This window comes from Musa acuminata, chromosome BXJ2-4 (genome assembly GCF_036884655.1).
Source record: "Musa acuminata AAA Group cultivar baxijiao chromosome BXJ2-4, Cavendish_Baxijiao_AAA, whole genome shotgun sequence".
NCBI classification, from domain to species: Eukaryota; Viridiplantae; Streptophyta; class Magnoliopsida; order Zingiberales; family Musaceae; genus Musa; species Musa acuminata.
In genome coordinates this window covers 7,723,492-7,782,160 of record NC_088341.1, presented here as the reverse complement: position 1 = coordinate 7,782,160, position 58,669 = coordinate 7,723,492, and the positions used below count along the sequence as shown (strand labels likewise).

The 58,669-nt window shown below is 37.7% G+C and overlaps 2 protein-coding genes and 5 long non-coding RNA genes across 22 annotated transcripts; 5 read left to right on the top strand and 2 right to left on the bottom strand.

The window, feature by feature from the left end:
• The first annotated feature begins 444 nt into the window (after positions 1–444).
• Positions 445–5,928, top strand: LOC135609814 (uncharacterized). The gene is made up of 4 exons (XR_010485929.1): positions 445–803; positions 1,731–1,933; positions 2,030–2,246; positions 5,392–5,928. It is a non-coding gene; the product is annotated as an uncharacterized LOC135609814 (long non-coding RNA).
• A 7,088-nt stretch (positions 5,929–13,016) lies between these two features.
• LOC135609813 (uncharacterized) lies at positions 13,017–18,500 on the top strand. Its single transcript, XR_010485928.1, has 4 exons — positions 13,017–13,375; positions 14,303–14,505; positions 14,602–14,818; positions 17,964–18,500. It is a non-coding gene; the product is annotated as an uncharacterized LOC135609813 (long non-coding RNA).
• A 7,088-nt stretch (positions 18,501–25,588) lies between these two features.
• LOC135609812 (uncharacterized) lies at positions 25,589–30,889 on the top strand. The gene is made up of 4 exons (XR_010485927.1): positions 25,589–25,947; positions 26,875–27,077; positions 27,174–27,381; positions 30,527–30,889. It is a non-coding gene; the product is annotated as an uncharacterized LOC135609812 (long non-coding RNA).
• A 615-nt stretch (positions 30,890–31,504) lies between these two features.
• On the bottom strand, positions 31,505–32,893 carry LOC135611403 (NAC transcription factor NAM-B1-like). Its single transcript, XM_065107150.1, has one exon. It carries the CDS (start codon positions 32,891–32,893, stop codon positions 31,505–31,507), a length of 1,389 nt encoding a protein of 462 aa, XP_064963222.1.
• Positions 32,894–35,051: 2,158 nt separating this feature from the next.
• Positions 35,052–41,392, top strand: LOC135609811 (uncharacterized). 5 transcript variants are annotated; one of them, XR_010485926.1, is made up of 5 exons: positions 35,052–35,139; positions 35,896–36,089; positions 38,685–39,008; positions 39,772–39,827; positions 41,064–41,392. It is a non-coding gene; the product is annotated as an uncharacterized LOC135609811 (long non-coding RNA). The 5 variants fall into 5 exon arrangements; XR_010485925.1 differs by lacking the exon at positions 39,772–39,827; XR_010485924.1 differs by lacking the exons at positions 39,772–39,827; positions 41,064–41,392 and adding an exon at positions 35,256–35,330 and having other exon boundaries at positions 35,067–35,139; positions 38,685–39,312.
• A 481-nt stretch (positions 41,393–41,873) lies between these two features.
• Positions 41,874–43,037, bottom strand: LOC135611401 (NAC domain-containing protein 6-like). Its single transcript, XM_065107149.1, has one exon. The coding sequence runs from the start codon at positions 43,035–43,037 to the stop codon at positions 41,874–41,876; it is 1,164 nt and encodes a 387-aa protein (XP_064963221.1).
• Positions 43,038–43,715: 678 nt separating this feature from the next.
• On the top strand, positions 43,716–54,930 carry LOC135609809 (uncharacterized). Of its 12 annotated transcripts, none has more exons than XR_010485912.1 (9): positions 44,062–44,246; positions 44,618–44,824; positions 44,918–45,135; positions 47,036–47,304; positions 47,407–47,667; positions 47,919–48,128; positions 49,049–49,238; positions 51,300–51,858; positions 54,310–54,926. It is a non-coding gene; the product is annotated as an uncharacterized LOC135609809 (long non-coding RNA). The 12 variants fall into 12 exon arrangements; XR_010485919.1 differs by having other exon boundaries at positions 44,062–44,824; positions 51,300–51,445; positions 51,677–51,858; positions 54,310–54,925; XR_010485917.1 differs by having other exon boundaries at positions 44,062–44,824; positions 51,300–51,445; positions 51,645–51,858; positions 54,310–54,925.
• Positions 54,931–58,669: the final 3,739 nt, after the last annotated feature.

Here is a 58,669-nt window from a genome sequence, read left to right as displayed (position 1 = left end):
TTGAAGAGTTTGGGTGGGAGCTGATAGAAGGTACAAGATTTGGTGTTGCATTGGCAGTGCATTCGGTAGCATGCTTGCCAAGACTGCCAGGCGAAGTAGTTCACGGTGCTATGCCTTGAGGACTTCGTGTGGTTTGCCACGTCAGTTTCTCGTTCTGTTTCCACATTTATGAAGTCCGCCTCTTGTTTTGACTACAATCTTTTTACTCAGATTTTTTTTAGCAATTTTAGCAATATTATTTGCTTTTTTAAATTAACATTAATAATAATAATAATAAATCATTTGATATTGACGTAATAGTCATTCTTCGTGGTCTTAATATGAGTCTATGTGGCATATTCATCTTCTTTTACTGTGTATATTATTATAATATAAATATCATGTGGTTGAATCATAATAATAAATAGGGAGAAGGTGGGGAGGGTGTTTGGGGGTTGTGTTGGGGGAAGACGCAGCAGCTCTACACAACGAAATAGTAGCGTTGCCTCTTCGCAGCTCCAATGTTGCCGCCCCCTTCACCGCTATGGGTCCCAGATCTTATGGTGAAGAGGCAGCGGCTCTCTCTACACACAACGAAACAGTAGCGTTGCCTCTTCGCCGCTGCAATGTTGCCCTTTCGGCTATATGCCGCTGTTATAACTGTTAGCTTCCACCCTTCGACGCTACCGCTGTTTCCGACGCACTTCTTCTCCTCCTTTTTATTTTTCTTCTTCTTCGGCAGCACTCATCAATAAGAAAGCAGCAGCATAGGGCAGCAACGGAACACTCTTCTCTCGAGTGGAGAAATCATAACAAAAACCATAGTAAGTGATCTCCATTTCACCGAAGAAATACAAGTGTGCAGTTTATTTTGTGATCTCATTTTTTCATGCAGATTTATTGTTAAACGTTATTTTCTTTCGATTAAACTTGCCTTGTTTCAGAAGCTAATTAGGGAAAAAATTGTCCTTAGCAAAACCTGTGGCCATATATTTCCACTCTTCCCTAATTATTATTTTTTTTTTTTTGACTTTTTCCTATCAATAAAATTGTCTTTTTTCAGTGTCTCTTAAATATGACAGTCCTTTCCTTTTTGCATCTGCAGTGAGACACATGCTTACTATGACTTGTCATTCTGCTCGTTCTTGACTATCCTTACTGTTCCACTGACTACTAAGCTGCATGAGTCTGTTGGGAATACTAACTTTGCTGATTTATTAGATCAAAAGAAGCTATTGGGGAAGTTCTAATTGGTGATCGTTTGGTCAATGCTCCATATAGTTAAATTTTCTGGAGGAAAAGCAGTCAAAGTCTCTTTGTAACAAAAACTTGTCAATTTGGTCACTGCTCCATATGAGTTAAATTTTATGGAGGAAAAGCAGTCAAAGTCTCTTTGTAACAAAAACTTATCAAAAGAAGATGTTGCAAAGTACAGACATCATGCTGTATTCAAGGGACTACTACTTTGAAATGTATTATGATGATATGCCTCTATGGGGATTCTTGGGCAAGACTTAGTGGGACAAGACTGATTCGGGCAAACAAAATCACTTGTTCTTTAAACACATCCATTTCAATATTCTTTACAATGATGATAGGGTCATATAGATCAATGTCCAACATTATTATGGATATCTCAGAGGATAAAGAATTAGATGTAGAGTTTTCATATTCTGTTTTATGTAAAAAGACTGACATATCTTTTAAAGAAAGGACATTGATCATCTGCTTTCTGCTTGATTACCTGATAGCTTATTGGACTAACGAAGATGGAGATATCTGCACTGGTGTTGGCTTGTGGTTCGAGGGTCGGAGCCGACGGAACCTATCATTAGTGCAAGATTTGATCTTGTATGGGCTATCCATTGGCATTGCATTTCGTGAAGTGCTTCACAGTTCTGTCTTCGGGACTTTGTGTGGTTTGCCATGTCAATTTCTCGTTCTGCTTTGACATGTATGAAGTCTGCCTCTTTCTTTGACTACAATATTTTTTACTCATCTTCTTGAATTTTTTAGCAATTTTAGTTACATTGGTCTTTCTTGGATGCAGAAACACTTTCAAGCCTGAAATTTTGATTGCAGCTTCCGAGCAGATACTTCAAGTGTGTTCAAAGGCAGAAAATGCTTCAAGATCGAGCACTGATATCTGCCGACAAATAGGATGGCTGGATCCAAGCAGCACTCATCAGTAAGAAACCAGCAGCAAGGGCAGCAAGGCTGCAAAACAAAGCTTTCTAATTAGTGGAGAAATCATCACAAAAACCATAGTAAGTGATCTCCATTTCACAAAATAAATAAAAGTAGGCAGTTTATTTTGTGATCTCATTTTTGGTGCAGTTTTATTTATTAACATTGTTTTCTTTCAATTAAATTTGCGTTGTTTTAAAAGCTAGTTAGGGAAAAATTTGTCCTTGGTAAAACCTGTGGGCATAAGTTTCTAGTCTTCTCTAATTTAAAAAAAAGAAAAAGTTTTGACTTTTCCTATTAAGAAAATTGACTTTCTGCTCTAAAGTATACATTGTAAGTGAATCACTATTTATATTCCTGTCAAACAAGTACAAGATCTTGATGATTAAAATACCTCCAAATTATATAAAGTTAACCTTTAAATGAGAAAATAACTTTTTCACTGAAAAATATAAAATTCCTGCTGTAGAGTTTTACTAGTAATGGAAGCTCTTGTTGCTACAATCAATATTGGAGATGAAATATATTTTGTTGCTAAAGGCAAAATTAGTGATGAAAAAAAATATATTTTGTAGCTATATCCTGATAAATATGCAGCAAAAAATATTGAAGCAAGAATACATGATATCTAAATATGGGTGTCCATTATTTAGTTTTTTGGTTATTGGGGCCTCTTCTAGATTTCGGTGGCCTCACTTGTTACTGAATATACATATATACTGTGTGGATTTTAGTTATAAAATATTATTCTGATCTTGATCTAATGTGTTTTTTTCAATTGTGTCATAATCAAAACTTTTAGTGCATTATCCATCATAGTGTAATTCTTTTTCTTTGATAATATCCGACAGGCTTTAGTTTGATTGAATTTGGTAAATGAAGGTGTAGATGCTTGCTATAAATCATATTAATGTTGATTACCGATGCCACAAAAATTGTGTTTGAATATGTAAGACAGATCTATCAAAATTATGTGGGACACATCACAACATCATTCAGTACTTTCATTGCAATTAACCAATTTCTGTGCCGAATTCTTTTTTTTTTTTTTTGTGAAATGAAATCAGATATTGGTTGTGAACCGTGAATACACTATATGCATTGTTGCTGAATAATTTCTTGAATGTATGCTAAGTAAGTTCAGTCACCAAAATTATCTCGATTAGCATCGTATCAGAAGTGGAAGAATAATTGTGATGGTTTATAGGGCTAGATAAGCCCACAATCATTAACTTGATGTTTTAAGTCCTCTAAAATTTTCTTTCAAAGCAATGCAAACTGAACTTTTATCTGGTTGGAACCATCCTCATTTAACATGCTTTTCACTTGTCTATTGATTTATACTTTGCATTTTACTTGCTTTAGAGGTGTTATATATTGATTCATTTAAGCTTTTGATGCAGAACATTAACAATTATACCAATGCAATATAATAAAAATTTTAGTTATAAGTTTGTTTTAGCTGCACCAACAACATTATTTAAATTTTCGATAGTTTTAAAAAAAATATTTTAGATGGTCATTTATAGTTTATTTAGCAACTCCATCTCAAGCGAACTCTTCAAAATATATGTTTTACAAATCAAAGTTCCTCTTCTACATAAAAGCTCTACAGTAAGAACTGACCAAATAGGTTACATGCTGAGATCTGGAACAAGATGCAAAACAGATCATCCGTCCAATATGCAAATCATATCTAATTTCTACAGTTCCGTTAATCTTTGTTCATCGGTTAAAGATAATATTCCTCTAATATTGAGTACTTTTATTACACAAAAAACAGACAAACACAGAAACAAAAGCTTTTTGGTTACAGAGTATTATAACAAATCTTTAAGAGCAGAAATGAAGAAGCCATGAACACTTGATCACTAATCATCCTTCCAAAAAGCCACTTCTCTTGGGTGATGGAGTTGCATGTTGAGGTGGTGCCAACATAGGAGACCCATGGTAGTATCCTACAACAACAAATACATTATTTTCTTATATATATATGTATCATAATAAAGTTGTAAAGGCATCTTTTTATTGAAGCAAGAATGCATGATGTGGATTTTAGTTGTAAAATGTTATTCTGATCTTGATCCAATGTGTTTTCTTCAATTGTGTCATAGTCAAAACTTTTAGTACATTATCCATCATAGTGTAATTCTTTTTCTTTGAAAATATCCGGCAGGCTTTAGTTTGATTGAATTTGGTAAATGAAGGTATAGATGCTTGCTATAAATCATATTAATGTTGATTACCGATGTCACAAAAATTATGTTTGAATATGTAAGACAGATCTATCAAAATTATGTGGGACACATCACAACATCATTCAGTAGTTTCTTTGCAATTAACCAATTTCTGTGCCAATTTTTTTTTTTTTGTGAAATGAAATCAGATATTGGATGTCAACTATGAATTCACTATATGCATTGTTGCTGAATTAATTCTTGAATGTAAGCTAAGTAAGTTCAGTCATCAAAATTATCTCGATTAGCATCGTATCAAAAATAGAAGAATAATTGTAATGGTTTATAGGGCTAGATAAGCCCACAATCATTAACTTGATGTTTTGAGTCCTCTAAAATTTTCTTTCGAAGCAATGCAAGCTGAACTTTTATCTTGTCCCATTTAACCATCCTCATTTAACATGCTTTTCACTTGTATATTGATTTATACTTTGCATTTTACTTGCTTTGGAGGTGTTATATATTGATTCATTTAAGCTTTTGATGCAGAACATTAACAAAATGAAAATGGTCAATTGCCCAGTTTTTGTAATTCATGCAAGTGCTTTGTCTTAAATTCATCACGTTTTATGCTGCAAACAATCGTTGGTTTGATTCTTTCTGTTGAGAAGGATTGAAAAGCTTTCTTTGTAAAGTAGTGGCAATTGTATCCTTAGCAATGGATTGAATTTGGTTAATGTTTTTCCATTGTATCAGAAACTTTGAACTTACATTAAATAGTCTATCAGTTTCTTAAATTTATTGATTCCTGTCAGATGCTATGCTTAATTTCTGCATTCACTGATCAGTTTGGAATATATTGTCAATTCCTTATTCACTTTCATGAATTCAAAGTGTCATTTGACTTCTTTTTTGCACTCACCAAAGTGAATACCGTAGACTTTGCTGGATAAGAAAATTTTTATTGGAACTGATCTGATTTTACGATAGTGTTGTTTACAGACTCTGCTTATATACTAATAATTTATGATTGTTGTTATCGCTTTAGAGAAGACATACATAGGGAGGCTACTGCCACTACAAGCACCACATTCACGACCAACTGTTGCTGTGGGATTAGACGCAGGAAACCTAATTGCTGGAGGTACCTATGGGGAAGATGTCTAATGGTGCAGTGCTCCAAGGGATGTGCATACCTGTGCAACTGATGTTGTAGAGATTGGCATTGATGGTGGCCTCCTATGTACAGACTTGCTCTAACTTCCAAACCTATCTATTGTATCGAAATATCAACAGGGACAATCGAGCTATCGTTTGCTTGAGCATCGAGAGAATAGATTCTAGTTTTTTTAACTGAAACTACACTGATGATCTCCATGCTGTAGAAATCTCAATTTGGTGGGGTTGTATAGTTATTGCCCATTTGACAGTGGTGTGTAGATGTTGCTAAATATATGATCAGTGAGTGTGCTAGCATTAGTGGTGTGTAGATGTTGCTAAATATATGATCAGTGAGTGAATTAGCAGTGTCAAGGTTTGTGTGTACCACAGGAATTAGCACTGTAAATGCAGTAGTTGCATCTCATTTCTATTCTTTTGCTCTTTGGTTGATCATTCATGGTTTAAGTCAAATGAATGAGCAATCAATTACACTAATGAAAACTAGTTATCTTTTTGGATGCATAAAAAGAACATCATCAGTTCCCAATTGTGCCTCATGTTTTTGTATTTCCAGGTCAAATACCAATCATCTAAACCAGCAATTTCGAACTTTGAGAGAAGTTGATGATAGAGGATGGTGGGCAAATAGGATGCTTGCCCACTATGGTATGTTGATGCATTGGGAGAAAACTGTGACCTCTCTCTCTCTATCAGATTGCTGGTTCATTCGTTATACCATCCTATGGAGACCAACATCGCATCAAAGGAGACAACAATACATGGGTTGGGATGAAAAATGAATCGTGTTATTGGCCAATTTTTACATGAACATATGTTTTCTTTTCCTTCCATTATTATGATATACATGAACAAACAGTATTTTCCATACAAACAAAGCTACTGCTCCAACCACGAGATCATAGTCGAATCCATTGGGGTGTCATCGAACTTCATGAAGGCTTCAATCTCTTGTCGTCCGACGATGACGTCGAAGCCTTTTCGACCGTGGTAGAATCAGACATCATGCAGGCTTGCAACTCTTTCGGGGTTATCGAGCGGGCATTGTCCGCGCACTCCATTTGCTCCGCGGCAAGGCCGGTTGAGGATGACAGCGAGGCCCCTGGGAAGGTGTCATCGGACATCAAGAAGGCATGGACGTCTTCCAGGCTCGCGAAGAAGGGACCATCGGTGCAGTACGTCTGCTCACACACGACGAAGTCGATCGACGAGGAAGCCTCTGCGACCGTGGTCGAATCTATCCGAGTGTCATCGGGCATCAAGAGAACATCGACGTGGCCTGACGGCGAGGCCTTGGGGATGGTAGTCGAGACTGTGTCGGTGGCATCGGACATCAAGAGAGCATCAACCTCTCTGGTAAAGAAAGCATCGTCGGTGCAGTGCTGATCACCGCCAAGATCGACCGACGACGAAGGCGAAGCCAAGAATGCTTTGAGTTCCTCCGCAGTCATCCCGAGGTCAAATGCTTCGAGTTCTTCCGCAGTTATCCCGACGTCACCTCCACCAACGTCCGTTGACGATGGGGTGGCGGCTGGGACTCCGGCTTCGTTCGGTGCCACGGAGTCGATGGAGGAAAGATGACTCTCCAGGGTTGTCACGACGGGAGCCAATAAGAGCTGTTGCACCACCGCGGTCGGAGGTGGTGAGAGGTCGGACTGGAATGCTCCGTTGGAATGTGCAACCAACCCCCGGCATGGCTTCTTGGGTGCTGCTGATGAGAGAGTAGAAGATTCCTCTCTATTTCTCTTCCGCCCAACGAAACTGCTGCCGCCGGTGAGCGTCTCCGTCGCGGTCTCCGTGAACGTGGACTCAGCTGATTTCATGAACTTGCCGCCGGAGACGGGTTGATACGAGCTCTTCTTCACGTGACAGAGAACTCGTGTCTCGAAGGTGGATGAACACATCTCGTATTCATACATTACCCACCCGGAGTTCTTCCGCCGGCCGTCCTTGAAGGAAAGGTAGCTCCTTCTTCCCACCACGATCTCGCGCCCGTCGACGATGGACTTGACGGGTTCTTGCCTTCTGTTCAGAAGCCAAGAACCTGTGCCGGCCGTTCGATCGACGCGCGAGCAGCCGCTGGCCTTGGGCTGGCGCTCCGCAAAAAAATAACCCTCCTGCCGATCGCTGCCGAGAAGATTCCACGGCTCGGTGCCGTAGACGTCGGCGAAGGCGACAGCCCGGCCAGGGAGGGGTGTGCCGGCGACCCAGTTGGCGAGGTAGTCGACCACGAGTTCCTCCGCCGTGGGAACGAACCTGTAGCCTGACGGAACGAGGTCGACGGGATCCATGTACGACGGAAAACGATGGTTGTTTCTGGAAGAGAGGAGAGGAAACGAAGGCGGAGACACAGAGTGGGAGTGGGAGAAGAAAGCGTGTAGACGTATATAGAGGCAGTGGGCGGGTTTCGGATTACGGATTTCGGATTCCGAATTAATTCGTATTATATATTTAATTAGAAACTAAATGGCTACATAGATCTCTTGTTTCCTTCTTCTTCTTCTTCTTCTTCTTCTTCTTCTTCTGCCTCTCATCTATGTCTACATAGATCTCTTGTTTCCTTCTTCTTCTTCTTCTGCCTCTCATCTATGTTCCAGAAATAAGATGATATGTTCCAGAAATAAGATTACCCTTTTCATATTGGTAAGTAAGGCAATGATTTTTGAACTGATATCAATCTTTTTATTGGCGACTGAAGTGACACATAAATGTATCCTCATTCATCTGTTAGTGATCATTGAGCTTTTAAGTGGGAATCTCCGGTAGTAATACTGTTTAGGCCTGTTATTTTTAGTTACTTTGTTTTACGTTCCCTTATGTAAGTGTATATTGTCAGTAACAATTTCTGCTGTATATTGTCAGTAACTTGTTGAGTTTTGTGAGCAATGATATCCTTTATTGAGAAGTTAAAATATGAGTATTAGAATGATCGTTATAAATATTTGTAATAATATTATATAATTTTAAAATATTAATTTGTTGATAGTTATTTTTAAATAAAATCTTTGATCTCTCGTATAAGTTAGGGATTTCTGAGTTTGGAACACGATAACTTTCACATGATTTACACACGGTAGTGTTTTTGTATTTTACCTTTGCTTTATCTTGATTTTGCAATAGTTCTTTTTCCATAGAATCAAATATTAGGGAGTTTAGACTTTGCATCATGTCAGAGCTTAAAAAATCTTCGCTTTGGTGTGCTTCAATGTTGTAGCAGTTTCATGTTGTAAGAACTCATACTATGATCTTTTAGTGCAAATTCTTGTTAATAGAATCTAATACAATATTCATCTTATTGCACTTGCTGGCGTGTTCTTATCCATACAATCGATCGGTGAGCCATTTTCATAGTTCTCATGTCATATATGCTCTGACTTCTAGCATTGCTGTTTACAAAGCGAACTCCTTCTATATACAACTCGAAGGGATTCTTTGGGTAAGTGGATGCTCCAAGATTAATATATGACCTTCTCATTTCTCTCAGAGAATTCTACCATTCGGTTGATCTGATCATAGACATTGCAATCTATTTTTACATCTTGAAACTCTTATGCTTGAACATATTTGTAAATGAAATGCTTCTATTGTCATTTAGTTATTATGAGTTGATTTGTGGTTTTCTAATAATGACATACATTAAGGTGGTACTTTAGTTCATCGTTTGAACAACATCCAATCCAATGTTATTTCATTCATTTTAATTCACACAATTTTCAAGAGTTTCCATGGAGTTGGTATAAAAATTTATTATATGGGTAGCAGATATTCCTTATGTCTTTCCTCTTCCATACATAGATATGAACAAATAAACCAAAGAGTTCAAAGCTTTGGCATACTTACATGATTTAACATCATCCATACCATTAATCCGATCCGATATCAAAAACACTATAAATGAGGATATTAGGTACCTGAGTGGAGGACACTATGACAATCCAAAAATTTAACATCGAGTAATTTCAATATGATCTCAAGGAAAAAATAATATATATAATATAACTTGTTCTACGTAAGACTTACATTTATTTGACTTTGTGAAGTCAGCCAAGGAAAAAGTCAAGTCGGCTACAATATTTGATTATGTTATGGCTACAAGGAAAAATAAGCTTTTAGATGTCATTTATCAACACGTCAGCATTTTCTACATTCATGTAGATCTAGATATGATTAAGTAAATGTAAGTGCAATATAATTTGAGAGACAATTTAGTTTTTAGATCTTCTCGTCTTATCGATCTACGATGTATTATCTGGGAGCTTGAGGTTCTCTGACCAAAGCCATAAAAATGAAAAGGTGTCCTAAATGGTGCATATTTCCTTTTGAAGCATATTTCTCATGCTTGTGCGAAAAAATGATTTTGTAAAGTAAGATATATAAACTCCATGATTTTCCTTTTTGTAGCATATTTTCTTACGTTTAATTTTTATTTTTTACTAAAATACTAATATCGTGAAGACATTCTCTTAGTATGGAGTCTAGATGGAGATATCTTTTGATTTTTGAAGAAACATGTCTTTTTTTCAACTATAGTTTGTTCCGAAACTCAGCTTGTAGTGTTGTAAGAGCTCTCACTAAACTCTTCTAGTGCTAATTTCTGTTAATATCATCTGATACTTCTATCTCATAACTATTACGATATTCATCGTCCTTCTTGCACTTTTTGGTGTGTTTTATCCATGCATCGGAGAGTCCTTCTTGCCTCTTCGTCGCTGCGATGCTATTGCGGCACTTCCTCTTCGCAGCTTCGCCACTATAGCAGTGCTGCCTCATCACCGCTTCGCCGATGTGAATCAGTATTTATATTCCTGTAAGTGAATCGGTATTTATATTCCTGTCAAACAAGTACAAGATCTTGATGATTAAAATACCACCAAATTACATAAATTAACCTTTAAATGAGAAAATAACTGTTTTCACTAGAAAATATAAAATTCTTGCTGAAGAGTTTTACTAGTAATGGAAGATCTTATTGTTGCTCCAATCAATATTGGAGATGCAATATATTTTGTTGCTAAAGGCAAATTAGTGATGAAACGAAATATATTTTATAGCTATATCTTGATAAATAAGCAGCAAAAAAAAAAAAACAATATTCCCCTCAAGTCATCTACATTAGGAACCGACCAAATATGTTACATGCTAAGATTTAAAACAAGATGTAAAACGGATCATCTACCCTAATAGGTATTGGTATTTATCTTGATGTCGTTCTCTCGCTAGCTAGCTATCATCGATAGTCTTTCATTAATAATATGGAAATAGAATATTTTATCTTTGATTTTAATATTTTAAAAAACGTTCACTATACAATACAAAAGAATAAAGTGAAATTAGAATTGTAATGAGATTCAAATGTCTTCAGAACCGCTTTTTTATATAACATGCAAATCATGTTTAATTTTTTACTGTTCCACTTAATCGTTGTTCGTCAGTTAAAGATAATATTCCTCTAATGTTGGTTATTTTTGTCACACAAAAAAACAGAAAAAAGAGGTTTTGGTTACAGAGTATTAGAACAAATCTTTAAGAACAAAAAACCAAGAAACCATGAACACTTGATCACTAATCATTCTTCCAAGAAACTGAAGGTTTTATCACACAAAAAAATAGATAAACAAAGAAACAAAATGTTTTGGTTATAGAGTATTTCGGACAAATCTTTAAGAGCAAAAACCAAAAAGCCATGAACACTTAATCACTAATCATTCTTTCAAGAAAACCAATGCAAAGAGCAAAAACTATGAACACTTTGATCACTAATCATTCTTCCAAGAAAGCCAATGCAACAAATAAAGTGAATTAGAATCGTAATGAGATGCATTTTTAGTTTTTGAGAAACGTTTTGAATAAGGAATGATTCAAACGGTTCTCAAAAACTCACACAAACAAGAAGCATTTTGTTTAAATTTCACTGTTTCATTTAATTTTTATTCATCAATTAAAGAAAATATTCCTCTAATGTTAACTATTTTTATCATAAAAAAAATAGAAAAACAAAGAAATAAAAAGTTTTGTTTATAGAGTATTAGAACAAATCTTTAAAAGCAAAAAACCAAGAAACCATGAACACTTTGATCATTCTTCCAAGAAAGCCGATTCTCCTGGGTGATGGAGCTGCATGTTGAGGTGGTGCCATCATAGGAGACCCATAGTAGTATCCTAGAACAACAAGAACATTATTTCGTATCCGAGGAAGAAGAACGACTCTCCGGGGGTGTCACGACGGGAGCCGATAAAGGCTGTTGCACCACCGCGGTTGGAGGTGGTGAGACGTCGGACTGCAATTCTCCGCTGGAATGTGCAACCACACGCCGGCATCGGCATGGCTTCTTAGGTGCTGCTGATGAGAGAGTAGAAGATTCCTCTCTATTTCTCTTCTGCCCAACGAAACTGCTGCCGCCGGTGAGCGTCTCCGTCGCGGCCTCCGTGAACGTGGACTCAACCGATTTCATGAACTTGCCGCCGGAGACGGGTTGATACGAGGTCTTCTTCACGTGACAGAGAACTCGTGTCTCGAAGGTGGATGAACACATCTGGTATTCATACATTGTCCACCCAGAGTTCTTCCGCCGGCCGTCCTTGAAGGAAAGGTAGCTCCTTGTTCCCACCACGATCTCGCGCCCGTCGACGATGGACTTGACGGGTTCTTGCCTTCTGTTCAGAAGCCAAGAACCGGTGCCGGCCGTTCGATCGACGCGCGAGCCGCCGCTGGCCTTGGGCTGGCGCTCCGCAAAGAAATAGCCCTCCTTCCGATCGCTGCCGAGAAGATTCCACGGCTCGGTGCCGTAGACGTCGGCGAAGGCGACAGCGCGGCCAGGGAGGGGTTTGCCGGCGACCCAGTTGGCGAGTTAGTCGACCACGAGTTCATCCGCCGTGGGAAGGAATCTGTAGCCTGACGGAACGAGGTCGACGGGCTCCATGGAGGAAATGAAGGAGGAGAAGAAGGAGAAGGGAGCAGAGGAGAGGCGAAAGGCGAGAAGGGGAAGACAGAGCAAGAGTCGGAGAGGAGAGAGATGCACAGAGTGATGTGTGTCTTCAAGACGGAGGATCTTGAAGAGTTTGGGTGGGAGCTGATAGAAGGTACAAGATTTGGTGTTGCATTGGCAGTGCATTCGGTAGCATGCTTGCCAAGACTGCCAGGCGAAGTAGTTCACGGTGCTATGCCTTGAGGACTTCGTGTGGTTTGCCACGTCAGTTTCTCGTTCTGTTTCCACATTTATGAAGTCCGCCTCTTGTTTTGACTACAATCTTTTTACTCAGATTTTTTTTAGCAATTTTAGCAATATTATTTGCTTTTTTAAATTAACATTAATAATAATAATAATAAATCATTTGATATTGACGTAATAGTCATTCTTCGTGGTCTTAATATGAGTCTATGTGGCATATTCATCTTCTTTTACTGTGTATATTATTATAATATAAATATCATGTGGTTGAATCATAATAATAAATAGGGAGAAGGTGGGGAGGGTGTTTGGGGGTTGTGTTGGGGGAAGACGCAGCAGCTCTACACAACGAAATAGTAGCGTTGCCTCTTCGCAGCTCCAATGTTGCCGCCCCCTTCACCGCTATGGGTCCCAGATCTTATGGTGAAGAGGCAGCGGCTCTCTCTACACACAACGAAACAGTAGCGTTGCCTCTTCGCCGCTGCAATGTTGCCCTTTCGGCTATATGCCGCTGTTATAACTGTTAGCTTCCACCCTTCGACGCTACCGCTGTTTCCGACGCACTTCTTCTCCTCCTTTTTATTTTTCTTCTTCTTCGGCAGCACTCATCAATAAGAAAGCAGCAGCATAGGGCAGCAACGGAACACTCTTCTCTCGAGTGGAGAAATCATAACAAAAACCATAGTAAGTGATCTCCATTTCACCGAAGAAATACAAGTGTGCAGTTTATTTTGTGATCTCATTTTTTCATGCAGATTTATTGTTAAACGTTATTTTCTTTCGATTAAACTTGCCTTGTTTCAGAAGCTAATTAGGGAAAAAATTGTCCTTAGCAAAACCTGTGGCCATATATTTCCACTCTTCCCTAATTATTATTTTTTTTTTTTTGACTTTTTCCTATCAATAAAATTGTCTTTTTTCAGTGTCTCTTAAATATGACAGTCCTTTCCTTTTTGCATCTGCAGTGAGACACATGCTTACTATGACTTGTCATTCTGCTCGTTCTTGACTATCCTTACTGTTCCACTGACTACTAAGCTGCATGAGTCTGTTGGGAATACTAACTTTGCTGATTTATTAGATCAAAAGAAGCTATTGGGGAAGTTCTAATTGGTGATCGTTTGGTCAATGCTCCATATAGTTAAATTTTCTGGAGGAAAAGCAGTCAAAGTCTCTTTGTAACAAAAACTTGTCAATTTGGTCACTGCTCCATATGAGTTAAATTTTATGGAGGAAAAGCAGTCAAAGTCTCTTTGTAACAAAAACTTATCAAAAGAAGATGTTGCAAAGTACAGACATCATGCTGTATTCAAGGGACTACTACTTTGAAATGTATTATGATGATATGCCTCTATGGGGATTCTTGGGCAACACTTAGTGGGACAAGACTGATTCGGGCAAACAAAATCACTTGTTCTTTAAACACATCCATTTCAATATTCTTTACAATGATGATAGGGTCATATAGATCAATGTCCAACATTATTATGGATATCTCAGAGGATAAAGAATTAGATGTAGAGTTTTCATATTCTGTTTTATGTAAAAAGACTGACATATCTTTTAAAGAAAGGACATTGATCATCTGCTTTCTGCTTGATTACCTGATAGCTTATTGGACTAACGAAGATGGAGATATCTGCACTGGTGTTGGCTTGTGGTTCGAGGGTCGGAGCCGACGGAACCTATCATTAGTGCAAGATTTGATCTTGTATGGGCTATCCATTGGCATTGCATTTCGTGAAGTGCTTCACAGTTCTGTCTTCGGGACTTTGTGTGGTTTGCCATGTCAATTTCTCGTTCTGCTTTGACATGTATGAAGTCTGCCTCTTTCTTTGACTACAATATTTTTTACTCATCTTCTTGAATTTTTTAGCAATTTTAGTTACATTGGTCTTTCTTGGATGCAGAAACACTTTCAAGCCTGAAATTTTGATTGCAGCTTCCGAGCAGATACTTCAAGTGTGTTCAAAGGCAGAAAATGCTTCAAGATCGAGCACTGATATCTGCCGACAAATAGGATGGCTGGATCCAAGCAGCACTCATCAGTAAGAAACCAGCAGCAAGGGCAGCAAGGCTGCAAAACAAAGCTTTCTAATTAGTGGAGAAATCATCACAAAAACCATAGTAAGTGATCTCCATTTCACAAAATAAATAAAAGTAGGCAGTTTATTTTGTGATCTCATTTTTGGTGCAGTTTTATTTATTAACATTGTTTTCTTTCAATTAAATTTGCGTTGTTTTAAAAGCTAGTTAGGGAAAAATTTGTCCTTGGTAAAACCTGTGGGCATAAGTTTCTAGTCTTCTCTAATTTAAAAAAAAGAAAAAGTTTTGACTTTTCCTATTAAGAAAATTGACTTTCTGCTCTAAAGTATACATTGTAAGTGAATCACTATTTATATTCCTGTCAAACAAGTACAAGATCTTGATGATTAAAATACCTCCAAATTATATAAAGTTAACCTTTAAATGAGAAAATAACTTTTTCACTGAAAAATATAAAATTCCTGCTGTAGAGTTTTACTAGTAATGGAAGCTCTTGTTGCTACAATCAATATTGGAGATGAAATATATTTTGTTGCTAAAGGCAAAATTAGTGATGAAAAAAAATATATTTTGTAGCTATATCCTGATAAATATGCAGCAAAAAATATTGAAGCAAGAATACATGATATCTAAATATGGGTGTCCATTATTTAGTTTTTTGGTTATTGGGGCCTCTTCTAGATTTCGGTGGCCTCACTTGTTACTGAATATACATATATACTGTGTGGATTTTAGTTATAAAATATTATTCTGATCTTGATCTAATGTGTTTTTTTCAATTGTGTCATAATCAAAACTTTTAGTGCATTATCCATCATAGTGTAATTCTTTTTCTTTGATAATATCCGACAGGCTTTAGTTTGATTGAATTTGGTAAATGAAGGTGTAGATGCTTGCTATAAATCATATTAATGTTGATTACCGATGCCACAAAAATTGTGTTTGAATATGTAAGACAGATCTATCAAAATTATGTGGGACACATCACAACATCATTCAGTACTTTCATTGCAATTAACCAATTTCTGTGCCGAATTCTTTTTTTTTTTTTTTGTGAAATGAAATCAGATATTGGTTGTGAACCGTGAATACACTATATGCATTGTTGCTGAATAATTTCTTGAATGTATGCTAAGTAAGTTCAGTCACCAAAATTATCTCGATTAGCATCGTATCAGAAGTGGAAGAATAATTGTGATGGTTTATAGGGCTAGATAAGCCCACAATCATTAACTTGATGTTTTAAGTCCTCTAAAATTTTCTTTCAAAGCAATGCAAACTGAACTTTTATCTGGTTGGAACCATCCTCATTTAACATGCTTTTCACTTGTCTATTGATTTATACTTTGCATTTTACTTGCTTTAGAGGTGTTATATATTGATTCATTTAAGCTTTTGATGCAGAACATTAACAATTATACCAATGCAATATAATAAAAATTTTAGTTATAAGTTTGTTTTAGCTGCACCAACAACATTATTTAAATTTTCGATAGTTTTAAAAAAAATATTTTAGATGGTCATTTATAGTTTATTTAGCAACTCCATCTCAAGCGAACTCTTCAAAATATATGTTTTACAAATCAAAGTTCCTCTTCTACATAAAAGCTCTACAGTAAGAACTGACCAAATAGGTTACATGCTGAGATCTGGAACAAGATGCAAAACAGATCATCCGTCCAATATGCAAATCATATCTAATTTCTACAGTTCCGTTAATCTTTGTTCATCGGTTAAAGATAATATTCCTCTAATATTGAGTACTTTTATTACACAAAAAACAGACAAACACAGAAACAAAAGCTTTTTGGTTACAGAGTATTATAACAAATCTTTAAGAGCAGAAATGAAGAAGCCATGAACACTTGATCACTAATCATCCTTCCAAAAAGCCACTTCTCTTGGGTGATGGAGTTGCATGTTGAGGTGGTGCCAACATAGGAGACCCATGGTAGTATCCTACAACAACAAATACATTATTTTCTTATATATATATGTATCATAATAAAGTTGTAAAGGCATCTTTTTATTGAAGCAAGAATGCATGATGTGGATTTTAGTTGTAAAATGTTATTCTGATCTTGATCCAATGTGTTTTCTTCAATTGTGTCATAGTCAAAACTTTTAGTACATTATCCATCATAGTGTAATTCTTTTTCTTTGAAAATATCCGGCAGGCTTTAGTTTGATTGAATTTGGTAAATGAAGGTATAGATGCTTGCTATAAATCATATTAATGTTGATTACCGATGTCACAAAAATTATGTTTGAATATGTAAGACAGATCTATCAAAATTATGTGGGACACATCACAACATCATTCAGTAGTTTCTTTGCAATTAACCAATTTCTGTGCCAATTTTTTTTTTTTTGTGAAATGAAATCAGATATTGGATGTCAACTATGAATTCACTATATGCATTGTTGCTGAATTAATTCTTGAATGTAAGCTAAGTAAGTTCAGTCATCAAAATTATCTCGATTAGCATCGTATCAAAAATAGAAGAATAATTGTAATGGTTTATAGGGCTAGATAAGCCCACAATCATTAACTTGATGTTTTGAGTCCTCTAAAATTTTCTTTCGAAGCAATGCAAGCTGAACTTTTATCTTGTCCCATTTAACCATCCTCATTTAACATGCTTTTCACTTGTATATTGATTTATACTTTGCATTTTACTTGCTTTGGAGGTGTTATATATTGATTCATTTAAGCTTTTGATGCAGAACATTAACAAAATGAAAATGGTCAATTGCCCAGTTTTTGTAATTCATGCAAGTGCTTTGTCTTAAATTCATCACGTTTTATGCTGCAAACAATCGTTGGTTTGATTCTTTCTGTTGAGAAGGATTGAAAAGCTTTCTTTGTAAAGTAGTGGCAATTGTATCCTTAGCAATGGATTGAATTTGGTTAATGTTTTTCCATTGTATCAGAAACTTTGAACTTACATTAAATAGTCTATCAGTTTCTTAAATTTATTGATTCCTGTCAGATGCTATGCTTAATTTCTGCATTCACTGATCAGTTTGGAATATATTGTCAATTCCTTATTCACTTTCATGAATTCAAAGTGTCATTTGACTTCTTTTTTGCACTCACCAAAGTGAATACCGTAGACTTTGCTGGATAAGAAAATTTTTATTGGAACTGATCTGATTTTACGATAGTGTTGTTTACAGACTCTGCTTATATACTAATAATTTATGATTGTTGTTATCGCTTTAGAGAAGACATACATAGGGAGGCTACTGCCACTACAAGCACCACATTCACGACCAACTGTTGCTGTGGGATTAGACGCAGGAAACCTAATTGCTGGAGGTACCTATGGGGAAGATGTCTAATGGTGCAGTGCTCCAAGGGATGTGCATACCTGTGCAACTGATGTTGTAGAGATTGGCATTGATGGTGGCCTCCTATGTACAGACTTGCTCTAACTTCCAAACCTATCTATTGTATCGAAATATCAACAGGGACAATCGAGCTATCGTTTGCTTGAGCATCGAGAGAATAGATTCTAGTTTTTTTAACTGAAACTACACTGATGATCTCCATGCTGTAGAAATCTCAATTTGGTGGGGTTGTATAGTTATTGCCCATTTGACAGTGGTGTGTAGATGTTGCTAAATATATGATCAGTGAGTGTGCTAGCATTAGTGGTGTGTAGATGTTGCTAAATATATGATCAGTGAGTGAATTAGCAGTGTCAAGGTTTGTGTGTACCACAGGAATTAGCACTGTAAATGCAGTAGTTGCATCTCATTTCTATTCTTTTGCTCTTTGGTTGATCATTCATGGTTTAAGTCAAATGAATGAGCAATCAATTACACTAATGAAAACTAGTTATCTTTTTGGATGCATAAAAAGAACATCATCAGTTCCCAATTGTGCCTCATGTTTTTGTATTTCCAGGTCAAATACCAATCATCTAAACCAGCAATTTCGAACTTTGAGAGAAGTTGATGATAGAGGATGGTGGGCAAATAGGATGCTTGCCCACTATGGTATGTTGATGCATTGGGAGAAAACTGTGACCTCTCTCTCTCTATCAGATTGCTGGTTCATTCGTTATACCATCCTATGGAGACCAACATCGCATCAAAGGAGACAACAATACATGGGTTGGGATGAAAAATGAATCGTGTTATTGGCCAATTTTTACATGAACATATGTTTTCTTTTCCTTCCATTATTATGATATACATGAACAAACAGTATTTTCCATACAAACAAAGCTACTGCTCCAACCACGAGATCATAGTCGAATCCATTGGGGTGTCATCGAACTTCATGAAGGCTTCAATCTCTTGTCGTCCGACGATGACGTCGAAGCCTTTTCGACCGTGGTAGAATCAGACATCATGCAGGCTTGCAACTCTTTCGGGGTTATCGAGCGGGCATTGTCCGCGCACTCCATTTGCTCCGCGGCAAGGCCGGTTGAGGATGACAGCGAGGCCCCTGGGAAGGTGTCATCGGACATCAAGAAGGCATGGACGTCTTCCAGGCTCGCGAAGAAGGGACCATCGGTGCAGTACGTCTGCTCACACACGACGAAGTCGATCGACGAGGAAGCCTCTGCGACCGTGGTCGAATCTATCCGAGTGTCATCGGGCATCAAGAGAACATCGACGTGGCCTGACGGCGAGGCCTTGGGGATGGTAGTCGAGACTGTGTCGGTGGCATCGGACATCAAGAGAGCATCAACCTCTCTGGTAAAGAAAGCATCGTCGGTGCAGTGCTGATCACCGCCAAGATCGACCGACGACGAAGGCGAAGCCAAGAATGCTTTGAGTTCCTCCGCAGTCATCCCGAGGTCAAATGCTTCGAGTTCTTCCGCAGTTATCCCGACGTCACCTCCACCAACGTCCGTTGACGATGGGGTGGCGGCTGGGACTCCGGCTTCGTTCGGTGCCACGGAGTCGATGGAGGAAAGATGACTCTCCAGGGTTGTCACGACGGGAGCCAATAAGAGCTGTTGCACCACCGCGGTCGGAGGTGGTGAGAGGTCGGACTGGAATGCTCCGTTGGAATGTGCAACCAACCCCCGGCATGGCTTCTTGGGTGCTGCTGATGAGAGAGTAGAAGATTCCTCTCTATTTCTCTTCTGCCCAACGAAACTGCTGCCGCCGGTGAGCGTCTCCGTCGCGGTCTCCGTGAACGTGGACTCAGCTGATTTCATGAACTTGCCGCCGGAGACGGGTTGATACGAGCTCTTCTTCACGTGACAGAGAACTCGTGTCTCGAAGGTGGATGAACACATCTCGTATTCATACATTACCCACCCGGAGTTCTTCCGCCGGCCGTCCTTGAAGGAAAGGTAGCTCCTTCTTCCCACCACGATCTCGCGCCCGTCGACGATGGACTTGACGGGTTCTTGCCTTCTGTTCAGAAGCCAAGAACCGGTGCCGGCCGTTCGATCGACGCGCGAGCAGCCGCTGGCCTTGGGCTGGCGCTCCGCAAAGAAATAGCCCTCCTGCCGATCGCTGCCGAGAAGATTCCAAGGCTCGGTGCCGTAGACGTCGGCGAAGGCGACAGCGCGGCCAGGGAGGGGTGTGCCGGAGACCCAGTTGGCGAGGTAGTCGACCACGAGTTCCTCCGCCGTGGGAACGAACCTGTAGCCTGACGGAACGAGGTCGACGGGATCCATGTACGACGGAAAACGATGGTTGTTTCTGGAAGAGAGGAGAGGAAACGAAGGCGGAGACACAGAGTGGGAGTGGGAGAAGAAAGCGTGTAGACGTATATAGAGGCAGTGGGCGGGTTTCGGATTACGGATTTCGGATTCCGAATTAATTCGTATTATATATTTAATTAGAAACTAAATGGCTACATAGATCTCTTGTTTCCTTCTTCTTCTTCTTCTTCTTCTTCTTCTTCTTCTGCCTCTCATCTATGTCTACATAGATCTCTTGTTTCCTTCTTCTTCTTCTTCTGCCTCTCATCTATGTTCCAGAAATAAGATGATATGTTCCAGAAATAAGATTACCCTTTTCATATTGGTAAGTAAGGCAATGATTTTTGAACTGATATCAATCTTTTTATTGGCGACTGAAGTGACACATAAATGTATCCTCATTCATCTGTTAGTGATCATTGAGCTTTTAAGTGGGAATCTCCGGTAGTAATACTGTTTAGGCCTGTTATTTTTAGTTACTTTGTTTTACGTTCCCTTATGTAAGTGTATATTGTCAGTAACAATTTCTGCTGTATATTGTCAGTAACTTGTTGAGTTTTGTGAGCAATGATATCCTTTATTGAGAAGTTAAAATATGAGTATTAGAATGATCGTTATAAATATTTGTAATAATATTATATAATTTTAAAATATTAATTTGTTGATAGTTATTTTTAAATAAAATCTTTGATCTCTCGTATAAGTTAGGGATTTCTGAGTTTGGAACACGATAACTTTCACATGATTTACACACGGTAGTGTTTTTGTATTTTACCTTTGCTTTATCTTGATTTTGCAATAGTTCTTTTTCCATAGAATCAAATATTAGGGAGTTTAGACTTTGCATCATGTCAGAGCTTAAAAAATCTTCGCTTTGGTGTGCTTCAATGTTGTAGCAGTTTCATGTTGTAAGAACTCATACTATGATCTTTTAGTGCAAATTCTTGTTAATAGAATCTAATACAATATTCATCTTATTGCACTTGCTGGCGTGTTCTTATCCATACAATCGATCGGTGAGCCATTTTCATAGTTCTCATGTCATATATGCTCTGACTTCTAGCATTGCTGTTTACAAAGCGAACTCCTTCTATATACAACTCGAAGGGATTCTTTGGGTAAGTGGATGCTCCAAGATTAATATATGACCTTCTCATTTCTCTCAGAGAATTCTACCATTCGGTTGATCTGATCATAGACATTGCAATCTATTTTTACATCTTGAAACTCTTATGCTTGAACATATTTGTAAATGAAATGCTTCTATTGTCATTTAGTTATTATGAGTTGATTTGTGGTTTTCTAATAATGACATACATTAAGGTGGTACTTTAGTTCATCGTTTGAACAACATCCAATCCAATGTTATTTCATTCATTTTAATTCACACAATTTTCAAGAGTTTCCATGGAGTTGGTATAAAAATTTATTATATGGGTAGCAGATATTCCTTATGTCTTTCCTCTTCCATACATAGATATGAACAAATAAACCAAAGAGTTCAAAGCTTTGGCATACTTACATGATTTAACATCATCCATACCATTAATCCGATCCGATATCAAAAACACTATAAATGAGGATATTAGGTACCTGAGTGGAGGACACTATGACAATCCAAAAATTTAACATCGAGTAATTTCAATATGATCTCAAGGAAAAAATAATATATATAATATAACTTGTTCTACGTAAGACTTACATTTATTTGACTTTGTGAAGTCAGCCAAGGAAAAAGTCAAGTCGGCTACAATATTTGATTATGTTATGGCTACAAGGAAAAATAAGCTTTTAGATGTCATTTATCAACACGTCAGCATTTTCTACATTCATGTAGATCTAGATATGATTAAGTAAATGTAAGTGCAATATAATTTGAGAGACAATTTAGTTTTTAGATCTTCTCGTCTTATCGATCTACGATGTATTATCTGGGAGCTTGAGGTTCTCTGACCAAAGCCATAAAAATGAAAAGGTGTCCTAAATGGTGCATATTTCCTTTTGAAGCATATTTCTCATGCTTGTGCGAAAAAATGATTTTGTAAAGTAAGATATATAAACTCCATGATTTTCCTTTTTGTAGCATATTTTCTTACGTTTAATTTTTATTTTTTACTAAAATACTAATATCGTGAAGACATTCTCTTAGTATGGAGTCTAGATGGAGATATCTTTTGATTTTTGAAGAAACATGTCTTTTTTTCAACTATAGTTTGTTCCGAAACTCAGCTTGTAGTGTTGTAAGAGCTCTCACTAAACTCTTCTAGTGCTAATTTCTGTTAATATCATCTGATACTTCTATCTCATAACTATTACGATATTCATCGTCCTTCTTGCACTTTTTGGTGTGTTTTATCCATGCATCGGAGAGTCCTTCTTGCCTCTTCGTCGCTGCGATGCTATTGCGGCACTTCCTCTTCGCAGCTTCGCCACTATAGCAGTGCTGCCTCATCACCGCTTCGCCGATGTGAATCAGTATTTATATTCCTGTAAGTGAATCGGTATTTATATTCCTGTCAAACAAGTACAAGATCTTGATGATTAAAATACCACCAAATTACATAAATTAACCTTTAAATGAGAAAATAACTGTTTTCACTAGAAAATATAAAATTCTTGCTGAAGAGTTTTACTAGTAATGGAAGATCTTATTGTTGCTCCAATCAATATTGGAGATGCAATATATTTTGTTGCTAAAGGCAAATTAGTGATGAAACGAAATATATTTTATAGCTATATCTTGATAAATAAGCAGCAAAAAAAAAAAAACAATATTCCCCTCAAGTCATCTACATTAGGAACCGACCAAATATGTTACATGCTAAGATTTAAAACAAGATGTAAAACGGATCATCTACCCTAATAGGTATTGGTATTTATCTTGATGTCGTTCTCTCGCTAGCTAGCTATCATCGATAGTCTTTCATTAATAATATGGAAATAGAATATTTTATCTTTGATTTTAATATTTTAAAAAACGTTCACTATACAATACAAAAGAATAAAGTGAAATTAGAATTGTAATGAGATTCAAATGTCTTCAGAACCGCTTTTTTATATAACATGCAAATCATGTTTAATTTTTTACTGTTCCACTTAATCGTTGTTCGTCAGTTAAAGATAATATTCCTCTAATGTTGGTTATTTTTGTCACACAAAAAAACAGAAAAAAGAGGTTTTGGTTACAGAGTATTAGAACAAATCTTTAAGAACAAAAAACCAAGAAACCATGAACACTTGATCACTAATCATTCTTCCAAGAAACTGAAGGTTTTATCACACAAAAAAATAGATAAACAAAGAAACAAAATGTTTTGGTTATAGAGTATTTCGGACAAATCTTTAAGAGCAAAAACCAAAAAGCCATGAACACTTAATCACTAATCATTCTTTCAAGAAAACCAATGCAAAGAGCAAAAACTATGAACACTTTGATCACTAATCATTCTTCCAAGAAAGCCAATGCAACAAATAAAGTGAATTAGAATCGTAATGAGATGCATTTTTAGTTTTTGAGAAACGTTTTGAATAAGGAATGATTCAAACGGTTCTCAAAAACTCACACAAACAAGAAGCATTTTGTTTAAATTTCACTGTTTCATTTAATTTTTATTCATCAATTAAAGAAAATATTCCTCTAATGTTAACTATTTTTATCATAAAAAAAATAGAAAAACAAAGAAATAAAAAGTTTTGTTTATAGAGTATTAGAACAAATCTTTAAAAGCAAAAAACCAAGAAACCATGAACACTTTGATCATTCTTCCAAGAAAGCCGATTCTCCTGGGTGATGGAGCTGCATGTTGAGGTGGTGCCATCATAGGAGACCCATAGTAGTATCCTAGAACAACAAGAACATTATTTCGTATCCGAGGAAGAAGAACGACTCTCCGGGGGTGTCACGACGGGAGCCGATAAAGGCTGTTGCACCACCGCGGTTGGAGGTGGTGAGACGTCGGACTGCAATTCTCCGCTGGAATGTGCAACCACACGCCGGCATCGGCATGGCTTCTTAGGTGCTGCTGATGAGAGAGTAGAAGATTCCTCTCTATTTCTCTTCTGCCCAACGAAACTGCTGCCGCCGGTGAGCGTCTCCGTCGCGGCCTCCGTGAACGTGGACTCAACCGATTTCATGAACTTGCCGCCGGAGACGGGTTGATACGAGGTCTTCTTCACGTGACAGAGAACTCGTGTCTCGAAGGTGGATGAACACATCTGGTATTCATACATTGTCCACCCAGAGTTCTTCCGCCGGCCGTCCTTGAAGGAAAGGTAGCTCCTTGTTCCCACCACGATCTCGCGCCCGTCGACGATGGACTTGACGGGTTCTTGCCTTCTGTTCAGAAGCCAAGAACCGGTGCCGGCCGTTCGATCGACGCGCGAGCCGCCGCTGGCCTTGGGCTGGCGCTCCGCAAAGAAATAGCCCTCCTTCCGATCGCTGCCGAGAAGATTCCACGGCTCGGTGCCGTAGACGTCGGCGAAGGCGACAGCGCGGCCAGGGAGGGGTTTGCCGGCGACCCAGTTGGCGAGTTAGTCGACCACGAGTTCATCCGCCGTGGGAAGGAATCTGTAGCCTGACGGAACGAGGTCGACGGGCTCCATGGAGGAAATGAAGGAGGAGAAGAAGGAGAAGGGAGCAGAGGAGAGGCGAAAGGCGAGAAGGGGAAGACAGAGCAAGAGTCGGAGAGGAGAGAGATGCACAGAGTGATGTGTGTCTTCAAGACGGAGGATCTTGAAGAGTTTGGGTGGGAGCTGATAGAAGGTACAAGATTTGGTGTTGCATTGGCAGTGCATTCGGTAGCATGCTTGCCAAGACTGCCAGGCGAAGTAGTTCACGGTGCTATGCCTTGAGGACTTCGTGTGGTTTGCCACGTCAGTTTCTCGTTCTGTTTCCACATTTATGAAGTCCGCCTCTTGTTTTGACTACAATCTTTTTACTCAGATTTTTTTTAGCAATTTTAGCAATATTATTTGCTTTTTTAAATTAACATTAATAATAATAATAATAAATCATTTGATATTGACGTAATAGTCATTCTTCGTGGTCTTAATATGAGTCTATGTGGCATATTCATCTTCTTTTACTGTGTATATTATTATAATATAAATATCATGTGGTTGAATCATAATAATAAATAGGGAGAAGGTGGGGAGGGTGTTTGGGGGTTGTGTTGGGGGAAGACGCAGCAGCTCTACACAACGAAATAGTAGCGTTGCCTCTTCGCAGCTCCAATGTTGCCGCCCCCTTCACCGCTATGGGTCCCAGATCTTATGGTGAAGAGGCAGCGGCTCTCTCTACACACAACGAAACAGTAGCGTTGCCTCTTCGCCGCTGCAATGTTGCCCTTTCGGCTATATGCCGCTGTTATAACTGTTAGCTTCCACCCTTCGACGCTACCGCTGTTTCCGACGCACTTCTTCTCCTCCTTTTTATTTTTCTTCTTCTTCGGCAGCACTCATCAATAAGAAAGCAGCAGCATAGGGCAGCAACGGAACACTCTTCTCTCGAGTGGAGAAATCATAACAAAAACCATAGTAAGTGATCTCCATTTCACCGAAGAAATACAAGTGTGCAGTTTATTTTGTGATCTCATTTTTTCATGCAGATTTATTGTTAAACGTTATTTTCTTTCGATTAAACTTGCCTTGTTTCAGAAGCTAATTAGGGAAAAAATTGTCCTTAGCAAAACCTGTGGCCATATATTTCCACTCTTCCCTAATTATTATTTTTTTTTTTTTGACTTTTTCCTATCAATAAAATTGTCTTTTTTCAGTGTCTCTTAAATATGACAGTCCTTTCCTTTTTGCATCTGCAGTGAGACACATGCTTACTATGACTTGTCATTCTGCTCGTTCTTGACTATCCTTACTGTTCCACTGACTACTAAGCTGCATGAGTCTGTTGGGAATACTAACTTTGCTGATTTATTAGATCAAAAGAAGCTATTGGGGAAGTTCTAATTGGTGATCGTTTGGTCAATGCTCCATATAGTTAAATTTTCTGGAGGAAAAGCAGTCAAAGTCTCTTTGTAACAAAAACTTGTCAATTTGGTCACTGCTCCATATGAGTTAAATTTTATGGAGGAAAAGCAGTCAAAGTCTCTTTGTAACAAAAACTTATCAAAAGAAGATGTTGCAAAGTACAGACATCATGCTGTATTCAAGGGACTACTACTTTGAAATGTATTATGATGATATGCCTCTATGGGGATTCTTGGGCAAGACTTAGTGGGACAAGACTGATTCGGGCAAACAAAATCACTTGTTCTTTAAACACATCCATTTCAATATTCTTTGCAATGATGATAGGGTCATATAGATCAATGTCCAACATTATTATGGATATCTCAGAGGATAAAGAATTAGATGTAGAGTTTTCATATTCTGTTTTATGTAAAAAGACTGACATATCTTTTAAAGAAAGGACATTGATCATCTGCTTTCTGCTTGATTACCTGATAGCTTATTGGACTAACGAAGATGGAGATATCTGCACTGGTGTTGGCTTGTGGTTTGAGGGTCGGAGCTGACGGAACCTATCATTAGTGCAAGATTTGATCTTGTATGGGCTATCCATTGGCATTGCATTTCGTGAAGTGCTTCACAGTTCTGTCTTCGGGACTTTGTGTGGTTTGCCATGTCAATTTCTCGTTCTGCTTTGACATGTATGAAGTCTGCCTCTTTCTTTCACTACAATATTTTTTACTCATCTTCTTGAATTTTTTAGCAATTTTAGTTACATTGGTCTTTCTTGGATGCAGAAACACTTTCAAGCCTGAAATTTTGATTGCAGCTTCCGAGCAGATACTTCAAGTGTGTTCAAAGGCAGAAAACACTTCAAGATCGAGCACTGATAACTGCCGACAAATAGGATGGCTGGTTCCAAGCAGCACTCATCAGTAAGAAACCAGCAGCAAGGCTGCAAAACAAAGCTTTCTAATTAGTGGAGAAATCATCACAAAAACCATAGTAAGTGATCTCCATTTCACAAAATGAATAAAAGTAGGCAGTTTATTTTGTGATCTCATTTTTGGTGCAGTTTTATTTATTAACATTGTTTTCTTTCAATTAAATTTGCGTTGTTTTAAAAGCTAGTTAGGGAAAAATTTGTCCATGGTAAAACCTGTGGGCATAAGTTTCTAGTCTTCTCTAATTTTAAAAAAAGAAAAAGTTTTGACTTTTCCTATTAAGAAAATTGACTTTCTGCTCTAAAGTATACTCTGTAAGTGAATCACTATTTATATTCCCGTCAAACAATTACAAGATCTTGATGATTAAAATACCTCCAAATTACATAAAGTTAACCTTTAAATGAGAAAATAACTTTTTCACTGAAAAATATAAAATTCCTGCTGTAGAGTTTTACTAGTAATGGAAGCTCTTGTTGCTACAATCAATATTGGAGATGAAATATATTTTGTTGCTAAAGGCAAAATTAGTGATGAAAAAAAATATATTTTGTAGCTATATCCTGATAAATATGCAGCAAAAAATATTGAAGCAAGAATACATGATATCTAAATATGGGTGTCCATTATTTAGTTTTTTGGTTATTGGGGCCTCTTCTAGATTTCGGTGGCCTCACTTGTTACTGAATATACATATATACTGTGTGGATTTTAGTTATAAAATATTATTCTGATCTTGATCTAATGTGTTTTTTTCAATTGTGTCATAATCAAAACTTTTAGTGCATTATCCATCATAGTGTAATTCTTTTTCTTTGATAATATCCGACAGGCTTTAGTTTGATTGAATTTGGTAAATGAAGGTGTAGATGCTTGCTATAAATCATATTAATGTTGATTACCGATGCCACAAAAATTGTGTTTGAATATGTAAGACAGATCTATCAAAATTATGTGGGACACATCACAACATCATTCAGTACTTTCATTGCAATTAACCAATTTCTGTGCCGAATTCTTTTTTTTTTTTTTTGTGAAATGAAATCAGATATTGGTTGTGAACCGTGAATACACTATATGCATTGTTGCTGAATAATTTCTTGAATGTATGCTAAGTAAGTTCAGTCACCAAAATTATCTCGATTAGCATCGTATCAGAAGTGGAAGAATAATTGTGATGGTTTATAGGGCTAGATAAGCCCACAATCATTAACTTGATGTTTTAAGTCCTCTAAAATTTTCTTTCAAAGCAATGCAAACTGAACTTTTATCTGGTTGGAACCATCCTCATTTAACATGCTTTTCACTTGTCTATTGATTTATACTTTGCATTTTACTTGCTTTAGAGGTGTTATATATTGATTCATTTAAGCTTTTGATGCAGAACATTAACAATTATACCAATGCAATATAATAAAAATTTTAGTTATAAGTTTGTTTTAGCTGCACCAACAACATTATTTAAATTTTCGATAGTTTTAAAAAAAATATTTTAGATGGTCATTTATAGTTTATTTAGCAACTCCATCTCAAGCGAACTCTTCAAAATATATGTTTTACAAATCAAAGTTCCTCTTCTACATAAAAGCTCTACAGTAAGAACTGACCAAATAGGTTACATGCTGAGATCTGGAACAAGATGCAAAACAGATCATCCGTCCAATATGCAAATCATATCTAATTTCTACAGTTCCGTTAATCTTTGTTCATCGGTTAAAGATAATATTCCTCTAATATTGAGTACTTTTATTACACAAAAAACAGACAAACACAGAAACAAAAGCTTTTTGGTTACAGAGTATTATAACAAATCTTTAAGAGCAGAAATAAAGAAGCCATGAACACTTGATCACTAATCATCCTTCCAAAAAGCCACTTCTCTTGGGTGATGGAGTTGCATGTTGAGGTGGTGCCAACATAGGAGACCCATGGTAGTATCCTACAACAACAAATACATTATTTTCTTATATATATATGTATCATAATAAAGTTGTAAAGGCATCTTTTTATTGAAGCAAGAATGCATGATGTGGATTTTAGTTGTAAAATGTTATTCTGATCTTGATCCAATGTGTTTTCTTCAATTGTGTCATAGTCAAAACTTTTAGTACATTATCCATCATAGTGTAATTCTTTTTCTTTGAAAATATCCGGCAGGCTTTAGTTTGATTGAATTTGGTAAATGAAGGTATAGATGCTTGCTATAAATCATATTAATGTTGATTACCGATGTCACAAAAATTATGTTTGAATATGTAAGGCAGATCTATCAAAATTATGTGGGACACATCACAACATCATTCAGTAGTTTCTTTGCAATTAACCAATTTCTGTGCCAAATTCTTTTCTTTTGTGAAATGAAATCAGATATTGGTTGCGAACCATGAATTCACTATATGCATTGTTGCTGAATTAATTCTTGAATGTAAGCTAAGTAAGTTCAGTCACCAAAATTATCTCGATTAGCATCGTATCAAAAGTGGAAGAATAATTGTAATGGTTTATAGGGCTAGATAAGCCCACAATCATTAACTTGATGTTTTTAGTCCTCTAAAATTTTCTTTCGAAGCAATGCAAGCTGAACTTTTATCTTGTTCCATTTAACCATCCTCATTTAACATGCTTTTCACTTGTATATTGATTTATACTTTGCATTTTACTTGCTTTGGAGGTGTTATATATTGATTCATTTAAGCTTTTGATGCAGAACATTAACAAAATGAAAACGGTCAATTGTCCAGTTTTTGTAATTCATGCAAGTGCTTTGTCTTAAATTCATCACGTTTTGTCCTGCAAACAATCAGTGGTTTGATTCTTTCTGTTGAGAAGGATTGAAAAGCTTTCTTTGTAAAGTAGTGGCAATTGTATCCTTAACAATGGATTGAATTTGGTTAATGTTTTTCCATTGTATCAGAAACTTTGAACTTACATTAAATAGTCTATCAATTTCTTAAATTTATTGATTCCTTTCAGATGCTATGCTTAATTTCTGCATTCACTGATCAGTTTGGAATATATTGTCAATTCCTTATTCACTTTCATGAATTCAAAGTGTCATATGACTTCTTCTTTGCACTCACCAAAGTGAATACCGTAGACTTTGCTGGATAAGAAAATTTTTATTGGAACTGATCTGATTTTACGATAGTGTTGTTTACAGACTCTGCTTATATACTAATAATTTATGACTGTTGTTATCGCTTTAGAGAAGACATACATAGGGAGGCTACTGCCACCACAAGCACCACATTCACGACCAACTGTTGCTGTGGGATTAGACGCAGGAAACCTAATTGCTGGAGGTACCCATGGGGAAGATGTCTAATGGTGCAGTGCTCCAAGGGATGTGCATACCTGTGCAACTGATGTTGTAGAGATTGGCATTGATGGTGGCCTCCTCTGTACAGACTTGCTCTAACTTCCAAACCTATCTATTGTATCGAAATGTCAACAGGGACAATCGAGCTATCGTTTGCTTGAGCATCGAGAGAATAGATTCTAGTTTTTTCAACTGAAACTACACTGATGATCTTCATGCTGTAGAAATCTCAATTTGGTGGTGTTGTATAGTTATTGCCGATTTGACAGTGGTGTGTATATGTTGCTAAATATATGATCAGTGAGTGTGTTAGCATTAGTGGTGTGTAGATGTTGCTAAATATATGATCAGTGAGTGTGTTAGCATTAGTGGTGTGTAGATGTTGCTAAATATACGATCAGTGAGTGAATTAGCAGTGTCAAGGTTTGTGTGTACCACAGGAATTAGCAATCAATTACACTAATGAAAACTAGTTATCTTTTTGGATGCATAAAAAGAACATCATCAGTTCCCAATTGTGCCTCATGTTTTTGTATTTCCAGGTCAAATACCAATCATCTAAACCAGCAATTTATAACTTTGAGAGAAGTTGATGATAGAGGATGGTGGGCAAATAGGATGCTTGCACACTATGGTATGTTGATGCATTGGGAGAAAACTGTGACCTCTCTCTCTCTCTCAGATTGCTGGTTCATTCGTTATACCATCCTATGGAGACCAACATCGCATCAAAGGAGACAACAATACATGGGTTGGGATGAAAAATGAATCGTGTTATTGGCCAATTTTTACATGAACAGATGTTTTCTTTTCCTTCCATTATTATGATATACATGAACAAACAGTATTTTCCATACAAACAAAGCTACTGCTCCAACCACGAGATCATAGTCGAATCCATTGGGGTGTCATCGAACGTCTCCGACGATGACGTCGAAGCCTTTTCGACCGTGGTCGAATCAGACATCAAGCAGGCTTGCAACTCTTTCGGGGTTATCGAGCGGGCATTGTCCGCGCACTCCATTTGCTCCGCGGCAAGGCCGGTTGAGGATGACAGCGAGGCCCCTGGGAAGGTGTCATCGGACATCATGAAGGCATGGACCTCTTCCAGGCTCGCGAAGAAGGGACCATCGGTGCAGTACATCTGCTCACACACGACGAAGTCGATCGACGAGGAAGCCTCTGCGACCGTGGTCGAATCTATCCGAGTGTCATCGGGCATCAAGAGAACATCGACGTGGCCTGACGGCGAGGCCTTGGGGATGGTAGTCGAGACTGTGTCGGTGGCATCGGACATCAAGAGAGCATCAACCTCTCTGGTAAAGAAAGCATCGTCGGTGCAGTGCTGGTCACCGCCAAGATCGACCGACGACGAAGGCGAAGCCAAGAATGCTTCGAGCTCCTCCGCAGTCATCCCGAGGTCAAATGCTTCGAGTTCTTCCGCAGTTATCCCGACGTCACCTCCACCAACGTCCGTTGACGATGGGGAGGCGGCTGGGACTCCGGCTTCGTTCGGTGCCACGGAGTCGATGGAGGAAAGATGACTCTCCAGGGTTGTCACGACGGGAGCCAATAAGAGCTGTTGCACCACCGCGGTCGGAGGTGGTGAGAGGTCGGACTGGAATGCTCCGTTGGAATGTGCAACCAACCCCCGGCATGGCTTCTTGGGTGCTGCTGATGAGAGAGTAGAAGATTCCTCTCTATTTCTCTTCTGCCCAACGAAACTGCTGCCGCCGGTGAGCGTCTCCGTCGCGGCCTCCGTGAACGTGGACTCAATCGATTTCATGAACTTGCCGCCGGAGATGGGTTGATACGAGCTCTTCTTCACGTGACAGAGAACTCGTGTCTCGAAGGTGGATGAACACATCTCGTATTCATACATTACCCACCCGGAGTTCTTCCGCCGGCCGTCCTTGAAGGAAAGGTAGCTCCTTCTTCCCACCACGATCTCGCGCCCGTCGACGATGGACTTGACGGGTTCTTGCCTTCTGTTCAGAAGCCAAGAACCGGTGCCGGCCGTTCGATCGACGCGCGAGCAGCCGCTGGCCTTGGGCTGGCGCTCCGCAAAGAAATAGCCCTCCTGCCGATCGCTGCCGAGAAGATTCCAAGGCTCGGTGCCGTAGACGTCGGCGAAGGCGACAGCGCGGCCAGGGAGGGGTGTGCCGGAGACCCAGTTGGCGAGGTAGTCGACCACGAGTTCCTCCGCCGTGGGAACGAACCTGTAGCCTGACGGAACGAGGTCGACGGGATCCATGTACGACGGAAAACGATGGTTGTTTCTGGAAGAGAGGAGAGGAAACGAAGGCGGAGACACAGAGTGGGAGTGGGAGAAGAAAGCGTGTAGACGCATATAGAGGCAGTGGGCGGGTTTCGGATTACGGATTTCGGATTCCGAATTAATTCGTATTATATATTTAATTAGAAACTAAATGGCTACATAGATCTCTTGTTTCCTTCTTCTTCTTCTGCCTCTCATCTATGTTCCAGAAATAAGATGAGATGTGGCTTATCCTCGTCTCCTTCCAAGTCATATCAAACCCCTTAGATTTTCAAGGACAGGATTACCCATTTCATATTGGTAAGTAAGACAATGATTTTGGAACTGATATCAATCTTTTTATTTTCGACTGAAGTGACACATAAATGTATCCTCAAACATCTGTTAGTGATCATTGAGCTTTTAAGTGGGTATCTCCAGTAATACTGTTTAGGCCTGTTATTTTTAGTTAACGTAAGTGTCGTCAATTTCTGCTGTATATTGTCAATAATTCCTTGAGTTTTGTGAGCAATGATATCCCTTATTGGGAAGTTAAAATATGAGTATTAGAATTATCGTTATAAATATTTACAATAATATTATATAATTTTAAAATATTAATTTGTTGATAGTTATTTTTAAATAAAATCTTTGATCTCTCCTGTAAGTTAGAGATTTCTAAGTTTGGAACACGATAACTTTCACATGATTTATATACGGTAGTGTTTTTGTATTTTACCTTTGCTTTATCTTGATTTTACAATAGTTCTTTTTCCAGATAATCAAATATTAGGGAGTTTAGACTTTGCATCATGTCAGAGCTTAAAAAATCTTCGCTTTGGTGTGCTTCAATGTTGTAGCAGTTTCATGTTGTAAAAACTTATATTAAGAACTTTTAGTGCAAATTCTTGTTAATAGAATCTAATACAATATTCATCTTATTGCACTTGTTGGTGTGTTCTATCCATACAATCGATCGATGAGCCATTTTCATAGTTCTCATGTCATATATGCTCTTACTTCTACCTTTTGTATATAGCTCGAAGGGACTAACTGGGTAAGTGGATGTTTCAAGATTAATATCTGGCCTTCTCATTTCTCCCAGATAATTCTACCAATAAGTTTATATGATAATAGACATTGCAATCTATTTTTGCATCTTGAAATTCTTGTGCTTGAACATATTTGTAAATAAAATACTTCTATTGTCATTTAGTTGTTCTGAGTTGATTTGTGGTTTTCCAATAATGACATACATTAAGGTGGTACTTTAGTTCACAACATCCAATCTAATGTTATTTCATTCATTTTAATTCACACAATTTTCATGAGTTTCCATGGATTTGGTATAAAAATTTATTATATGGGTAGCAGGTATTCCTTGTGCCTTTCCTCTTCCATACATAGATATGAACAAATAAACCAAAGAGTTAAAAGTTTTAGCATACTTACATCATTTAACTTTATCCATATTCCATACCATTAATATGATCCAATATCAAAAACACTATAAATGAGGATAGTATGACAATCCAAAAATCTAATATAGAGTAATTTCAATATAATCTCAAGAAAAAAAGCAATATATAGAATAGAACTTGTGCTATGAAAGACTTGCATGTTCGCCAAGGAAAAAGCCAAGTCGGTTATAATATTTGATTCTGTTATGGTTATATTTTCATACAAAATAAATTTTTAGCTGGCATTTATCAAGACATCAGTATTTTCTCCATTCATGTAGATTTGGATATAATTAACTAAATGTAAGTGTAATATAATTTGAGAGACAATTCAACTTTTAGATCTCCTCGTCTTATCGATCTACGATATGTTATCTAGGAGCTTGAGGGTGTATATATGAAATTAAAGTTTGCATCAAAGTCATAAAAATGAAGAGGTATCCTAAAATTATAAAAATTTAAAAAATTATAATAATTATAAGCATTAATTAAGATCTTATAGTGAGGTATGATTGCATACATCAAGGATTGTTGTACCGCTCGAACAATACGGTTTGGGCGGTACGTATAGGTCCAGGCATGTATTGATACATGGATCAGCCATTTTGGGGTTGTCCGAGTTAAAATAATAAAAAATTAAAAAGGGATGGGCCCCAGTTCATTTCGGCATTAAAAAAATACAAAAAGCAGATTAGGGCTCTTCTCGCGTACGATGCCGTGGCATTCCCTCACATCGCCGATGCGATGTTGCTGCTTCCTTTCGACGCTGCCGCTGCTTCCCAGGTATCGCTGCACTTCTTTTCCTTTTTCTTTTTTCTTCGTCTTCTTCCTTCTTCCTCCTCTATTCCTCCATCGGACCATCCACTTCAATCTTATTTTCTTCCTTGTCGAAATATCAGTATGCACCAATGTACCGTGTGTCGGTACACCGGTACTGGGCGGCACACCGACGTCGACCGATAAGTCAAACCTTGGTATACATTTGATATATTTTATGATTTATGACTTTGGGAAGATCTCACCAGAGAATTAACCTCACATCTCATCACTTGTAATGTCACATTTTCATATGTTCGAAGAGACTTGTATCGATTTATAAGGATTATATGAGTCTACTATAGTTAACTTGAGTTTTAAGTATCAACATTGGTTTATAAGGATTCAGATGATTTTACTATAGTTGATTTGTCAAGTTAATGAGACAGTTAACTCATCGAGTTAGTCGTGATAAATGGCACAAAAAAATTATCTTAAAAAAAATTGGTTAATGTTAATTTCAGATTTTCAGTTTCGAAGGCCCTAATGGTTCTAATAGATAAGAAATGAGTAGCAAAAGTGTTAACTAAAGTAATCAGATTCTTCCATGTAGCAGACTGGATTGATACAGAATGATCACTGAGAAAGGTTATTTGACATTCATGAATCTTCTTATTTATGTTCTTGTGGCCATCACTGCTAACCACAGTGGAACGTGCTTTTATGGAAGTTTCTCTAAATAAAGATGCTGAAACACTTTCAAGCTTGAAATTTTGATTACAGCTTCACAGCAGATACTTCAAGTGTGTTTAAAGGCAGCAAATACTTCAAGATTGAGCAGAGTGATATCAGCAGAGAAATAGGATGGCTGGATCCAAGCACAGCATTCTCATCAACAAGACAGCAACAGCAGTATAGGTTAGCAAGGCTGCGAAACAAAACATTCTAGTCAGTGGCGAAGTCATCAAAAAACCGTAGTAAGTGATCTCCATTTCACGAAAGAAATAAAAGTAGGCAGTTTATTTTGTGATCTCGTTTTTTGTGCAGATTTATTGATTAACATTGATTTCTTTCAATTAAAGTTTCGTTGTTTAAGAAGCTGGTTAGGGAAAAAATTGTCCTTCGTAAAATCTGTGAGCATATGTTTCCACTCTTCCCTAATTTTAAAGAAAGAAAAGTTTTGCCTTTTTCCTATTAAGAAAATTGAGTTTCTGCTCTAAGGTATACTCTGTAATGAAACAGTATTTGTATTCTTGTCAAACAACTGCAAGATCTTGATGAATAACATACCTCCAAATTTATATAAAATTAACCTTTAAAAGAGAAAATAAATTTTCACTGAAAAATAAAAAAATTCTTGCTGAAGAGTTTTACTAACATTGTTTTCTTTTAATTAAATTTGCGTTGTTTAAAAAGCTAGTTAGGGAAAAATTTGTCCTTATTAAAACCTGTGGGCATAAGTTTCCAGTCTTCTCTAATTTTAAAAAAGAAAAAGTTGACTTTTCCTATTAAGAAAATTGACTTTCTGCTCTAAAATATAATCTGCAAGTGAATCACTATTTATATTCCTGTCAAACAAGTACAAGATCTTGATGATTAAAATACCTCCAAATTACATGAAATTAACCTTTAAATGAGAAAATAACTTTTTCACCGAAAAATATAAAATTCTTGCTGAAGAGTTTTACTAGTAATGGAATATCTTGTTGCTACAATCAATATTGGAGATGAAATATATTTTGTTGCTAAAGGCAAAATTAGTGATGAAAACAAATATGTTTTGTACCTATATCTTGATAAATAAGCAGCAAAAAATATTCAATTTTTCCCCATTCCTTGAAGTCATCTGTTAATATTATGCAACCATAAGAGTAACACATCGCACAACATAAAAGATAACAGGAATTGATGTTTAGCTAACAATTATACCAGTGCAATAAAATAAAAATTTTAGTTATAAGTTTGTTTTAGCTGCACCAACAACATTATTTCAATTTTCTATAGTTTAAAAATAATTATTTTCGAGGACAAAATGAAGGTCATTTATAGTTTATTTAGCAACTTCATCTCAAGCAAACTCTTCAAAATATATGTTTTACAAATCAAAGTTCCTCTTCTACATAAAAGCTCTACAGTAAGAACTGACCAAATAGGTTGCATGCCGAGATGTGAAATAAGATGCGAAATAGATCATCCATCCAAGATGCAAATCATGTCTAATTTCCACTGTTCCATTTAATCTCTGTTTATCAGCTAAAGATAATACTCCTCTAATGTCGAATACTTTTATTAGATAAAAAACAGATAAACATAGAAACAAAAGCTTTTTGGTTATAGAGTATTATAACAAATCTTTAAAAGCAGAAATGAAGAAGTCATGAACACTGGATCACTAATCATCCTTACAAAAAGCCACTTCCCTTGAGTGGTGGAGTTGCATATTGAGGTGGTGCCATCATAGGAGACCCATGGTAGTATCCCAAAACAACAAATACTTTATTTTCTCATATATATATATGTATCATAATAAAGTTATAGATGCAAGCAAGAATACATGGTATCTAAGTATACCCATTATCTAGTTTTTTTGGTTATTGGGGTCTCTTCTAGATTTATGTGGCCTCATTTGTTACTGAATATATATATATATATATATATATATACTGTATGGATTTTAGTTATAAAATGAATATTATTTTGATCTTGATCGAATGTGTTTTTTTCAATTGTGTCATAGTCAAACCTTTTAGTGAATTATCCATCATAGTGTAATTTTTTTTTACGATAATATCTGGCATGCTTTGGTTTAATTGAATTTAGTAAATGAAGGTATAGATGCTTGCTATAAATCATATTAATGTTGATTACCGATGCCACAAAAATTGTGTTTGAATATGTAAGACAGATCTATCAAAATTATGTGGGACACATCACAACATCATTCAGTAGTTTCATTGCAATTAACCAATTTTTGTGCCAAATTCTTTTTTTTTGTGAAATGAAATGAGATATTGGTTGTGATCCATGAATACACTATATGCATTGTTCCTGAATTAATTCTTGCATGTATGCTAAGTAAGTTCAGTCACCAAAATTATCTCGATTTGCACTGTATCAGAAGTGGAAGAATAATTGTGATGGTTTATAGGGTTAGATAAGCCCATAATCATTAACTTGATGTTTTGAGTCCTCTAAAATTTTCTTTCAAAGCAATGCAAACTGAACTTTTATCTGGTTGGAACCATCCTCATTTAACATGCTTTTCACTTGTCTATTGATTTAAACTTTGCATTTTACTTGCTTTAGAGGTGTTATATATTGATTCTAACTAGCCTATCAACTTCGTTTGGTCTAAACCACTGACCAAAATGCTTAAGCTGAAGTTGATAGTAATACACTCATCAGACCCTTATAAGTCAATCTTAATCTTGCCCACTTTCGATGTGGGACTAATCAAGGGTATTACATGTTTCCTGTTCATGAAGTCCCCAAATTAATTAGACTAATTAGATTTTTGCGTCGCATTATATATATATATTTAATTTGAAATTAACTTTCGCACGTGCCTTCAGCTTATCTCCGAGATCCAGCGAGCCAATCGCCCCATTCGATTCAGGGTTGATTTTGAGCTTTCCATGATGGATTTTTGGTTCGAGGATCTTGAAGACGGAGGTATCTGCATTGGTTCTTCTGGTGTTGGCTTGTGGTGTACAATCTATGCATTTCTTTGTGTCTTCAAGATGGAGGATCTTGAAGATTTTGGGTGGGAGCCGATAGAAGGTACAAGATTTGGTGTTGCATTGGCAGTGCATTCGGTAGCATGCTTGCCAAGACTGCCAGGCGAAGTAGTTCACGGTGCTATGCCTTCAGGCGAAGTAGTTCGTGTGGTTTGCCATGTCAGTTTGTCGTTCTGCTTCCACATTTATGAAGTCCGCCTCTTGTTTTGACTACAATCTTTTTACTCAGATTTTTTTAGCAATTTTAGCTACATTAGTCTATCTTTTGATGCAGAGCATTAACAAAATTTAAAAGGTCAAGTGACCAGTTTTTGTAATTCATGTAAGTGCTTTGTCTTCAATACATGCCTGTAGCCCTGCAGACAACCAGTGGCTTGATTCTTTCTATTGGGAAGATTTAAAAGCTGGTCTACCTCTCTTCTATTTTTCAGAAATAAGATGGTATCCAATTGATCCTCTTGTAGCCTTACTGACTCATATCCAGCCCCTAGGATTTCCATGGATTGGAGTAGCCATTTCATAGTGGGAAGGCATTCATTTTGGAACTGGTGTCGGTATTTTCATAGGTTCCTGCGGTGAAACATTAATGTATGTATCCTCATACGTCTCGCAATCAATGTTAGTGATCATTGAGCTTCTAACTGTGTCTCTCCATTTATGCCTGTTATTGTTAGTTACTCTTTTCTATGTTTCCTTATGCACAATGTTGCCAATTTCTTTTCTGTTATAGATTGTTAGTAATTTCTCGAGTTTGGTGTGAACTGATACCCCTTATTGAGAAGTTAAAATGTGAGTGTCAGAATGATTGTTATCAATATTCCCAATAATTTTATGTGACTGGTTCCGATCCTTTGCCAATAGATAATTTTATGTTGATTTGCTGATAGTTATTTTTAAATATAATATCTGATCTCTCTTGTAGATTGGAGACTCCTGAGTTTGAACCACGTCCAAGATAACATTCGTATGGTTTTTGTGGTAGTTTTTCCATCGTTTACCCTTACTTTATCTTGATTTGTCAATAGTTCTTTTTTAGAGAAACCAATAGATGGAATAGAACTTGTGCTCTGAAAGGCATGTGATTATTTGATTTTGCTAGCCTAGAGAAACCAATACGGCTACAATATATGATTCTGTTATGGTTATATTGCCATACAAAATCAATTTTTAGATGGTAACTTCCAACATGGCAACATTTTCTCCATTCATGACGATGTGATCGCAATTGTTTAAATATAACTGTAATACTAATCTTTTTTTTTGGTTAAGAGTAATAATACATGGAGTTCACATTGGTGCATAACAGAGAACTAAAATCTTTTAGTTCTCCCGGTCATACTAATCAATGACATATCATCTGGAGCGCTTGAGGGTGTAATTCTTTTTTCATGATAATATTAGACAAGCTTTCGTTTGATTGAATTTGATAAATGGAGGAATTGATGGTTGCTATAAATCATATTAATGTTGATTACCGATCTCAGGGAAATTTGTAAGCATTATGGTTGAATATGTAAGACAGATCTATCAAAATTATATGGGGCACATCACAACACCATTGTGCAGTTTCAATGTAATTAACCAATTTCTATGCTGAATTCACCTTTTTTTTTTCTTTGTGAAATGAAATCTGATATTGGTTGTGAACCATGAATGCACTATATGCCTTGTTGCTGAATTATTTCTTGAATGTAAGCTACGTAAGTTCAGTCACCAAGATTATCTCGATTATCATAGTATCAAAAGTGGAAGAATAAATGTGATGGTTCATAGGGCTAGATGAGCTCACAATCATTAACTTAATGTTAATCATTTAAGGTCACCTGATTTCATGACCTTCGAATTTTTGGATCCATAGTTTCATTTAGATGAATCATAATAATTGGTATTAAACCTAGTATTATACATGTTGAGAAAGATGCAAAGTAGTTGCAACTCTATCCTTAACAACATTATTATGGATTGAATTTTTTTGATGTTTTACCATTGTATCGGAAACTTTGAACTTACGTCGAACAGTCTATCAGTTTCTTAAATATATTGATTCTTGTCAGATGCTATGCTTAATTTCTGCATTCAGTGATCAGTTTGGCATATGTTGTCAATTCCATCATGAGTTCAAAGTGTTATTTGACTTAGGGTTGCACTCACCAAAGTGAACACTGTAGACATTGCTTATATACTAATTATTTATGATTTTTGTTATTGCTTTAGAGAAGAAATACATAGGGAGGATACTGCCACCACCAGTGCTGCCGCAACCACTACCTTCACGACCAACTGTTGCTGTGGGATTACTTGCAGAAAACATAGTTTCTGGTGCTGCCCATGGGGACGATGTCTAATGGTGTAGTTCTCCAAGGGATGTGCATACCTGCGCAACTGATGTTGTGGAGACTGACATTGATGGCGACGTCCTCTGTACAGACTTGCTCTAACTTTCAAACCTATCTATTGTATAAAAATGACAACAGAGACAATCGAGCTACCGTTTGCTTGAGCATCTAGAGAATAGATACTATTTTTTTTTAACTGAATCTTCACCGATGATCTCCATGCTGTTGAAATCTCAATTTGCTGGTGTTGTGTAGTTATTGCCAATTTGACAGTGGTGTGTAGATGTTGCTAAATATATGATCAACGAGTGAATTAGCACTAGTGATGTGCGGATGTTGCTAAATATATGATCAGTGAGTGAATTAGCACTGCTAAGGTTTGTATGTACCACAGGAATTAGAACTGTCGATGCAGTGAGCAATCAATTATACTAATAAAAAACTACAGGGCTTCGTCAGTATTTGCCCACTATGGTATGTCGATGGATGGGGAGAAAACAGTGACCTCTCTCTCAGATTGCTGGTTCATCCTATAGGGACAAACATCGCATCAAAGGAAAACAATTCATGCGATGGGATGAAAAATGAACTTTGTTATAGCCAATATTTACATGAACATATATTTTCTTTTCCTTCCATTATTATGATATACATGAACAAACAGTATTTTCCATACAAACAACGCTAGTTACTGCTCCAACCACGAGATCATAGTCGAATCCATAGGGGTGTCATCCGACTTCATGAAGGCTTTGATCGGTTCCAGGCTCGTAAAGAAGTGATCGTCGGTGCAGTACATCTGCTCACACGCAACGAAGTCGATCGACGACGATGAGGAGGAAACCTCTGCGACCGTGGTCGAATCAATCCAAGTGTCATCGGGCATCAAGAGAACATTGACGAGGCCTGACGGCGAAGCCTTCGGGATGGTAGTCGAGGCTGTGTCTGTGTCATCTGACATCAAGAAGGCTTCAACCTCTCTGGTGAAGAAAGTATCGTCGGTGCAGTTCTGCTCACCGCCAAGATCGACCGACGACGAAGACGAAGCCAAGAATACTTCGAGTTCCTCCGAAGTTATCCCGAGGTCAAATGATTCGAGTTCTTCGGCAGTTATCCCGAGGTCACCTCCACCAACGTCCGTTGACGATGGGGAGGCGGCTGGGACTCCGGCTTCGTTCGGTGCCACGGAGTCGATGGAGGAAAGACGACTCTCCGGGGGTGTCACGACGGGAGCCAATAATGGCTGTTGCACCACCGCGGTCGGAGGTGGTGAGACGTCGGACTGCAATGCTCCGCTGGAATGTGCAAGCAACCCCCGGCATGGCTTCTTGGGTGCTGCTGATGAGAGAGTAGAAGATTCCTCTCTACTTCTCTTCTGCCCAACGAAACTGCCGCCGGTGATGGGTTGATGCGAGCTCTTCTTCACGTGACAGAGAACTCGTGTCTCGAAGGCGGAGGAACACATCTCGTATTCGTACATTGTCCACCCGGAGTTCTTCCGCCGGCCGTCCTTGAAGGAAAGGAAGCTCTTTCGTCCCACCACCATCTCGCGCCCGTCGACGATGGACTTGACGGGTTCTTGCCTTCTGTTCAGAGTCCAAGAACCGGTGCCGGCCGTTCGATCCACGCGCGAGCCGCGGCTGGTCTTGGGATGACGCTCCGCAAAGAAATAGCCCTCCTGCCGATCGCTGCCGAGAAGATTCCACGGCTCGGTGCCGTAGACGTCGGCGAAGGCGACAGCGCGGCTAGGGAGGGGTGTGCCAGCAACCCATTTGGCGAGGTAGTCGACCACGAGTTCGTCCGCCATGGGAAGAAACCTGTAGCCTCTCGGAACGTTGTCGACGGGCTCCATGGACGACGGAAGACAGACGGTGATTGTTTCTCGACAGAGAGTGAGAGTAGGAGAGAGAGCGATACGCGTATACGTATATAGTGGGCGGGTTTCAGATTCCGGATTCCAAATTAATTAGATTTAGTCGCATTATATATTTAATTAAAAATTAAGGTTTCTAGATACATCTCTCAGCCAATGTTCGTGGTCATAACTTGAAATTTTGTATTGCTTGGGTAAGAGACCTCATTTCTTCTAAGTAATTCTATCAATTGATCTAATATCGAAGACATTACAATTTAATTTCAGAATAAAAGTTGCATTTGCATGTAGTATATAATGTTGTTTGTCTCTACATATTGTTCTATACAATTTTACTTATTATTTGCTTTTGAAATTAACATGCATAATAATAATAATAATAATAATAATAATAATAATAATAATATTATTATTATTATTATTATTATTATTATTAAATCATTTGATCTTGACGTAATAGTCATTCTTCGTGGCGTTAATATGACTCTATGTGGCATATTCATCTTCTTTTACTGTGTATATTATTATAATAGTGTGTCCTAGTTCGTTTGAGAATTAAATGACAAAAAAAGGGACGGTATGAGAGAGGGGGGGGGGGGGGGAGGGTCGAAATAGTAGCGTTGCCTCTTCGCAGCTGCAATGTTGCCGCCCCCTTCACCGCTATGGGTCCCAGATCTTATGGTGAAGAGGCAGCGGCTCTATACACAACGAAACAGTAGCGTTGCCTCTTCGCTGCTGCAATGTTGCCCCTTCGCCACTGCAATGTTGCCTCTTCGCCTCTTCGCCGCTGCAATGTTGCCTCTTCTTCGCCGCTGCAATGTTGCCCCTTCGCCACTGCAATGTTGACTTTTCGCTGCTGCAATGTTGCCCCTTCGCCACTGCAATGTTGACTCTTCGCCGCTGCAATGTTGACTCTTCGCCGCTGCAATGTTGCCCCTTCGCCGCTTTGCCGCTGTTATAACTGTTCTTCCCTTCGACGCTGCCGCTGCTTCCCAGGTATCGCCGCATTTCTTCTCCTCCTTTTTCTTCTTCTTCTTCTTCTTCTTCTTCTTTCGTCCAAGATTGAGCAGTGATATCAGCAGACAAATAGGATAGCTGGATCCAAACAGCACTCATCAATAAGAAAGCAGCAGCATAGGGCAGCAACGGGACACTCTAGTGAGTGGAGAAATCATAACAAAAACCATAGTATGTGATCTCCATTTCACCGAAGAAATACAAGTGTGCAAAGTTCAGACATGCTGTAACAAGGGACTACTACTTTGAAATGTATTATGATGATATGCCTCTATGGGGATTCTTGGGCAAGACTTGGAGGGACAAGACTGATTCGGGCAAAGACAATCACTTGTTCTTTAAACGCATCCATTTCAATATTCTTTACAATGATGATAGGGTCATATAGATCAATGTCCAAACAGACTACAACATTATTGTGGATATCTCGGAGGATAAGGAATTGGATGTAGAGTTTTTATATTCTGTTACATGGAAAAAGACTGACATATCTTTTGAAAAAAGGACATTGACCATCTGCTTTCTGCTTGATTGCCTGATAGCTTATTGGAGTCACGAAGATGGAGATATCTGCGCTGGTGTTGGCTTGTGGTTTGAGGGTCGGAACTGATGGAACCAATCTTAAGTACAAGATTTGATCTTGTTTGGGCTATCCATTAGCATTGCATTTGGTGTAGTACTTCACGGTTCTATGTCTTGGGGACTTCGTGTGTGGTTTGCTATGTCAATTTCTCGTTCTGCTTTGACATGTATGAAGTCTGCCTTGCTTTGACTACAATCTTTTTACTCATATTCTTGGAATTTTTAGCAATTTTAGCTACATTGGTCTATCTTGGATGCAGAAACACTTTCAAGCTTGAAATTTTGATTACAGCTTCACCGCAGATACTTCAAGTGTGTTCAAAGGCAGCAAATACTTCAAGATCGAGCAGTGATATCAGCCGAGAAATAGGATGGCTGGATCCAAGCAGCACTCATCAGTAAGAAAGCAGCAGCATAGGGCAGCAAGGCTGCAAAACAAAACATTCTAGTTAGTGGAGAAATCAGCACAAAAACCATAGTAAGTGATCTCCATTGCACAAAATGAATAAAAGTAGGCAGTTTATTTTGTGATCTCATTTTTGGTACAGATTTATTGATTAATATTGTTTTCTTTCAATTAAATTTAAGTTGTTTAAAAAGCTAGTCAGGGAAAAATTTATCCTTTTTAAAACTTGTGGGCATTAGTTTCCAGTATTCTCAAATTTTTAAAAAAGAAAAGTTTTGACTTTTCCTATTAAAAAAATTGACTTCTGCTCTAAAGTATACTCTGTAATTGAATCACTATTTATATTCCCGTCAAACAAGTACAAGATCTTGATGATTAAAATACCTCCAAATTACATAAAATTAATCTTTAAATGAGAAAAATATAAAATTCTTGCTGAAGAGTTTTACTAGTAATGGAAGCTCTTGTTGCTACAATCAATATTGGAGATGAAATATATTTTGTTGCTAAAGGCAAAATTAATGATGAAAAGAAATATATTTTGTAGCTATCTCTTGATAAATAAGCAGCAAAAAATATTCAATTTTTCCCCAATCCCTGAAGTCATCTGTTAATATTATGTAACCATAAGAGAAACATATCGCACAACATAAAAAATAACAGGAATTGATGTTTAGCTAACAATTATACTAATGCAACAAAATAAAAATTTTAGTTATAAGTTTGTTTTAGCTCCACCAACAACATTATTTCAATTTTCTATAGTTAAAAAAAAATATCGTTGCTGCCACTGCAATACGATAGGTTGTAAAATTTATAGGCAAATTTTTATTCGTGCGAATATCAAAGAGGCATGGAAATTGTCAGTCCCCAGCATAAGAAAGAACCCATAGCAAATGGAAATCATGTAACCAAAGAAGAATGTTGTTTGCATGATAGTAGCATATAAAGTAGATGAATATGTAGAACATACTTGATAAAGATAATATGTGGTTTTAAGATTATGAATAATGATTATTACATAGAGATCATATTATTATTATTTTTATTATTAGTAAAATTGTATAGAGAAATCTGTGGAGACAATATAATAATATACTGCATGCAATCTTTATTTTGAAATGAGATTGCAATGTGTTCTATATCGGATCAACTGAATGGTATAATTATGTAGAAGAAATGGGATGGTAGTTCCTTGGAGGAGTTCTTCTCCTCTTCGATAAACAACCATCGTCGTCCATGGAGCCCATCGACGAGAGGCTACAGGTTCCTACCCACGGCGGAGGAACTCGTGATCAACTACCTCGCCAACTGGGTCGTCGACACACCCCTCCCTTTCTGGTCGTGCTTTCGCGTTCGCCAACATCTACGGCACCAAGCCGTGGAATCTTCTTGGCATCGATCGGCATGAGGGATTCTTTGTCGAGCGCAAGCTCGAGAACAGTGACGGCCCGCGCATGGATCGAAAGGCCAGCATCGATTCTTTCAAAACAGTCGAGTCCACGTTCAAATAGCTAGAACTTGGGTTGAGTCCATCCCGGCAGCCCATCTCGGCCAAGGAAGGACCGAGCCTCTCGGCTCTTCAAACCCTAGGGTTTCGAATGGGTTCTTGCACTCTGTAAAATGCAAGAAACCGTCGGCTGGCGCGAGATCGTGGGTGGGGCGAAAGAGAATGAGATGTGTGGACGATGGACGAGCATGAGATATGTTCTTCCGGCTTCGAGAGTCGAGTTCTCTGAAGATCTTGCATCAGGCAATCTCCGACGGCACCACCATCAAAACAGTTGAGTCCACCTTATAAACTACCATCAAAACAAATGTCAAATAAGCCGGAAGAACACATCTCGTATTCGTACATCGTCCACCCGGAGCTCTTCTGCTTGTAGTCGTTGAAGGAAAGGCTGCTCTTTCACCTCACCACCATCTCCCGCCCGACGACGGTTTTGTTGACTAGTTCTTGCTTTTTGTCCAGAGTCTAAGAACCGGTGCCGGCCTTTAGATCCACGCGCGAGCCGTCCGCAAAGAAGTATCCCTCCTGCCGATCGCTGCCAAGAAGATTCCACGGCTCGCTCGGTCTTGTAGACGTCAGCGAAGGCGACAGCGTGGACAGGGAAGGGTGTGCTGATGACCTAGTTGGCGAGGAGAAGGGAGCGCAGAGAAGCGAGGGGCGAGAAGACAAAGTGCCTTCATCTTCTTTGAACCCCATCGCCCCGTTCGGTCTTGCTCGACTCAGAAACAAAGGTGAGCATTTTTGGTTCGAAAGGCCTCTTCTGTCAGCGAAATGCATGAATTTTACAGTTGATTCGGAGCTTTCCTTGGATTTTATGTTTGAGGATCTTGAAGATGGAGGTATCTGCGCTGGTGTTGCCTTGTGGCGTGAGGGTGGGAGCTGATGGAAGGTACAAGATTTGGTGTTGTATTGGCAATCCGTTGGCATTGCATTCGGCAGCATGCTTCCGAGGCCAAGTGCTTCACAGTGTTCTCTTCACCAGAGGGTTGGAGCTGATGGAACCAATAATAAAGGTGCTTCACAGTGCCATCAAGGTCAGACCTTTCCACAACGCCAAGTGATTTCTTTTCGATTCTTACCACACCACCACTTTGGTAAGTCGAGTTTACTAAGAGTTGAGTTTAATGAGACAGTTAGTTAAATAATGTCAAAATAAAGGTTGCAGTATGTAATTTATTTTGTTTTCACATATTGCTCTGTGCAATTTTACTTGTTATTTGCTAATGAAAAAAGTTCTACATTCATTTATCCCATATCTTCCTTAACATGCTTAATATAAAGACAATCTGATCTTGACATAATAGTCATTATTCATGGTCTGAAAACCTCATATTATCGTCTTCAGGTCTGTTCTATGTAGAGGCTCCACCGGCATATTCATCTTCTTCTACTGCATATGCTACTATCACGTGAGATCAGACATGTCAGGCTTCATGCAAACATCATTCTTTTTTAGTTATATGACTTGCATTTGCTATGGATTCTTCCTTATGCTGGGGACTGTCGGTCTGTGCCTATATGCTGTTCGTGTGGCACATATATTGGGACATCGAATGTGAGTAAAAATTTGCTCTTTCTGCCAATAAATTTCACAAAGTATCATATTGCAGTGACAGCAATGATATTAAGCCATCTGCTTTCTGCTTGATTGCCTAGTTGCAGACGCTTATTAGCACATGCTGAATGAGCATAATCATTTTCACATCTGAAACTCGAAGCATTAACTAAGTCAACTGATGATGGAAAATTAAAATTGTCTGTAGCTATCAATCTGTTTGCATTTTATTTTGTATCAGAGATTAACAATTCCTAACACCAGTTCGCACCGACATATCATGTGTCAGTACACCACTACAGGGCAGCATGTGCTGTGCCACCGATCGGTCGACAAACCGGCTCGGACTAGTAAGTCAAACCTTGGTATACATTTGATATATTTCATGATTTATGACTTTGGGAAGACCTCACCAAAGAATTAACCCCACTTCTCATCACTTGTAATGTCACATTTTCAAACACATCAGATGTTTGAAATGCCTTGTATCGGTTTATAAGGATTATATGAGTCTACTATAAATAACTTGAGTTTAAGTATCAATGTTGGTTTATAAGGATTCAGATGATTTTACTATAGTGGATCCATCAAGTTAATAAGACAATTAGCCCATTGAGTTAGTCATGATAAATGGCACTAAAAAATTATCTAAAAAATGTTAATTTCTGTTTTGAAGACCCTAATGGTTCTAAAAGATAAGATATGAGTAGCATAAGTGTTGATTAAATTAATCAGATTCTTCCATGCAGCAGACTGGATTGATGCAGAATGATCTCTGAGAAAGGTTAATTTGACATCCATGAAACTTCTTATTTATGTTCTTTTGACTATCACCTCTAACCACAATGAAATATAATTTTATGGAGGTTTCTCTAAATAAAGATTCTGAAACACTTTCAAAATTAAAATTTTGATTACAGCTTCACAGCAGATACTTCAAGTGTGTTTAAAGACAGCAAATACTTCAAGATGGAGCAGAGTGATATCAGCAGAGAAATAGGATGGCTGGATCCAAGCAGCACTCATCAACAAGAAATCAGCAGCAGAATAGGGCGGCAAGGCTGCGAAACAAAACATTCTAGTTAGTGGAGAAGTCATCAAAAAACCGTAGTAAGTGGTCTCCATTTCACAAAAGAAATAAAAGTAGGCAGTTTATTTTGTGATCTCTTTTTTTCATGCAGATTTATTGATAAACGTTATTTTCTTTCAATTAAACTTGCCTTGTTTCAGAAGCTAATTTCGGAAAAAATTGTCTTTAGCAAAACCTGTGGCCATATATTTCCACTCTTCCCTAATTAATTTTTTTTTTACTTTTTCCTATCAATAAAATTGTCTTTTTTCTCTAAAGTGTATAAGTGACTGAGTATTTAGATTCCTGTCAAACAAGCATAAGATCTTGGTGATTAAAATACCTCAAAATTATATAGAATTAACCTTTAAATGAGAAAAGAACTTTTCACTGAAAAATAAAAATTCTCGCTGAAGAGTTTTAGCAAGACAAGTTCTTGTTGCTACTATCAATATTGGAGATGAAATATATTTTGTTGTTAAAGGCACAATTAGTGATGAAAAGAAATATATTTTGTAGCTATATCTTGATAAATAAGCAGCAAAAAATATTCCGATCCCCGAAGTCATCTGTTAGTATTATGCAACCATAAGAGCAACATATAGCACAACATAAAAATAACAGGAATTGGTGTTTAGCTAACAATCATATCAATGCAACATAGTAAGAATTTTTAGTAATAAGTTTGTTTTAGCTGCACTGACAACATTAAATCAATTTCTTATAGTTTAATGAATAAATTTCACCAAAAGACAAAATGAAGGTTATTTATGGTTTATTTAGGATTGAGCGACTTCAACTCAAGCGAACTCTTCAAAATATAACATGTTTTACAATTCAAAGTTCCTCTTCTACATAAAAGCTCTACAATATGAACTGACCAAGTAGGTTGCAATGATAAGATGTAAAACTAGATGCAAAACAGATCATCCATCCAAGATGGATGATCAAATATTCTCCGTTTAAACCAGATAATGTTTTTGCACTTGTAATTTTCACTTCATACGGACACGTGTTGAAGGATGCTTGGTCCAATTTGCAGCCTCATGTCTGGATGTACTAACAACCAAAAGCAACAGTATCCTGATCGACCACTGTTTCCAATCGCTGAATCACATCTGTTCACAACCCAAGTTGATTTCCTTTCCGTTATTGCTGCATTATCACTTCGGCACTTCTGCTTGGGTTTGCGGATGGGATGTCTTTGCTACGTTTGTTATTAGGTTCATATTTTGGCATACATTTCTTTGTGCGTCCCCTTTAAGTTTCTTAAAATATGTTGTGATTTAGAATGAATGCATTTATTTTTATTTCTGTTCATTGATGGTTGTTTTCTCAATTGAAAAAGCCCAATTCTCCTTAACAGATTAGGGATTGCTGAGTTTGGATCACGTCAAAGCTCAAAAAATTCTTTATTTGCTACACTTCATGCTGTGATGGTTCCGATATTTTACTGCTATTTAATATCACTTTAATTTATCGATAGTTTCTTTTTCAATGAAAAAGCCAAATTCTCAAAACAAGATTAGGGATAACTAAATTTGGACAATGTCAAAGCAAAAAAAATCTTTGCTTTTGCATGCCTCAATTTGGAGTGGTTCTGATCCTTTACCATTAGATAAATTTATGTTGATTTGCTGATAGTTGTTTTTAAATATGATCTTTGATCTCTCCCATGAATGGGGGACTCCTAAGTTTGGTTCACATCAAAGGGTAGTGTTTCCGATCCTTTACCATTGTTTTATCTTGATTTGTCAATATTTCCTTTATAGCAAACCAAAATATTTAAAAGATCAGGGATTTTAGACTTTGCACCATGTCAAGTCTTAAAAAATCTTCTCTTTGGTGTGCTTCATGTTGTAGTGGTTTTAGTTCTTTACCATTTTCACATGACTATGTTTATGCTTCTTGTTGTTGTGGATTGAGAGGGTTATTTTCAACTTGCTTGTTTATAGCCTTGAGTATTACCATGTCCTGTTATTCTGCTGCCTTTGATCCTCTTATTGACACTTTTTAGTGATGCTCTTGTTTTACGATATTTATTATTTACTTAATATTTCTGTGTCTCTTAAATATGAGTCCTTTCCTTTTTGCATCTGCAGTGAGAAAGGACATTGATCATCTGCTTTCTGCTTGATTACCTGATAGCATATTGGACTAACGAAGATGGAGATATCTGCACTGGTGTTGGCTTGTGGTTTGAGGGTCGGAGCTGACGGAACCTATCATAAGTGCAAGATTTAATCTTGTATGGGCTATCCATTGGCATTGCATTTCGTGAAGTGCTTCACGGTTCTGTCTTCGGGACTTTGTGTGGTTTGCCATGTCAATTTCTCGTTCTGCTTTGACATGTTTGAAGTCTGCCTCTTTCTTTGACTACAATATTTTTTATTCATCTTCTTGAATTTTTTAGCAATTTTAGTTACATTGGTCTTTCTTGGATGCAGAAACACTTTCAAGCGTGAAATTTTGATTGCAGCTTCCGAGCAGATACTTCAAGTGTGTTCAAAGGCAGCAAATACTTCAAGATCAAGCACTGATATCTGCCGACAAATAGGATGGCTGGATCCAAGCAGCACTCATCAGTAAGAAACCAGCAGCAAGGGCAGCAAGGCTGCAAAACAAAGCTTTCTAAGTGGAGAAATCATCACAAAAACCATAGTAAGTGGCTCCATTTCACAAAATGAATAAAAGTAGGCAGTTTATTTTGTGATCTCATTTTTGGTGCAGTTTTATTTATTAACATTGTTTTCTTTCAATTAAATTTGCGTTGTTTAAAAAGCTAGTTAAGGAAAATTTTGTCCTTGGTAAAACCTGTGGGCATAAGTTTCTAGTCTTCTCTAATTTTAAAAAAGAAAAAGTTGACTTTTCCTATTAAGAAAATTGACTTTCTGCTCTAAAGTATAATCTGTAAGTGAATTACTATTTATATTCCTGTCAAACAAGTACAAGATCTTGATGATTAAAATACCTCCAAATTACATAAAGTTAACCTTTAAATGACAAAATAACTTTTTCACTGAAAAATATAAAATTCTTGCTGAAGAGTTTTACTAGTAATGGAAGCTCTTGTTGCTACAATCAATATTGGAGATGAAATATATTTTGTTGCTAAATGCAAAATTAGTGATGAAAAGAAATATATTTTGTACCTACATCTTGATAAATAAGCAGCAAAAAATATTCAATTTTTCCCCAATCACTGAAGTCATCTGTTAATATTATGCAACCATAAGAAAAACATATCGCACAACATAAAAAATAACAGGAATTGATGTTTAGCTAACAATTATACCAATGCAATAAAATAAAAATTTTAGTTATAAGTTTGTTTTAGCTGCACCAACAACATTATATTAATTTTCTATAGTTAAAAAAAATATTTTAGGCGGTCATTTATAGTTTTTTTAGCAACTTCATCTCAAGAGAACTCTTCAAAATATATGTTTTACAAATCAAAGTTCCTCTTCTACATAAAAGGTCTATAGTAAGAACTGACCAAATAGGTTACATGATGAGATGTGAAACAAGATGCAAAACGGATCATCCATCCAAGATGCAAATCATGTCTAATTTCCACAATTCCGTTAATCTTTGTTCATCAGTTAAAAATAATATTCCTCTAATATTGAATACTTTTATTATATAAAAAACAGACAAACACAGAAACAAAAGCTTTTTGGTTACAGAGTATTATAACACAAAAGTCATGAACACTTGATCACTGATCATCCTTCCAAAAAGCCATTTCTCTTGGGTGGTGGAGTTGCATGTTGAGGTGGTGCCATCATAGGAGACCCATGGTAGTATCCTACAACAACAAATAGATTATTTTCTCATATATATATATATATATATATATATATATATATATATATATATATATGTATCATAATAAAGTTATAAAGACATCTTTTTATTGAAGCAAGAATACATGATGTGGATTTTAGTTATAAAATGTTATTCTGATCTTGATCCAATGTGTTTTCTTCAATTGTGTCATAGTCAAAACTTTTAGTGCATTATCCATCATAGTGTAATTCTTTTTTTATCATAATATCCGGCAGGCTTTAGTTTGATTGAATTTGGTAAATGAAGGTATAGATGCTTGCTATAAATCATATTAATGTTGATTACCGATGTCACAAAAATTGTGTTTGAATATGTAAGACAGATCTATCAAAATTATGTGGGACACATCACAACATCATTCAGTAGTTTCTTTGCAATTAACCAATTTCTGTGCCAAATTTTTTTTTTGTGAAATGAAATGAGATATTGGTTGTGAACCATGAATACACTATATGCATTGTTGCTGAATTATTTCTTGAATGTAAGCTAAGTAAGTTCAGTCACCAAAATTATCTCGATTAGCATTGTATCAGAAGTGGAAGAATAATTGTGATGGTTTATAGGGCTAGATAAGCCCACAATCATTAACTTGATGTTTTGAGTACTCTAAACTTTTCTTTCAAAGCGATGCAAGCTGAACTTTTATCTTGTTCCATTTAACCATCCTCATTTAACATGCTTTTCACTTGTATATTGATTTATACTTTGCATTTTACTTGCTTTAGATGTGTTATATATTGATTCATTTAAGCTTTTGATGGAGAACATTAACAAAATGAAAACGGTCAATTGCCCAGTTTTTGTAATTCATGCAAGTGCTTTGTCTTAAATTCATCATGTTTTGTCCTGCAAACAGTCAGTGGTTTGATTCTTTCTGTTGAGAAGGATTTAAAAGCTTTCTTTGCGAAGTAGTGGCAATTGTACCCTTAACAATGGGCTGAATATGGTTAATGTTTTTCCATTGGATCAGAAACTTTGAACATACATTAAATAGTCTCAGTTTCTTAAATTTATTGATTCCTGTCAGATGCTATGCTTAATTTCTGCATTCAGTGATCAGTTTGGAATATATTGTCAATTCCTTATTCACTTTCATAAATTCAAAGTGTCATTTGACTTCTTCTTTGCACTCACCAAATTGAATACTGTAGACTTTGCTGGATAAGAAAATTTTTATTGGAACTGATCTGATTTTACGATAGTGTTGTTTACAGACTCTGCTTATATACTAATAATTTATGATTGTTGTTATCGCTTTAGAGAAGACATACATAGGGAGGCTACTGCCACTACAAGCACCACATTCACGACCAACTGTTGCTGTTGGATTAGACACAGGAAACCTAATTGCTGGAGGTGCCCATGGGGAAGATGTCTAATGGTGCAGTGCTCCAAGGGATGTGCATACCTGTGCAACTGATGTTGTAGAGATTGGCATTGATGGTGGCCTCCTATGTACAGACTTGCTCTAACTTCCAAACCTATCTATTGTATCGAAATGTCAACAGGGACAATCGAGCTATCGTTTGCTTGAGCATCGAGAGAATAGATTCTAGTTTTTTTAACTGAAACTACACTGATGATCTCCATGCTGTAGAAATCTCAATTTGGTGGGGTTGTATAGTTATTGCCCATTTGACAGTGGTGAGTAGATGTTGCTAAATATATGATCAGTGAGTGTGCTAGCATTAGTGGTGTGTAGATGTTGCTAAATATACGATCAGTGAGTGAATTAGCAGTGTCAAGGTTTGTGTGTACCACAGGAATTAGCACTGTAAATGCAGTAGTTGCATCTCATTTCTATTCTTTTGCTCTTTGGTTGATCATTCATGGTTTAAGTCAAATGAATGAGCAATCAATTACACTAATGAAAACTAGTTATCTTTTTGGATGCATAAAAAGAACATCATCAGTTCCCAATTGTGCCTCATGTTTTTGTATTTCCAGGTCAAATACCAATCATCTAAACCAGCAATTTCGAACTTTGAGAGAAGTTGATGATAGAGGATGGTGGGCAAATAGGATGCTTGCCCACTATGGTATGTTGATGCATTGGGAGAAAACTGTGACCTCTCTCTCTCTCTCAGATTGCTGGTTCATTCGTTATACCATCCTATGGAGACCAACATCGCATCAAAGGAGACAACAATACATGGGTTGGGATGAAAAATGAATCGTGTTATTGGCCAATTTTTACATGAACATATGTTTTCTTTTCCTTCCATTATTATGATATACATGAACAAACAGTATTTTCCATACAAACAAAGCTACTGCTCCAACCACGAGATCATAGTCGAATCCATTGGGGTGTCATCGAACGTCTCCGACGATGACGTCGAAGCCTTTTCGACCGTGGTCGAATCAGACATCAAGCAGGCTTGCAACTCTTTCGGGGTTATCGAGCGGGCATTGTCCGCGCACTCCATTTGCTCCGCGGCAAGGCCGGTTGAGGATGACAGCGAGGCCCCTGGGAAGGTGTCATCGGACATCATGAAGGCATGGACCTCTTCCAGGCTCGCGAAGAAGGGACCATCGGTGCAGTACATCTGCTCACACACGACGAAGTCGATCGACGAGGAAGCCTCTGCGACCGTGGTCGAATCTATCCGAGTGTCATCGGGCATCAAGAGAACATCGACGTGGCCTGACGGCGAGGCCTTGGGGATGGTAGTCGAGACTGTGTCGGTGGCTTCGGACATCAAGAGAGCATCAACCTCTCTGGTAAAGAAAGCATCGTCGGTGCAGTGCTGGTCACCGCCAAGATCGACCGACGACGAAGGCGAAGCCAAGAATGCTTCGAGCTCCTCCGCAGTCATCCCGAGGTCAAATGCTTCGAGTTCTTCCGCAGTTATCCCGACGTCATCTCCACCAACGTCCGTTGACGATGGGGAGGCGGCTGGGACTCCGGCTTCGTTCGGTGCCACGGAGTCGATGGAGGAAAGATGACTCTCCAGGGTTGTCACGACGGGAGCCAATAAGAGCTGTTGCACCACCGCGGTCGGAGGTGGTGAGAGATCGGACTGGAATGCTCCGTTGGAATGTGCAACCAACCCCCGGCATGGCTTCTTGGGTGCTGCTGATGAGAGAGTAGAAGATTCCTCTCTATTTCTCTTCTGCCCAACGAAACTGCTGCCGCCGGTGAGCGTCTCCGTCGCGGTCTCCGTGAACGTGGACTCAACTGATTTCATGATCTTGCCGCCAGAGACGGGTTGATACGAGCTCTTCTTCATGACAGAGAACTCGTGTCTCGAAGGTGGATGAACACATCTCGTATTCATACATTACCCACCCGGAGTTCTTCCGCCGGCCGTCCTTGAAGGAAAGGTAGCTCCTTCTTCCCACCACGATCTCACGCCCGTCGACGATGGACTTGACGGGTTCTTGCCTTCTGTTCAGAAGCCAAGAACCGGTGCCGGTCGTTCGATCGACACGCGAGCCGCCGCTGGCCTTGGGCTGGTGCTCCGCAAAGAAATAGCCCTCCTGCCGATCGCTGCTGAGAAGATTCCACGGCTCGGTGCCGTAGACGTCGGCGAAGGCGACAGCGCGGCCAGGGAGGGGTGTGCCGGCGACCCTGTTGGCGAGGTAGTCGACCACGAGTTCCTCCGCCGTGGGAACGAACCTGTAACCTGAAGGAACGAGGTCGACGGGATCCATGTACGATGGAAAACGATGGTTGTTTCTGGAAGAGAGGAGAGAGGAAACGAAGGCGGAGACAGAGAGGAGAGCACGTAGACGTATATAGATGCAGTGGGCGGGTTTCGGATTTCGGATTTCGGATTCCGAATTAATTCGTATTATATATGTAATTAGAAACTAAATGGCTACATAGATCTCTTGTTTCCTTCTTCTTCTTCTTCTTCTTCTGCCTCTCATCTATGTTCCAGAAATAAGATGAGATGTGGCTTATCCTCTTGTCTCCTTCCAAGTCATATCAAACTCCCTTAGATTTCTAAGGACAGGATTACCCATTTCATATTGGTAAGTAAGTCAATGATTTTTGAACTGATATTAATCTTTTTATTGGCGGCTGAAGTGACACATAAATGTATCGTCAAACATCTGTTAGTGATCATTGAGCTTTTAAGTGGGTATCTCCAGTAATACTGAGTAATACTGTTTAGGCATGTTATTTTTAGTTACTTTGTTTTACATTCCCTGATGTAAGTGTCGTCAATTTCTGCTATATATTGTCAGTAATTCCTTGAGTTTTGTGAGCAATGATATCCTTTATTGAGAAGTTAAAATATGAGTATTAGAATAATCGTTATAAATATTTGTAATAATATTATATAATTTTATAATATTAATTTGTTGATAGTTATTTTTAAATAAAATCTTTGATCTCTCGTATAAGTTAGGGATTTCTAAGTTTGGAACACGATAACTTTCACATGATTTATACACGGTAGTATTTTTGTATTTTACCTTTGCTTTATCTTGTTTTTACAATAGTTCTTTTTCTAGAGAATCAAATATCAGGGAGTTTAGACTTTGCATCATGTCAGAGCTTAAAAAATCTACGCTTTGGTGTGCTTCAATGTTGTAGCAGTTTTATGTTGTAAGAACTCATACTAAGTCTTTTAGTGCAAATTCTTGTTAATAGAATCTAATACAATATTCATCTTATTGCACTTGCTGGCGTGTTCTTATCCATACAATCGATCGGTGAGCCATTTTCATAGTTCTTATGTCATATATGCTCTGACTTCTAGCATTGCTGTTTACAAAGCGAACTCCTTTTATATACAACTCGAAGGGACTCTTTGGGTAAGTGGATGCTCCAAGATTAATATATGACCTTCTCATTTCTCTCAGAGAATTCTACCATTCGGTTGATCTGATAATAGACATTGCAATCTATTTTTACATCTTGAAACTCTTATGCTTGAACATATTTGTAAATGAAATGCTTCTATTGTCATTTAGTTATTATGAGTTGATTTGTGGTTTTCTAATAATGACATACATTAAGGTGGTACTTTAGTTCATCTTTTGAACAACATCCAATCCAACGTTATTTCATTCATTTTAATTCACACATAAAGTGAATTATATATGAAGAAGCTCCTCACTTAAAAAACCCTAGCTCGAGCGCACCATCGATCGCTCGACGTTCCTCCCATCGTCACTACAACAGTTATTGATCTTTGCGGTCGTTACCATAACCTTCTTTGATGCTTGGTGTAGATGACCTTCTCCATCAGCCTTGGTGGGCTCAGCATCCGTCGATCCTGATCATCATCGTCCACTACCATCACCATGACTTGCCTTGGTGCTTAGCGTAGATGACCTTCTCTATGTGCTTAGCGATAGTCGATTTTGATCATCATCGTCTTAAAGACCTCTCAAATCCCATCGATCGATCCTATGTCTTCAACTCCCTCAAGGAGAAGGCTCACAAGTGGCAATGTGTCATTGAGTATGCAACAATAACAAACAAGGGGCGAAGGCAAGGGTGGAGGCAATGGGTGAGAGCATGGAGACATCGACGGATGAAAGGCAAAGATGACGACTATCGAGCCAGAGGCTTAGGTTAATCTTTTTTTTTTTAATTTGATGCGTTATACGAGAATAAATAAAAAAAAGGGTGCTCTAGGAAAGAAAAAAAAAAAAAGCT

Bases quoted from the DNA above. Each gene is read 5' to 3' on its own strand.
- LOC135611403 (XM_065107150.1), bottom strand. From the start codon at position 32,893: ATGGATCCCGTCGACCTCGTTCCGTCAGGCTACAGGTTCGTTCCCACG.
- LOC135611401 (XM_065107149.1), bottom strand. From the start codon at position 43,037: ATGGAGCCCGTCGACAACGTTCCGAGAGGCTACAGGTTTCTTCCCATG.